The sequence below is a fragment of the Bactrocera tryoni genome, unplaced genomic scaffold (genome assembly GCF_016617805.1).
Source record: "Bactrocera tryoni isolate S06 unplaced genomic scaffold, CSIRO_BtryS06_freeze2 scaffold_11, whole genome shotgun sequence".
Lineage (NCBI taxonomy): Eukaryota > Metazoa > Arthropoda > Insecta > Diptera > Tephritidae > Bactrocera > Bactrocera tryoni.
In genome coordinates, this window is record NW_024395824.1 from 12,299,086 (window position 1) to 12,371,174 (window position 72,089).

The 72,089-nt window shown below is 38.7% G+C and overlaps 1 protein-coding gene across 1 annotated transcript; it reads left to right on the plus strand.

The window, feature by feature from the left end:
- Window positions 1-25,703: 25,703 nt before the first annotated feature.
- LOC120779782 lies at window positions 25,704-56,487 on the plus strand. The gene is made up of 5 exons (XM_040112157.1): window positions 25,704-26,275; window positions 28,933-32,170; window positions 53,825-54,207; window positions 56,185-56,237; window positions 56,303-56,487. Exons 1-5 carry the CDS (start codon window positions 25,704-25,706, stop codon window positions 56,485-56,487), a joined length of 4,431 nt encoding a protein of 1,476 aa, XP_039968091.1.
- The last annotated feature ends 15,602 nt before the right edge of the window (window positions 56,488-72,089 follow it).

The following is a 72,089-nucleotide window of genomic DNA, read 5'->3' on the forward strand; positions in this document are numbered from 1 at the left end:
GCCGAAGGCCGCCCACGCAAAAAGGAGTTATACGCGAAAAAATTTGATACACCCCGGTGTTGGACCGACCAGAGTTATTTTTTTTGAATCGCGGCCGAAGGCCGCCCACGCATAAAGGAGTTCTACGCGAAAAAAATGTAATACACCCCACTGTTAGGCTGACTAGGTTTATTATTTTTATAGGTTGTTGATTCTCGTAGTTGGGGTATAATCTGTTCACTTTATTACAAATGATGTCGATAAGGTAACACTTATTATTTGACAAATTTATTTTTAAAAATGATGTCGATAAGATAACACTTATCATTTGACAATTTGAAAAAAATTTGTTATTATTAAATAGTCATAATTCAACAATAACTTAAATGTATAATAAAAGCTATTTTTGCAATATATGATATAAAATAAATGTGTACAAACGAATTAGTGATGTGTCAGTGTATATAAAATTGAAAAATATAAGTGCAAAATTAATTTTAAATATAGAAAAAATGTTATTAAAATATTGCAAATTTTAAATTTTAAACGCGAATATCTCTTAAACTATAAGCCTCCTGCGGCTGTAACCATATATATCCTTGATCAGGATAATCTCCTCTATCCGACCATATCCTTTTTATCCTTGAAATCCTGGGACGGTATACTAAATTCTTCCCAAAAGTTGTCAATTTTTTAACTTTAAATGCAAATATCTTTAAAACTATAAGTCAGCGGCAACTATATGTATATACATACTTTCGTGATCTGGAGAACGTCACCTTTCCAGTGATACCCATTTTATTCCCGAAATCCGGGGATGCTATTTTAAATTTTACCCGTTGAATTTTTGAACTTTAAATACAAATATCTCAAAAACCATAAGTCAGCGGCAACTATCTATATATACATATTTTCTTAATCTGGAGGACCTCCTCTATCCGTACATACCAAAATCGGGGACTCCTATTCTAAAATTTACTTTTTTGTGCACCCTCTTTCTTGGTGTTTGGCATTGGAGACACAAATTTCAATCCTTCCTCCATATTTGAAACCGAAAAATTTTGGAAAAATAAATTAATTAAGTTCAGAAAATATAATACAAACCTTACCCTAAAATTGTTAAAATGTTTTTCCTTTTTATATCTTTTGTATATAACAGCTGTTAGCACGGCAAACGAAACAAGTTGCCAACATGTTGCAAATCAAATTTGGATGTCAAATGTTGCCGCATAGTGAAGTTCGATTGTTTTCATTCGACGTTAAATATGACCTAGTGAAAACAAGGCATAAAACAGTTTAACAGTTTAATATACTATACGTGCAATAGTAGTAGATGTACATTTGAAACTCATATGCACAACAGTCCTTTTCTGAAAAAACCTCTCAACTGAGTTGAGAGGAAAAATTTGAGAGATTTACTGTGAGGCATATTTTGTGAGGCTATTCTTGCTCAAACCTCATACGAAAAAAAGCTTAAAAAAGTCACAACGTGAGGTAAAAAGCTTTTTGCTGTCAAACAGCTGTTTTATTAAAAATAAGCAAACAAAAATGGACACAAAAATGGATAATCAGCATATGTATGTAATTTTGCAAATTTTAAATATATGTATATATATATAATAATTTCATATATTCCTAGGCGTACAAAAACGGAAAGGACAACTCAGGAGCAGCTGCAACATTACATAATGTTTTGCAAGCAGCATCCTGAGTTGCAACGGGGGAAGCTAACTCCGACCAACTCTCAAGGGCTGCAAATATTTTGGTCGGAGTTAGCAGATAATTTAAATGCCTTAAGAGGTCCAACTCGGTCGACAGCCAAGTGGACGGAGGTAAGTTTATAAATGCTTGTGTATATTTCACATTATTAAAATATGTTTCCATAGTCCTTAATGCATTGGAAACATCAGTTGCGATCGCGACCGCGCAAACTGAAGGTACATGCGCGAGCGACTGGTGGTCTGCCACTCCAATGAAAATATGCTGTTCAGTAAAGAGAAAATATAAAAAAAGATTATTTATTTTCTTTCACCATAATAACATTATATTTTTATTTAATCGTGAGGTAACTACATTAATTGCGAGTCTTATACATTAGTGCTTCAGTTGTATTATCCATTCTGGATGGTAATTATGACCCGACTGCTTATTGTAAGTTATTATGAAATATAATATCTTACAATATTAACATTTGTTTAGGACCTTAGTTGTTTTGTCTTTAATGCATTTTCCTAGTTAAGACAACAACTGCATCTGCATATCTTATCTCAATGCATAAGATAATGTATGTACATGTGTATCAAGAACATACTGGTTAACTCCCAGTACCAGTTGACATTGGTTTCTTGTCATAATAGTGTAAATATACAATTTGTAGGAATCAACATTATTTTTATATTTCGCCTTATCTATATATTTTCGCCTTATACTCGCCCAACATAACAAAATTTGTTTTGAATGTAAACCTAGTAATACAACAAAAAAAAATATTTACTCACTTTTACTTTATTTGTTATATTGGTATTTTTCCGTTAGAAGAGAAAATAATGTCTGATTTCTCAAACACTGCTATTTTAATGTTTTATGAAACAGCTGAAATTTGCCGTTATTTTCAAAACTATCATATTTTATTATAATTTTGATGTTTACATAAGTTGTATTGATTTATCAGATCATTTTAAAAACTTTTATTTTAAAAGTTGCTCTATACGTATTTATACAAAACTGCCATAGGTACTGCTGTTTTCATATTCGCAGCTGTACTTAAAAATTTCAATGAATATTTTTAAAATTCTTAATCTTGTATTTTTTTGTTCTTATTGTTTTCGCATCTTACGTTTTAGGACTAGATTGGTGCGACACTCATATCGTTTATATTTCAAGAATCAAAATTATTATCGGGTTTCTAATTTGGATGGACGAATAGAAAACGCTGATCATAGGTAATACAATTAAAGTATGCACTTAATTATAGTCATGTTTATTAAAATGTTTACGTTATTAAATTAACAGAGGACATAGCAATATTTTCTACCTCAGTAGCACATCTACATATATAGTAGTGTTACGAAGCCATGCTTTGACCTGATGCTTATTGGGTTCGCTTTAATGCGATCCACACAAAAAATTAAAGCCAACATTGTTTCAGGTACCAAACTACTTATTATAAATATTTCTTTGTGAATATTTAAATAATTTTTTCCTTAATAGGCCCAACACTGGCCATTGTAGTGATATCATTAACGGCGCATATAATACGAGTTGTTTCGCCGAAATTTGGCCAAGTTGTAGCCGAGGAGGCTAATCGTTATGGCTATTTACGTCATATACATTCTCGTATTACAACGAATTCTGAAGAAATAGCCTTCTACGGTGGCCATAAAGTAAGTTTTACTTATTGCTTAAAGCGTTTTAATAAATATAGTTATGCAAAATATGAATTTTATTCTAAGCTATTGTTACAAATTCAATTCGAAAAAAAACCACTGCCAAACATACATTTCCACACCTATGCTCACATTTTCATAAAACTAGTGAAGTTCACTTCCAATTCGGCTTTTTGCTTCTTATAAAAAGCGAATGTATTGTTTTTTTCTTGTCTCTCAAGTTTTGAGGTATCGCTCCGAAATTTTGTACACGTCCCTTTCTCCCCAAGAAGCTACTCATTTATGTATTAATGAAACTTCACAAAATTTGGCAGGGATTACCTAAGGTAGAGCTACAATATCTGAATAATTGGGCTACTATAGCATAGCTGTCATATAAACTGAACGATAAAAATTAAGTTACACATCCCTATTCCGGAAGGCTAGTGTATTTTAGTTGCCGTTATTGTTGTGTTGGATACTAAAACAGGATTGTTGTTTACCAAAGGCTACAGACATTGGTTTGTTTCAAAATTCAAATAGCAACCTTGAATTTGTATTTTTATGAAACGTTTGGAAAGCACTTGGCAGAGTTACTAAAATTTTTGACCAAAATTGCAGAATGAAATAGAAAGAAATGGAAAAAGTAAGTATTTAGCATTTAAAATAGTGATGTTTAGTAGAGATGAATTAATTTGTACTTTCGTCGTGAAATCATCAAATATGGGTACGTTGCATCAGTTTTACAAATTCATTGATATTGACAGTTTTATAGCATCTTGTAATTCATTTGCTAACTACACTGGTAGACACATAATTTGTGACATGAAAATTCTTAGCTGTTTCTAAAACCTAAAGACCATGTTACAGACTGCTATTTTTGCCTCACGAATATTAAATGTATTAGATCGAAGTCTAAACATACGGTTAAGTACTGTAATTTACCATCAGCTTTAAGGCCTGTCAAACACAGTGAACAGCTTCCTATTCGAAAAGCACCAGAAACTTGGAGTCTCGATGAAGAACAAGAATCGACTAGCTTGTAACGAAGCTTTTTTCTGCCCCTGCTTCTTACAAGTATAAATTGCTGAGGTATACTCGCCGTGTCCAGGGTTCGTTACAATAAATTTGTAAATATTGGGGCTCTTCTGCGAATCGTACTTTATTTCACTCAACTTATATTAATGTATAATATGTATTAATCTATGTTGCAAAATTGTCTCCTGCGTTGTACTGTCGTCGCCCGAGGACGACGCTGTCAGGGTAACGGTTCTGTGTGGTCCGTTAGGGCAATACCGTTTCCCACTCTGCTGCGTTCCTAGGTGCTAGACGGCTGCAATGACGATGTACTGCGACGTGGGTTGACGCTCTCGTGCTACGACGACCACGCTCAGCTATTTCTGCCGGCGCTCGTGTAGGCTTCAATGACGGTGACCTGCGGCGTACGTTGACGCTCCCGTGCTACGACGACCACGCTCAGCTATTTCTGCCGACGCTCGTGTAGGCTTCAATGACGGTGTCCTGGCGTACACGTTGACGCTCCTCCGCAACGACGACTGCGCTCGACTACTTCTGCCGGCGATCCTGTATGCATCGATGACGATGTCCTGGCGTATACGTTGACGCTCGCGTGCTACGACGACTACGCTCGGCTACTTCTGCCAGCGTTCGTGTAGGCTTCAATGACGCTGTCCTGATGTACACGTTGACACTCGCGTGCTACTACGACTACGTTCGGCTACTTCTGCCGACGCTCGTGTAGGCTTCAATAACGCTGTACTGGTATACACGTTTACGCTCCTCTGCTACGCTGGAAAGGTCCTTTTAACCACTTTTTCCGCGTAGAGATCCCGGCTCACGGAGACTGCGTTAGCGACCGCGATGTTAAAGGTTGAGTTGGTCAGAGGATAAACTCACTACCAAGCTCACCCTTAACAGACGCGTTCACAAGTCAGGGTATCAAGACTAGCCAGAGGATAAACTCACTGCGTAGTCTGATGCCAAGCGTGCGTACGCTGTCACAGTCCCGTGCTGACTCTCTGATCATCGGTCACCTAACTCCCCAGCAAGCCTGTGCTGCGTGCTAAAATATTCGCAACATGTTGCGTTGGGATGGCGTGTGTTGCTGGGACGGCGTATGTTGCTGGCAGTGGCGTGGTTTTACCGCTGCGTATGCATGCTTGTTGTTGTAATAGAATAGTAATCTTGGAATGCATCGAGGATATACGAAATATTGTTATTTCTTTTGCAAATGAGACAGCCGTGCGATAGACTGGCGTTATATTCAGAAGCAGTGGCCAGTACGTCAAGCACTCACATAAAAAAACGTTACCAGTGAACCTCTAGTTGATCCCAAAAAGACATTACTACCACCTTTGCATATTAAGTTGAGTTTAGTAAATAATTTTGTTAAGGCAATGGACAGAAATGGAAGAGGGTTCTTGTATCTGAAACAACAATTTTCAATAGACAGTGAAACCAAAATTAAGGAGGGTATATATGCAGGTCTGCAAATAAGAGAACTAATGAAAGATTAAACATTTCAGGAAATGCTCAATGAAACTGAAATACGAGCCGGGAGTGCCTTTAAAATCGTTGTTAAAAATTTTCTTGGAAATGTGAAAGTTGACAATTACAAAGATCTTGAGATTGAACTACTTACTGCCAATAAAAAAATGGGTTGCAAATTGTCCCTTAAAATTCACTTTCTGGACTCCCATCTGAAATTTTTCCCCGAGAATTTAAGGGTCGTAAGTGACGAACATGGGAAATGGTTCCACCAATACATCTGGTACCAACGCAAGTGGAGTGCCAGTTTGCATGCCGATTACTACAGGACATTGTTAAGGGATATTCCAAAAACAAAATATCGCCGAAAATCATCTATAGCAACATTTTAAGGTACTCTTTGGTTTAAAAAGTAATAATAACAAAAATATATCTCTCGCTGTTTTTTTAAACAAAAATCCTCATATCAAAAAAACTATAAGTGATAGAAATCTGTAGCTATTTTCTGCATTTGTGGCAATTTTTACATAATAAACACTTTGTTCTGTTCATGTCACAAAAAACCAGTGGATTTTTGTTTACCAGTGCTATTGATCTATAAGAACGCAGTACAATTATAAAATTATATTATTCAGTTCTTTGATTTTTATACTTCTACCTACTATAATTAAGTTTACTACAGGGTCTACCAGCAAGTACGAAATAAAATACTTTTAGTTGTGCAGATGATGTACGAATATTACAAAATGTCGGCTAAATGACCATCACGGCTCCGTATCCATATCTCCAGTCTTCCGGCTGTAATTGCTGATATAATGCTCTTCTAGCGTTGCATCATTTCGATAAAAAATTAAGCCCAATTATGCCGCCAAATCAGGATCCAAACCAAACGGTAAATTTTTGGAGATGCAATTGTGATCCCTGAACCATATGACTCACCCCAATAGCAACAATTTCGTGTGTTGTCGAAGCCTTTAAGCCAGATGTAGCAGATTATTTTTTTAATAAAAAGCCACGGGAGAGTTTCCTTAGTAATCTTGGTCAATTTCCCAGCGATGTACACATGACGATAAAATAGTAAACCTTTTGACAGAAAGAATATGTAGTTGTCATCGCGTAATTATAGAAGCATAATAGCGAGATAAGTTTATTTAAAAGTTTTTAACAGCCTCAAAGAAATAACGGATAACGTATAAAGTTAAAAAGTGATCCATTTCGAGCTTACCTAAATACTTTATTAAAGAAAAAAACACAGAAACATCAAATTTAATGCGGAATGTTTATCATCATTCGAAAGAACGTTCTTTGGCAATGATTTTTTGAAGAGTATCTCTTTTATATGTTGGCCGCAGCCACGTCTTAGATGGTCCATCCCTTGTGTCCAATTTTCGATTACTCGTTCGAGTATTTTGACTTGTTACTGGCGAATGACACGTGTAATGTTTTGCTCCAAGGCTTGAATCGAAGCGGGATTGTCTGCATATACTTAATACTTTAGATATATCAGGAAAAGTCTAACGGTGTAATATCACACGATCTTGGTGGCAAATCGACCGGCCCAAAACGTGAAATTATCTGCTCACCGAAGTGTTCTCTCAATAAATCCATTTATTGTTGCGATGATTGGAAAGTAGCGCCGTCTTGTTAAAACCAAATATCGCCGGGATCAACAGCTTCAATTTTAGGTATTAAATAGTCCTTTACCATGGCACGATAGCGTTCGCCATTAACGGTTACGTTCTCACCGGCATCATTTTTGATCCCTTCGGCCCACAAACCACGACATACCTTTGTTGTTTCTGGACGTAATGGCAGCTCCTGAATCTTTTCAGGTTGCTCTTTGTCCCAAATGCGGCAATTTTGCTTGTTTCCATAACCATTGAGCCAAAAATGGGCCTCATCACTGAATCAAGTTTGGTTAGAAATCGGCAGATCTTGGAACTTTTCAAGAGCCCATAGAGCGAATGGTACGCTCAGTAGGTTGGTTATATTGACCGTAAGTTAGGCGAAGGGCGCGAAACACATTCTTTACTGAACGTGAATTTTCGTAATAAAGTTGAACGATTTGTAAACATTGTGCAGGTGTCTTTTCATGATGAAAACAATACATTATAATACAATACAATAATTTAATAATTTCATGAAAACAATACGGAACAAAAATTATATGACAGCTTGACACGAATCACGAGTGATCTGTCTAAAAAAAGCTATCGAAAAAAGTACCTCTACTTGGATCACTCGTTATATATATAAATTATCAGCGTAACGAGCTGAGTCGATGCTATGTGTCTGTATATTCGCGAACTAGTGCTTTGGGTTTTGATTTTTAATTTTGTTTACGTCCTTTTCTCCCTACAAAACTGATCGAAGCTTTGGCACAGTTGGATGCTAACCGCTGGCCGGTTACGCTTTCAGATCAATTTCCGTATATATCGGGTGATTTTTTAAGAGCTTGATAACTTTTTTTAAAAAAAAAACGCATAAAATTTGCAAAATCTCATCGGTTCTTTATTTGAAACGTTAGATTGGTTCATGACATTTACTTTTTGAAGATAATTTCATTTAAATGTTGACCGCGGCTGCGTCTTAGGTGGTCCATTCGGAAAGTTCAATTTTGGGCAACTTTTCGAGCATTTCGGCCGGAATAGCCCGAATTTCTTCGGAAATGTTGTCTTCCAAGCTGGAATAGCTGCTGGCTTATTTCTGTAGACTTTCGAGACTTGACGTAGCCCCACAAAAATAGTCTAAAGGCGTTAAATCGCATGATCTTGGTGGCCAACTTACGGGTCCATTTCTTGAGATGAATTGTTCTCCGAAAGTTTTCCCTCAAAATGGCCATAGAATCATGAGCTGTGTGGCATGTAGCGCCATCTTGTTGAAACCACATGTCAACCAAGTTCAGTTCTTCCATTTTTGGCAACAAAAGTTTGTTAGCATCTTGGTTGACATGTGGTTTCAACAAGATGGCGCTACATGCCACACAGCTCGCGATTCTATGGCCATTTTGAGGGAAAACTTCGGAGAACAATTCATCTCAAGAAATGGACCAGAAAGTTGGCCACCAAGATCATGCGATTTAACGCCTTTAGACTATTTTTTGTGGGGCTACGGGTCAAGTCTAAAGTCTACAGAAATAAGCCAGCAACTATTCCAGCTTTGGAAGACAACATTTCCGGGAAGAAATTCGGGCTATCTCCGGCCGAAATGCTCGAAAAAGTTGCCCAAAATTGGACTTTCCGAATGGACCACCTAAGACGCAGCCGCGGTCAACATTTAAATGAAATTATCTTCAAAAAGTAAATGTCATGAACCAATCTAACGTTTCAAACAAAGAACCGATGAGATTTTGCAAATTTTATGCGTTTTTTTTTAAAAAAAAGTTATCAAGCTCTTAAAAAATCACCCGATATATCTAGGAACTATTATTGCTATTATTATTAAATACTCCAATTTCACAAGTAAAATAATTTGTGGTATTCAAACATTGTAGGTAGAATTGCAGCAACTTCGTCAAGCATATAACCGTTTAGTTATTCAAATGAACAACATTTTTATACAAAAACTCTGGTTTGTTTTGCTAGAACAGTTTTTCATGAAGTACGTCTGGTCTGGGATGGGAATGATAATGGTTTCGCTGCCAATTTTGATGTCCGGCACATCATTACAGAAAAAAGATGTGAACGATCCAATATCTAAAGAAGTATTGAACTCAAGCGTTAGTGAGCGAACACAATAACATTTTTTTGTTTGAATTATTCAAATAATTTAAATATTATGACAGAAAATAGGAAAAAAGAAAAAAAACAAACACATGCGGGAGTTGTAGCACATGAAAATTTTCATTAGCTCCGCTCTGCTACCGCGCCCAATTTTTTGCTACCGCTACGCCGAGCATAGCATTCAATTTCGTGCTCTCGCTACAGCTATAGTTTTTTACCTAACAAAACTCGGAGCAGAGTAGAGCACATACTTTTACATTGTTATGCTAAGACTATGGTGTGGCTACCGACAAAGTGAGAGCGGTAGCAAGACTAAATTGAAAAGCTACGGGAGTAGCGTAGTTTTTCAAACGCTGGTTTAAACCATGAATACTGTAATACCGTCCCACTGTATTACCGGCGGTGACGAAAATATCTAATTCAATTGAATATATCGGGTGATTTTTTAAGAGCTTGATAACTTTTTTTAAAAAAAAAACGCATAAAATTTGCAAAATCTCATCGGTTCTTTATTTGAAACGTTAGATTGGTTCATGACATTTACTTTTTGAAGATAATTTCATTTAAATGTTGACCGCGGCTGCGTCTTGGGTGGTCCATTCGGAAAGTCCAATTTTGGGCAACTTTTTCGAGCATTTCGGCCGGAATAGCCCGAATTTCTTCGGAAATGTTGTCTTCCAAAGCTGGAATAGTTGCTGGCTTATTTCTGTAGACTTTAGACTTGACGTAGCCCCACAAAAAAAAGTCTAAAGGCGTTAAATCGCATGATCTTGGTGGCCAACTGCCCATGCATCCCGAAAAATGCACTGTTTGGTGTGGTTTGTACGCTGGTGGAATCATTGGACCGTATTTTTTCAAAGATGCTGTTGGACGCAACGTTACGGTGAATGGCGATCGCTATCGTTCGATGCTAACAAACTTTTTGTTGCCAAAAATGGAAGAACTGAACTTGGTTGACATGTGGTTTCAACAAGATGGCGCTACATGCCACACAGCTCGCGATTCTATGGCCATTTTGATTGAAAACTTCGGAGAACAATTCATCTCAAGAAATGGACCCGTAAGTTGGCCACCAAGATCATGCGATTTAACGCCTTTAGACTATTTTTTGTGGGGCTACGTCAAGTCTAAAGTCTACAGAAATAAGCCAGCAACTATTCCAGCTTTGGAAGACAACATTTCCGAAGAAATTCGAGCTATTCCGGCCGAAATGCTCGAAAAAGTTGCCCAAAATTGGACTTTCCGAATGGACCACCTAAGACGCAGCCGCGGTCAACATTTAAATGAAATTATCTTCAAAAAGTAAATGTCATGAACCAATCTAACGTTTCAAATAAAGAACCGATGAGATTTTGCAAATTTTATGCGTTTTTTTTTAAAACAAAGTTATCAAGCTCTTAAAAAATCACCCGATACATAGTTTCAACTGTTTCTAATTTTTCTATATTTATTGTTTTTTTTTCTTCTGTCGTTACATGTAGTATAAGACTATTAAAATTTTTGAGGTAATCCGTAATTTTTGTGGTAAGCTGTCACTTTATTATTTTAGATTTTACTCGCTGATGTTAATTATTACTATGCTTTTCTTAGAAGTCTTAGAAAATGCCTCGGAAGCGGAAATCTGGTATATCCAAATCACACTCATACTAATATTATAAATGCGAAAATGAAGTTTCAACAATGAATACTGTGATACCAAGAAAATCCATGCTTCTCTCATGGTCAATTTTATGTAGCCTGTTCGAGTGTATCTAATGCTCAGAATTTACACATACTTGCACCCGACGGGAAAACTTATAACATTGTCTACAAAAATATCCTACATTAATACTTTGTATTTTATTTTTTTAAATTGTTAGAATTCAGAATTATTTATTTTTGTTACGGTGACATATATTTTAACATTTGTTGTTGCATTTCAGTACGCATATTTTAAGGTGTTGAAACTTTATTGTCTGTAGTAATTTTTAAAAATTGTTGATCTCAGCCAAGCAATAAATTTAGTTATCATTTTGACTCATTTCTATTATTATACCCTTACCCTTTATCTCTCATATTTATTTAATGGCTCCACTGCGGGCCATATATAACATATATATTTTTCAAGAAATACATTTGTAGAAAAAAGTATATTTTTCCTTTTTTTATTTTCCACATACATTTTTTATGCATATAAAAATTTAAACAGTTCAGGATCTCAAAAAATGCGCTACATCAGCTGGAACCTTTTACCTTTTCGCAAATGATTATGTTATGATAACAAATGCCCACATACAGATTTGGCAATGGCAATAGATTTGATAGTTAGTATGCCATAAACTTTAGCCTGTCGAGTTGCCCCATAAAGAGCATAACGAAAAAAAAGCTAAATCTCAAGTTCGTATTTCTTTGCGAATTCATGCACAGTGTACTGAACAACATCAATTATGCATCAAAAATTTTACAAAAGTACGATATCAATTTGGGCGAGGCGAGTAAATTTTTAGCAGAGACCAAAGAAAAGTTGCGAATTTAAAGATATGATTTCGATTTACTTAAGTGCAAAGCCAGTGAAACTGCAAGAAAACATGGTATTGATACCCACTTCCAAGAACAAAGGCAAAGAAAAGTTAAAAAAAACATTTTGATGAATTAGCTGCTAATCACCGATATCCAATCAGAGAAAAAATATTTAAAATTGGGATTTTCAGAAATGTACTTGACACAGTAATATCTCAATTAGCTACATGTTTTATTTGTAAGAGTGCAGTCTGTTATTTATTGGATTTTCTAACACCAACATTATTACATATTGATGAAGCGACTTTATAACAAAAGTGTGACGCATTCCTAGTTTTACCTCAATAACTCAAGCATGGACTGTTCACCATTTATGTAAGGAAATAATGAGTAAATATGGAGTGCTAAAATGCGAAGTTACGGAAATATTTACAGCAATGTTTTCATTCTTGAAATTTCCTGTCACTTCTGCAGCAGCTGAAAGGTCATTTAGCAAATTAAAATTGTTCAAAATTGAACATGTTCGCTGCTACCAAAGGACGGATAACAACATTATATTTAACCTTTTATATATTTCACAAATGTTAAATAAGATTAGGAATAATTCTTACTATTGTAATACTTTATACAGTCCACTTAAATTAGATAATGCAGAGGCAATACAAAACATACTTAAATATACATGCATTTATATGCAAAACACATACATATGTATATGAGCCACGTATGCATTTATATGCAATACCCATGCACTTAAGAAATATAATAGGGTAATCATAATCCGGTGCAAATGGTCTTGCAAATGCAAGTTTCGGTGCAAGTGCAAAATATTTTTGCACCATGTTCTCAAACAAAAACAAATTACATGTGTTTTGCAGATGCAACACTGTTATGCAAATGCTACACTCAACCTCTATTGTATATGTGCAAATTAGTATTGTATTTCAAACAGCTGATTTCTTTTGCATACATAAATGCTTATTTATTTACTTTTATTAGGCTCGAACAGCACAATTTTTTTACAAAAAATGCATTGTGGTTAAGGGAATCGAAGCCACGTGGGACTTGCTGTGGTGGAAGGTACGCCATCTAAAGAGTACCTTTAAAAAAGCGAATGATTATCGCACCTCAACTGGCGCTGGAATTGATGAAATGGATGTGGGCGTTGGCAGTTTTGAAGGTAAATAATAAGAATTGAAAGTGCTTTGGGAACTTAAGTGAATAAATCTTTTACAGAAAAAATTGAGAAATGTGTCCCCATTACAATCGCCTAAACAAAATTTTCGGTGCTAAATCGCATGCGCAAAATAATTTCTGCGCTGTCGACACGGGCAATGACTTGCTGCTTATCGCGCCACAGCCGTCAATAATTTCTCCACCAGTACATTCACCGCCAATAGTCTTTCCACCAGCAATTTCACCGCCAATAGCCTCGCCGCCAGCATTTCCACCGCATATAATCTCCCCACCAGCAATATAACCGCCAATAGCTTCGCCGCCAGCAGCTCCACCGCCAACAGTTTCGCAGCGCCAACTCCCACTTGGGGCTGATTTTCCACAATCAGTTAGAACCATGGCTAAAAAAATGAAAATGCAGGCTCCCAAAACATCAGCGGCTTGTTTGATGGTTTACCAGCAAAACAGAATGGAGTTGGAAAACGAAAAGCTTCAATTTGAAAAAGAAAAGTTGGAGAAGCACCTAGAACTATCAAAAGCTGAAATTGAATTGAAAAAAGAAGAGCTAAAACTTAAGAAAATTAAATTGGAGCAAGATGAAAAAATAAAAAGGCTAGAAATGGAAAAAGACGAACGAATAGCTATGTATGAAATAAAAGTGAAATACATGAAGTAATCCAAAATTTAACTTTTTTAGGGTTTAGTCAAACATTAATGAATGTATTGCTAGCCTTTTAGTTTCCCCTTTTCTGTTTGGTTGTACATCTTCGATTTCCTCACGGTTGTCAGTGAAAGTGAGCTGCTGCGGTATACTTTCGCATCATGCCAACTGCCAACATGTCCCACCATTACGTGTCGTATTTTGAGTTAATAATCGCAAATTATTTGGGCTTTGATAGAGTATATGTGCTTACGAGAAAATAATGATATAGGATCAATAACTGGCGATTCTGCTAGCTTTATCTCCGTACCATCAATATAGCCAATGCAAAATGCCATTTCGGAATACGTAGCATGTACAATTTTTGATCGCTCTGTTTCATCTGGCCAAAAAAGAAAGGAATTTCTTAACCTTAGTATAGCACTGAAAACTCTTTTCGTAATTATGGATAGAGTTCCACCATCTCCTACACCAAATAATGTTGAAATTTTTTAAATGCAGCACCCTCTACGCATGAGCCCGGACGATAAAGTACAATTGCTAACTGCAAATCCACAGGAATCTGTTTCGAGGAATGTGCTTTATTGAATTCCGGATCGTTCTTGTGAAATATGTTGTTAAATTGTTCCTTGCTTACTCGAAGCATTTGGCGGAACCGGTTTTCGTCGAATTTACTCAAGATTTCATTTCGATATACTGGTGACTTTGGGACTTCATGCTCAACTCCACGCCGGCATGAATGCACTACTTCAACATTCATATTCAATTCATCTAAAATTTTATCGACCGCCTCACCATCTTCGCCCACTTCTGTATAAAAAAAGGAACCGTGAATATAAGAAGATATTTAGTCACCAACTTTTACCTATTATGTATATTAAGAATATCATTTGCCGTATTCTCTACCAAATAATTAAGAATTCTTTCTCTTTCGCTTTTCCTTGGCATGATTGCTACTGCGAATATTTACCAAATATTTTATTTCACATTTGACAACTAGAAATCAGCTGACAATTTTACAATGAACAGGGTTGCATTCAGATATAACAAAAACAGTCGCTCACGATCTATTGGATGCTACATCTACACTTTTGCATATGCAAGGATGCATCGGATTCTGATTACCCTTAATATGCAGGGGTGTTGTGGAATCTGATAGTTGTCGGAATCAGAATTGAAACCGATCAAAAAAAGAAGTAGGTGTCATGGATTCTGATATTATTGGTTTGATATTCGAAACAGAATTTGTATCGGTTTCGGGTGTCACGGAAATCAATTTTATCGGTTTTGCTATCAGAAACAAAGCAAGAAGATAGTCGCTCACAGATTTGAGATATAAGTTAAGAAATCAAGTTATTTTATTATTTCGAATTAATTTATCTTTATTTCTATAGGGGAAACATAAGTATAAAACACAGCATGTTTTAATTATTGAGTTTTTGGAAAAAAAAAATCCGGATATTTAAAGATATTAGATTTACAAAACGTAATTTAACATCCAAAAGCGTCTTTATTCATTCGATAAATGTTATCTCTTAAAATCTTTCTTTAATTCGGAACTCATTAAAAATTTTAATAGTATTGCTTCCAAATGTATTCATTTGCAAGTTTTGTCACATTAGTACACAGTTAATTCGAATATTGGTTTTGCGTATGTTCGAAAAGACGAAAATCCAATCAGATTCTGTGACACCATTGAAAATCAGAATTGGTTTGCAATTCTGACAGCTAAGCAATTCTGTTTTGGATTCCACAACACCCCTGATAAACATATTTGCTTAGGTTTGGGCAATTGATTACAATTGCACTTGTGCACTTGAAAACAGCCCAAACCATGCAACATAAATTATATGACAACATACACACACATGTATTGTATTGTATAGTTGAAAGCAACCCCATGTGGTGTGCCGTGCATATATGTACATAGGTTTACAATTTACAAATAAAATTGGAATAAAATATTTCTCAGTTTGAATAAGGTCTTTGCTTTCCCCCTACCAGTGGTAAGGATCTAAAGAATCTTATTTAAGTTTTAACGTTTATCTTACAAATCAAACAGTTTGATTAAAAGTCAAACAAAAATTAAAAAAAAATTAATATGGTCCAAACTCGACTCCGACATTTATAGCCAATAGCAATTGACAACAAAACCGCATAAAGTCTAGATTCAAACGAAGTCGTTGATACTTTTGTGAAACCTAAAGCTAGGAAAAAATTGTAAACATAATGGTTATTTAGTCAGTAGGTTTGCCCGACCTTTATATAATAAGCCTTTTTTCAATATTATTTTATTTATTGGATCTGCTTTTTTAAAGCCTAACAATAAGTTATAAAATCTTAAATCTATTTAAAAACTAGACTGGCTCAAGCAAGTGATTGAACTGTTTGTTGCTCTATAGTACGCAAGCATATCTCTTCTTTTAAGGCGTGTTTGATCGCAGGAATGTACCAAAGCATTAGCCAAAGGGTTTGGGTGAACTCGGAGTTTAGCTATATATTTAATTCTGTTATCTTCTACCTCTTTCTTTACCATAGGAATATCAAGGTCTTTATGGATATTTTCATTATGCATGTACCTGGTGAACACTTGATTGTTCTAAGCATTTTCGATTGGAACCTTTGTATTATATCAATATTAGTTGCACAGGTCGTATCCCACAGTTGAATGCCATACAACCAAATCGGCTTTATGACCGCACGATATAAAATCACTTGTTGTCTAGGCTAAGTTTAGAGCTTTTATTTAATAGCCAATTTAAATTTGCAGCTCTAATACATGTTATTTTACATTCATACATGTTATTTTACTAGAGATGTGTTTTCTCCACGTGAGCGTTCTATCTAGGTGAATACCAAGATATGTTACTTCGTTCGCTTGGGGTACTAAAATATTGTTTATTTTTACTGCCGGGCACATTTTTGGTCTAAGCGAAAATGTAAAATGCTTACACTTCTGCTCATTCACATTTATACGCTAGTTCGCTAGACATTCTTCGATAGAACTTAAATGCTTCACTAATATTCTTGATGCAAAAATGTGGCAGTTGTTACGGCGCACTATGTCTTTCATCAGAAATGAAAGCTCCTAGAATTTTTTTTATTCTTATATAAAAGGCCTTCGAACCACACCTTATAAAACTCCTGAGCTACATCTAATATTGCTGAATAGTACTCTCTGTGCTCAAATGCTTTCCTTATTTCGTTAGTAATTCTATTTACTTGCTCTATTGTTCCATGTTTCGCACGAAATCCGAATTGATGCATTGGTATTGTATTATTTTCGTGGAGGAAAAGAGACATCTTTGATCGTAATACTTTCTCAAATACTTTAGAACAACAGGGTAGAGGACTGATTGGTCTGTACGAAGGCGGCTGTGTTAAGTCTTTCCCAGGTTTACCTATCAAGATAATCAGCGACTTTTTCCATGAAATCGGATAGTATCCGAAACTAAGAATTGCATTGAAGAGCAAAAAGAGCATCTCTACAGCAATAATTGGTAACTCAATTAGCATTTTTGGAGAAATATTATCATGTCCCGGCGACTTTTTTTGGATAAAGTTCTTTGATGATTCCAATAATTTCAGAAGGTGAAGTGGAGGATGGAGTCATGTGTAGAAGTTCACGCAAGTGAGGAATGTTCTCTGATCGCCATTCACTTGGGAGTGGCCAGAAACGATTCTTTTACATATGACTGAAGCAGCTCACGACTCCCGGTCTTTGACCAAGTATCCTCTGGGTAGCCTAAGAACATCCGTTCGAAGGCGAGCTAAAGTGAGAAGACGAAACATTCCCATAGGGTTGTGCGCTGGGTTTGGGACCCGCCACGTAAAAAGCCCACCCCAATGAAAAACTACCAACAGCCTCGGATGAGAAACCCCTCTTTTGATGACGACCATGGCAAACGAAATAAGGACAATGATGTTAGGGCATGCACCTGGAATGTCCGGTCCCTTAATTGGGAAGGTGCCGCTGCCCAGCTGGTTGATGTCCTCGGGAAAATAAAGGCTGACATCAACGCCGTCCAAGAAATGCGATGGACAGGACAAGGACAGTCTTGCCGAGTACTATCATTCACTCCGGTGAATGAACGTCTAGCCTTAATCCGCATCAAAGCGAGGTTCTTCAACATATCGTTGATTTGCGCCCACGCCCCGACGGAAGAGAAGGACGATGTGACCAAAGATGCCTTTTATGAGTGCTTGGAGCGCACTTATGAGAGCTGCCCCCGCCACGATGTCAAAATCGTGCTTGGCGACTTTAACGCTAGGGTGAGCAAAGAAGGTATCTTTGGCACTACGGTCGGTAAATTCAGCCTCCACGTCGAAACATCCCCAAATGGGTTGAGGCTGATTGACATCGCCGGGGCCCGAAATATGGTTATCTGTAGTACTAGATTCCAGCATAAAAGATTCACCAAGCTATCTGGCTGTCTCCGGATCGAAAAACTACCAACCAGATCGATCATGTTGTGATAGACGGAAGACACGTCTCCAGTGTTTTAGATGTGCGTGCGCTCCGAGGTCCTAACATCGACTCGGACCACTATCTTGTTGCAGCTAAAATTCGTACCCGCCTCTGTGCAGCAAAACACGCACGCCAACAAACACAAGGAACGTTCGACGTCGAGAAGCTGCAATCAGCTGCAGCAGAACGATTTTCTACTCGGCTTGCACTCCTGCTCTCTGAGAGCACTCGGCAACAACTCGGTATAAGGGAATTGTGGGACGGCATTTCAAACTCCTTACGTACAGCTGCAACCGAAACCATTGGTTTTCGGAGAGTGCAAAAGAACAGCTGGTACGACGAGGAGTGCCGTGTCGCAGCGGAGAGAAAACAGGCTGCCTACCTCGCAACGTTACGATCGAACCGGGAAGGGATAGATACCGAGAGTTGAAGAGGGAAGCGAGACACATTTGCAAACAGAAAAAGAAAGAGGCCAAAATGCGTGAGTACGAAAAGCTTGATAAGCTGGCCGACAGGGGTAATGCACGAAAATTCTTCGAAAAAATGTGGCGGCTTACAGAAGGTTTCAAGATCGGAGCATACTCTTGTAGAACCTCCAATGGTAATCTAGTCACCGATGCCCAGAGTATACTTCAACTATGGAGGGATCACTTCTCCAGCCTGTTGAATGGCAGTGAACGCACAACGCCAGGAGAAGGCAAACCCGATTCCCCAATCGATGACGATGGGGCAGAAGTTCCATTGCCCGACCATGAAAAGGTTCGAATAGTAATTACCCTCCTGAAGAACAACAAAGCGGCGGGGGCCAATGGATTACCGGCCGAGCTATTCAAACACGGCGGCAAAGAACTGATAAGGAGCATGCATAAGCTTCTTTGTAAAATATGGTCGGATGAAAACATGCCCAACGATTGGAATTTAGGTGTGCTCTGCTTAATCCACTTAAAGGGAGACCCCACAATCTGCGCCAACTACCATGGGATAAGCCTCCTTAACATCGCTTATAAGGTTATATCGAGCGTATTGTGTGAAAAATTAAAGTCACCGTCAACAAACTGATTGGACCTTATCAGTGTGGCTTCAGACCTGGAAAATCAACAACCGACCAGATATTCATCATGCGCCAAATCCTGGAAAAGACCCGTGAAAGGAGAATCGACACACACCACCTCTTCGTCGATTTCAAAGCTGCTTTCGACAGCACGAAAAGGAGCTGCCTTTATGCCGCGATGTCTGTATTTGGTATCCCCGCAAAACTAATACGGCTGTATAAGCTGACGTTGACCAACACTAAAAGCTCCGTCAGAATAGGGAAGGACCTCTCCGAGCCGTTCGATACCAAACGAGGTTTCAGACAAGGCGACTCCCTATCGTGCGACTTCTTCAACCTGCTTCTGGAGGAAATAGTTCGAGCTGAAGAACTAAATAGAGAAGGTATCATCTTCTATAAGAGTGTACAGCTGCTGGCGTATGCCGATGGTATTGATATCATCGGCCTTAACACCCGCGCCGTTAGTTCTGATTTCTCCAGGCTGAACAAGGAAGCAAAACAAATGGGTCTGGCAGTGAACGAGGGCAAAACAAAATATCTCCTGTCATCAAACAAACAGTCGTCGCACTCGCGACTTGGAACTCACGTCACTGTTGACAGTCATAACTTTGAAGTCGTAGATAATTTCGCCTATCATGGAACCAGCGTAAACACCATCAACAACGTCAGCCTAGAAATCCAACGCAGGATAACTCTTACCAACAGGTGCTACTTCGGACTGAGTAGGCGATTGAGAAGCAAAGTCCTCTCTCGACAAACAAAAACCAAACTCTATAAGTCACTCATAATTCCCGTCCTGCTCTATGGTGCAGGCGCTTGGACGATGTCAACAACTGATGAGTCGACGTTGCGAGTTTTCGAGAGAAAAGTTCTGCGAAAGATTTATGGTCCTTTGTGCGTTGGCCACGGCGAATATCGCATTCGATGGAATGATGAGCTGTACTAGATATACGACGACATTGACATAGTTCAGCGAATTAAAAGACAGCGGCTACGCTGGCTAGGTCATGTTGTCCGAATGGACGATAACACTCGAGCTCTGAATGTATTCGACGCTGTACCCGCCGGGGGAAGCAGAGCAAGAGGAAGACCTCCACTCCGTTGGAAGGACCAGGTGGAGAAGCACCTGGCTACGCTTGGAATATCGAATTGGCGCCACGTAGCGAAAAGAAGAAACGACTGGCGCGCTGTTGTTAACTCGGCTATAATCGCGTAAGCGATGTCTACGCCAATTAAGAAGAATAAGAAGTCTTAAAAGACTCGAGCGACTCTTTAGCTGTGTTTGCTCTTTTTTAATTTACGTACAGCAGATTTCAATTGAAGCTGAGTGGAAGGGGAGCGATTTATCTGCCATTCACGTCTTGCACGCCTTTTTTCTTTATCAGCTTTTCTATTTCTCTATTAGTGATTTTTCTTTCATCAAGCGGCTTATTCAAACTGGTTTCCAAAGTAAACAGGCCTTTTTGAATCTAGCGTCCCCTGGTGTCGTCATCTATATGACGACTGGTGCGTTAGAATCTGCTATTTTTATCAATTTTTTTTTATTACAAACATTTTTAAAACTTTAACAATGTTTGATATCACTACAACTAGTTTCAAAAACTAACGAGCAGTTTGATTTGAATAACTTAAAACAAATTACATAGAAATTAATATTAATATTCATACATATGTATATGATATATAATTGATTCCTTTATATTTTAGTTTCCAACTAAACTATGTGGTTTTTTTTCGACATAATCGACTAGAGCGGCATGTGTCTAAAAGAAGATTTCTCGCCTCCTCGTTCTTATGTGCATTAAGCCTTTTGTAGTGGGCATCTGCCTGACTCTTTATTTCTTCGGCGAGTGTATTCACCCTTAGGTCTCGATAAATATCAGCATTTCTGCAGTACCAAGCAGCATTTACAATGCCTCTCAGCACCTTGTTTTGAAAACGTTGTAGTATATATTAATACCGCTATCATTGGCATATCCCCACAATTGCACACCATATGACCATATCATCTTTATTATTTGTTTATAAAGAAGTAATTTGTTGTGAATGGTAATGGTAATGGTAGAGTATGTATCACCTTCGCCCAATTAGCCATTTCATTTTCGACAATTTCAGATTAAGTTCAATCCAATCCTTATTATTTTGATATGCTCTTTCCAACGTAATCTACCATCGAGCGTGTTGCCAAGATATTTAGCTGTATTTGTATATGGCATGCAGACATCTAAAATACTTATAGCCCTGACAGACGACAGCGTTAATATGCATTAGCGGGCTTAATTTACATTTACTTGCGCATTTGACCCATGTTAATGCAAGTTTGTAATACACAAGAATTTCGGGCATTTAGCTGAATTTACTAAATTTGAGTAGGCAACACTGCTCAAAAATGGCCGATATTTGCTATTTTTTGACAGATGTCGCTTGAAGTCTGCTGTCTCCTTTGCGTTTACAGCATCAGAGGTAAACAGTTTTATATTGCTAACTAAATTATGTGCAAGTATATTAACAAAAACAAATTTTAATATTTTTAGATGGCAGAAAATAAACAACGGACAGTTTGCTATCCATTTTTTCAATATTCTTAACTTTTTCACACACTTTTTTCGCATTACAATCAATTATTGCTTTTAATTTCACTCTATTATCTTTTAACGTAGTTAAAAATAAACGAATTTTTTCGTTAAATTTATATTGATTTTCCAAAAATACTAAAATTTTTATTAATAATTTATCTTATTCATTTTTATTTCACTTTTTTTTAAATAAATAAACAAATTTCACTTTCAGCTAAATGCACAAGTCTGCCGTCCTTTGCCATAAAATTTCAATGCGCATTAGCGTTGCTTAAGGCGCATTAATTTTGCTCGTCTGCCAGGGCTATTATATGTTGATACGTGATTCTGTTGTTTGTAAAACTTACATGAGCCCATTTGCCACCATTAAGTTTTATTCTCCATTTTTTAGTCCAACTTACTACAGAGTTGATTGCATGTTGCAGATTTAGCGCAGCTTTTTCTGCTGTTTTTTCGACGCATTGTATTGCGGTGTCATCAGCAAAAGTGGCAGTCATACAATAGAATAGAATATATAAAAGTGAACCTAAGATACATACTTCCCTGAGGAATTCCTGCATCAATTTCTTTTAGTTTGGAGAATTCATTTCATTGTTTTACACGGAAAAATCCCACGGTGATATACGATTCTAAAAGAGCACAATATGTACTCAATCGGAAGACATGATTTTAGTTTTTGCATAAGTCCGTCAAGGAATACAGCTGAGCATGCGTTTCCCTCCTCCAGGGATTTTTCTATTTTTGATGTTATTCTGTGAATTTGTTCTATTGTTGAATGCTTGTTTCTAAAACCAAACTGATGCGATGGGATTAACTGCTTTTCGTCGAATGTAGATTTTAATCTTAGATAAATTAATTTTTCAAAAATTTTTGAGATTTGTGGAAGTAGTGAAATTGGTCTATATGACGAGACTACGTGAGGATCCTTTCCTGGCTTAGGAACCATAACAATTTCGGCAACTTTCCAAAGGCTTGGAAAATGTGTCAGACGGATTGCTGTATTGAAAAGGTAGGTGAGCTTCCGTACACATTTGTATGGTAACTGCTTTCTTCACTTTTTTTTTTGCTTTTTAATTTTACTTTTTAGTTCGCAAATGGTGATTGCTGGGATTGTTGCATGATCCTGTTGAATACTACTGAGCAACGCGATTTCACTATCCTCGTTTGGACGAAGGGTTTCAGCTAGGTGTTTTGCAAATGCATTAGCTTTATCACTTCTAATCCATGTATTGGAAGCAATTTTTAGTGGTGCAACGTGGCTTATTGGACGTTTCAGATACTTTGTATCTTTCCAGAGTGAGTAATCATCTTTTTTGTCAGCGGGTAGTTGAGATAAATATTTATTAATTGACCCATTCTTAATATGAGAGATTTCTTGTTTTAATTCAGCTGTTGCCTTATTTAGGTTTGTTTTGTCGAGTGGTGAGCGGGTTTGTTGCCATTTCCGGCGTAACTTTCTTTTCTTAATTAGGAGGATTTTTATTTCTTCAAGGTAGTTTGAACCTATAATTTTCCGCTTTATCTCCGGAGTATTATCCTAAGCTGCTTGTTGAATTTCTTTCGCAAATTTGTTAACCTCTGACTCTCTGGTGGGGCTGAGCTCAGGCTACTACCGGGGTCACAGCTGTCGGATAGTGGACGGCCTACGCTAAGTAGGTTAGCTGCGAATAGTAATACACAGCCCCCGACCAAGAGCTGCAGGAGAGGAGGGCTTGGCTCAAAACGCCTAATATGCCTAATTAACCTCCGGCGAAGAGATGCCGCCTTTAAATAAGCGTCCACAACCCCCACCGGGGTTGCACCGAGGGAGAACCTACCCACGAGAGGGAGGCAACAAAGCGACGAGGGAACCATACAGTAAGCAGCACCAAAAGTGCACAGACGCCGGCGAAAACCCTGGGCAAGCGCCCATCAGAATCGAGGCCAGTAAGGTTCTGATTATGGAATTCTGGAAACAAATAATGGATTAGTCTGACAAAGGGCTGGTGAGGGCAGTATTCTATCACCTCAGTAGGTAAGAGTGACATCTTACCGAAATGGCTGGCAGGCTAATACTGCTCTCGCCTCCGTTTCGTTAAAACCCTGGCAGATCTTTAAGTACGTTTAATGCACGTCGCCAAAATTTTTTTTGGCCGTATAGGTTCAGTTGAGACGAGCTCCTGATTCGTGCCTGAACCTGGCTCTGAACACAAGCTCCCATAAGGACTTGTGTCAACCCTAGCGTGGCCTCCCTGCCTGCATAGATAACCACGGGGTTCAAAAAGGGCAACTGTTACAACGTGCGGAGATAGCGGCTTAAAGCGGAGACCTACTAGATCTAAAATGAGTACACCACAACAACAACGAAAACACCAACAGAAGGAACAACATAAAGAACAACAAAACAAAGATGCCCAAGACGAGGAATACGGGACCGTGTTCCGCAGAAGTAGTAGGATGCTTAGATCCCCTATACTGACCATCACTCCCAAACAACTCGAAAAAGCGGGAGAAAAGACAGCCTTAAAAGAAACTCCTGTCACACAGGTAGCACCAGCAAAACAAACAGGAGAGATGAGCACCCCAGTGGCCACCACAGAAGGACCTCAAAACTCGCCGAAACAGGAGTACATCACTCAAATGAGACGAGCAGAAGAAGAATCTTTGGAAAAATGTAAGAGTATTGTACAAATCATAAAGACGGCGATGGCAAAGCAAAAGAACGTCAGCTTGGATGTCAAGACGCGGACTTCTAAGCAGACGGATCACGACCCCAGAGCCAACAACCTCGAAGCGGCGGGCGACAAGTCCAGTGGAGCCTCGAGAAACAGTGCGACCAAGAAGCGAAAAGGACGGCCAGTGGCAAAAAGTCTTGCCCGAAAAAGCAAGGAAGACACTCACAACCGAAGGAACGGAAAACAAAAACGCAAAAGAGGGAGGACAACAAGGGACGAATACCGTCTCAAACCAGAGAGCAAAAGGCAGACCCAAACGACAATAGGAGGCCGCAATCATTAAGCCTGCAGAAGGAAACAGCTACGCCGAGGTCCTCAAGAATATCCGTAGTAAGGTAAGCCTAAGAGAAGCAGAGGTAAAAATCAAAGGCCTCCGCAAAACAAGAACCGGGGCTCTACTACTGGAGCTGGAGAAGGGACAATCCACAAAAGCCAGTTTCTGCGAGGCACTCAAGACGACCCTCCGAGAATTCGCAACTGTGGCCGACCTTAAGACAAAAGCCACATTAGAGATCAGAGACCTCGACTCCTTTTAAACAAAGGAGGAAGTATCAGAGGCTGTAAAAAAGTGCTACAAGACTCCATCGGAGACTTGACGATAAGCATAACAGCACCGAACTTAAGAGAGCAGGTCAGGGCATATATAACGCTCGACGAGGATAAGGCTGACACACTGATGCGACAGGCACGCATAAAAATCGGCTGGGTTAACTGCAGGCTGCGACTGAAAGAAACCCCAAAAAGATGCTTTCGCTGCTTTGGACCAGGGCATTTAACCTGGGACTGCAAAGGGCCCGATAGAAGAGGAGAAGGTGTTTGCATAAAACGCGGCCAACCAGGTCACAAAATGAAAGAGTGCTCAAAACCTCCCTCATACTGCCTCTGCGTGGAGGCTAAACACGAAAAAGTTGACCATATCCCTGGTTCCGCAAAATATATGGTATATAGAAAATACCAAAACAAATGAATATCTTACAGGCCAACATGCATAGATGCAAGGCTGCTGACGCACTGGTGATGGAGAACGCCTACGAGCTAATCATCATAAGCGAGCAATACAAAAAGAAAGAGAGAGGTACGTGGCTGGAAGATAGCAGCTCGACCGCCATCAGTGTAGACAAAGGGAACGGCAATGGTTTTGTCTGGGCCAAATGCGACCTTTTTACAGTAATTAGCTGCTACTTAACGCCAAGCGACAGCATACAGGAATTCCAAGAAAAGCTCGACAATATTGAGGACACAGCCAGGTCTATAGAAGGTCAACTAATAATCGCCGGAGACCTAAATTCCAAAGCCGTAGAGTGGGGTATGCCAAATACGGATTCGAGGGGAAAGCGCATCCTAGAAATGGCTGCGCGTCTAAGTCTAATAGTACCCAACACGGGAAATGCAACCACGTTTAGAAGACCGGGATGCGAGGAAACTACACCAGACATCACTCTATCATCAGAACGCTTGGCATGCTCAATAAAGAAATGGAAAGTCCTGGAGGACTACACTGGTAGCGATCACCAGTACATTTCCTTCACTATCGATACTGGAACAAACGCTAACCAGTACAGGAAAAAGACTGCAACACGGAAGTGGAACATTTCGAAGCTAAATACTTCGAAACTGATCTCTGCAATAGACGACCAAAACCCATCTAGCAGCTCCCCAAATAATGCAAAAGAAATTGTCGAGCACACAATGTTTAATATAACAAGAGCCTGTAAAAAGTCAATGCCCAAGGCTTCCCACAGCAAACATAAGGCAGCAGTCTACTGGTGGACTGAAAATATCGCCCAACTCAGACGCACATGCCTCCGCCTTCGCAGATCCTACACGAGATCCAGGCGCAGAGGAGCACCCGAAGAAGCCGAGCAATACAAAGCAGCAAAAAAGGAGCTGAAGCACGCCATCGACGACAGCAAAAAGAAAAAATGAGAGGAATTACGCGAGGATATAAACAGAAACCCCTGGGGACTCGGATATAAAGTAGTTATGAAGAAACTCGGCGATCGAGCAAAGCCGCCTGACTTAACCGCTGTCAAAATGGATCACACTGTGAACGCGCTATTCCCCACACACTAAAGCAGGGCTAGTGATCCAGAACAAACACTAAGATCTCCGCAAATCCCCCTGTTCACCCTTGAAGAGCTGCAGTTAGCCACTGGCAAGCTCAAGGCCAACAAATCACCCGGCCCGGACGGGATCCCAGCAGAAATCCTCAAAATAATCGCTGCAGAGCGCCCGGCAGTACTACTGAACATGTACAACGCCTGCCTCGAAACCGGAATATTTCCTGAACCATGGAAGAAACAACGGCTAGTGTTAATCAGTAAGGGAAAGGGAGACCCCAATTCGCCATCAGCATACCGTCCTTTATGCATGCTTGATACAGCGGGAAAGCTATACGAAAGCCTAATAAAACCCAGACTCAAAGGGGCCATTAACGAAGCTGGAGGATTGTCCCCTAGCCAACATGCTTTAAGACCCGGCAGATCAACAATAGGAGCCATAAAATGCGTCGTCGAAAGCGTAGAAGCAGCGCAGCGTAGATGGCATAAATATAAAAGAATGGTATTACTGGCGACTCTAGATGTCCGAAACGCTTTCAACAGTGCTAGATGGGTGGACATGATTGACGCTGTCGAAAAAAGCTTCAAGATACCCGACTACCTCAGGGCTGTAGTGCGTAGCTACCTTAGCAACAGAAAACTGCTGTATGAAACTAAAGAAGGGTCACGACAGATAGCGGTTACGTCAGGAGCAGCACAAGGATCCATTCTAGGCCCAGACTTATGGAACATTAGCTACGACGCTATATTAAAACTAGAAATGCCAGACGAATCATATTTAATTGGCTACGCGGACGACATTGCGGCAGTAATCACAGCAAGGGACAGTGAAGAAGCGCGAAGAAAGCTGAATCAGGTTATGATACGGACGCAAACATGGCTCGACACACACAACCTCCAGCTCGCTACGGAGAAAACAGAGCTACTGCTGCTAACAAACAAGCACATACCTCTCGAGATAAGCATGCACCCAACTACGGATATTCTTAGGACGCAGAGAGCAGTAAACTACCTAGGCGTAAGACTGGACCCCAGACTAACCTTCTGGGTTCAAATCCAGCACGCCGTAGGAAAAGCAGCGAAGATCACCTCTCAACTGAGCCGATTAATGGCCAACATAGGGGGCCCCAGCCAAGAAAAGAGAAAGCTCCTAATGTCGACGACAATAAGCGTCTTACTATACGGAGCCGAGATCTGGGCAGACGCTCTTATAAAGGAAAACCGGCGTAAGGTAATAGCCAGAGTGCACCGCACCGCAGCCCTCAGAGTTGCATCAGCGAACCGGACAGTATCAGGCGATGCAATACAAGTTATAAGCGGTAATGCCCCAATTGACCTTCAAGCATATGAAAGGAAAAAGCTGTGGGAGCTAAAGAAATCATCCAATAACAACAAGAGCGCAATTCAACCAATAAGGAAAGATACAATAACAACATGGCATCAAAGATGGGAGAATGAAAGTCGCGGCAGATGGACGGCCAGGCTAATCAAAAATCTAGACTTATGGACAAGCCGTAAATTCGGAGAAGTCGATTTTTACACAACTCAGTTATTTTCCGGCCACGTATACTGTTCAGAGCACTCAGAGCGCCACCTGATAATTAAGTGGCATCACCTACTACTTTTTGTAAATTTTGGCACTCTGCAATCCTGTCATACATTAGATGTAACAATTGCTTAAATAAATAACATTCGCTTTTATAACGTGAACAAAACAACACGCATTCGGCTTTTTGTTCTATTTCGCTTTTCATCGCTATTCGTTCGAGCGCAAAAATTCTTGCGCGACGACATACATTTGTTGGTGACCCCGACGTGATACCGCGTGCAGTTAGTTATTTTGCACACTTTGTTGCTCCTTTCGCAGTACCGTGTACAGATCACCAGATCCTACAGTTAACTCATCGCGGTTAATAGTTTTGTTGTTCGTTCGTTGGTTTTTTTCCTATTTTGCCGTGCAAAAATATACAGTGTACAAATCACGAACTTCAACTGTTAATTTAGTAAAACAGTTTCATTTAAACCGTATTAATATAAACAGTTTGCTGTGCAACCAGTTATCTCGCAACATTCGAGCAGTCAAAAAAAAAAATGTCGTTCTTAAAAAGAAAAAGTGAAGCCATTTTACGCAAGCTAAATTCAACACCACTTAGTATGGAAGAACTTAATTCCATGGATCACGCAGAGCTGTCAGTCAGATCAGAACAGCTCGATCGTATTCAACATCAATTCGAATTAACGCAGTCACAATTGGAGGAAGAGAACCCTGATGAGCTTGAAACCTCCACTCGCGATGAATTCGCTGCGACTTTCATCAGAGTTAAGGCAGCGTTTACGAGGGAGTTAAGCAAGTTGGATCCTCAAGTAATGTCATCTACGAGAAATCAACCTTTACAGGAGCAGCCATTGGTCATTGTGATGAAACAACCAAAGTCTCGTCTGCCGCAGTTGCAGCTACCATCATTTGGAGGAGCGTATACTGATTGGCCGAATTTTTTTGGCATGTTTCGAACAATAGTACACGATGACACAGAATTGTCAAACTTGGAAAAATTCCAGCATCTTCGTTCATGCCTAAAGGGAGCAGCACTGGATACTATCCAATCACTTGAAATGCGTGACGAAAACTACACAATTGCTATGAAATTACTTAGTCAAAGATTTAGCAATCGACGTTTGATTTTTCAGGCACACATTCAAGAGCTATTCGGATTGCAGAGGGTGAGCACTGACAAGAAATCAGGAGAGTTGTGTTCGCTGGTGGACAAATTAGTATCGCATGTTCGAGCCTTGCATTCGTTGGGTACGATCGAACAAATAGCTGATTGTTTGCTTCAGTATATCGCTGCACAGAAATTAGATCCCGAAACACACGCATTGTGGGAAGAAAAGATTCCAGTTGAGGAGTTACCCACGTGGACGGATATGACTACGTTCTTGCAGAGGAGGTGTCAAACATTAGAAAATGTGACTCATGCTATAGTAACAAAAACACCTAGCACACAGGTGAGCAATACAAAATATCGTAAAAATGCGTTTGTTGTTTCTAAGACTTCCACCAAAAGTTGTGCGATTTGTCAAAAGCATGACCATATTGTGTACACGTGCCCACTATTCGCAAGTTTGAGTCCAAGTGACAGGTGGAAGGAAGCCAAAAGAGCACATCTGTGCATAAATTGTCTCAAACCAGGACATCAGGTGCAGCAATGTAAATCTTCTACATGTCGTTGTTGTTCCATGAAGCATCATACCCTGCTGCATTTTACTCAAGTCCACCCAGCCGCAACTGGTATTTCTGAAACCACACCTGGTCCATCACAGCCAGCTGTCCTCGTCACAAGGACATCAAAAAGTCGCTCACCTTCACCTCAGTCACGCTCTTGTTCAACTGAATGTGTGCTTCTTGCAACTGCTATTGTTTTCGTTCGCAACAGTGTCGGATCGCTAATACCATGTCGCGCGATCCTCGATTCTGCTTCACAAATCAACTTTATAACGACGAGATTAGCAAATCAATTACAAATTAAAAAATCTAAATCATCGTTAGCAGTTTCCGGTATCGGAGATTCGGAATTTATTGTTAATTCTAGCGTCAACATTTCAATTCATTCTGTACATAACAGCTTCAGTGCCAATTTAGAATCTGCCGTAACTCCAACAATCACCGATTATCAGCCAAATTATCCACTCGAAATCTATGATTGGGATATTCCAGCGAATATCAACTTAGCTGATCCCGAGTTTCAGAAGCCCCAACGTGTGGATCTTCTCATAGGTGCAAGCATATTTTTTGATTTGCTTTGCATTGGTCAAATTCGTTTAAAAAATAATTATATTCTCCAAAAAACTCGTTTTGGATGGATCGTATCGGGTGGCCAAAGCACATCGCCAAAGCTATCATCGTTTACAACAACAGTAACAACATCTCTTGAGTGTGATGCAGATCAGCCATCTACCAATGAACTGGTGCGTTCATTTTGGGAAATAGACAACAGCTTTGAGCCCATTAGTAAGGCAACAAGAGAGGAACTCGATTGCGAAGATCACTTTAAGGCAAACTACAGTCGTTTGCTGACAGGCGAATATTCGGTTCGCTTACCTCTAAAGCCCAGTATTAGCCTTCTTGGTGATTCCTACGAGCAAGCGTTACGACGGTTTCTAACTCTTGAGAGGCGTCTCGAACGTAATAAGGAAGTAAAATTACAATACGTATCTTTTATGAAGGAATACCTCGAACTTCAACACATGTCTCCAGTATCGAAGCCAATACCATCGCTACCCACATATTTTATCCCACATCATTGCGTGTTCAAAAACGATAGCACAACAACAAAGCTTAGAGTCGTATTCGACGGCTCAGCACAGACTACAACTGGTTATTCATTAAACAATGCGTTGATGGCAGGTCCAACCATTCAACCAAAGTTAGCCGACACTCTCCTTCGTTTTCGTGCAAATCCAGTCGCCCTAACAGGAGACATTTGCAAAATGTATCGGTGCATTCGAGTTACCGCACCTGATAATTACTTGCAATGCATACTTTGGAGGGACGATCCAAAAGATGACATAAAAATATTCAAACTCGATACGGTTACTTATGGGACAAAGTCTGCACCATTTTTGGCTATTCGCACCATGCATCAACTTGCGGTCGATGAAGCAGTTTTATACCCCATTGGCTCCAAAATAATTCAACGCGATTTTTATGTCGACGACTTAATCACTGGTGCGCACACCATTGAAGAAGTAAAAGAAATAGTGAAACAAACCTCTGAGCTGTTAGGTAAAGGAAATTTTAAAATTCGAAAGTGGTGTTCAAATAAACCACAAGTGCTTAGCAATGTGCCGGATACAGATAAGGAGAAATTAATCAAATTCGATGATGGAAGTGTTTTGACAAAGACGCTTGGACTTCAATGGAATCCCGAGGCTGATATTTTCATATTTTCGTTTACTCCTCGCCAAAACAATAGAAAAATTACTAAGCGCTCAGTTTTGTCGATTATTGCTCAACTTTATGATCCATTGGGATTAATTGGACCCGTAGTGTGCAAGGCAAAAATATTCCTTCAGCGACTGTGGGTGGAGAAGATCGATTGGGATGAAAGTCTACCAATGACTTATCAAACAGCATGGCTTCAAATTTACGATGAGTTTAGTAGTATAGGAAATATGACCTTTCCACGATATGTTGGCTTACCAAAGTCTAGCTTGGAATTACATGCCTTTTGTGATGCCAGTCTCTCAGCTTACGGCACCTGTATCTACGTAGTATCTCGTTTAGGTGGACACGCACATTCCACGTTGCTCTGTTCAAAATCAAGGGTTGCGCCATTAAAAACGGTCACAGTTCCTAAACTAGAGTTATGTGCAGCTGCGCTTCTGGCTCAAGTAATTCAGTCTATATGCAATTTACGAATATTTAACTGTCGGTTCTTTTGCTGGTCGGATTCCACAACGGTTTTGTCATGGATCAAGGAGGAGCCTACACGTTGTAATATTTTTGTCGCCAATCGCATTACAAGTATACAACATTTAACAAATGGCATGGAGTGGCGGTATGTACCAACACATCTGAACCCTGCAGACATCTTGTCGAGAGGTGCATCGCCCATAGAGTTATCAAACTCTTCACTTTGCAAATTTGGACCCCCATTTCTGCTTGATTTGGAAACAAATTGGCCTAAAAGTAGTATTCGCGTTAGAAATTTACCTGAACGGCGAAAAAATGCATTACTTTCGTCAACTTCAGTAACTGATATTTCGCTTGATTGTAAATATATAAACTCCTTTACAGTAATGCAGCGCATATATGGTTACGTCCACATGTTCATCAAAAAGGACCATTCTGGTATTCTCGATACAACACACATTCAACAAGGAACCTGGTATTTACTTCGCATGGTGCAAAGAGTAAATTTTTCTTCTGAATACAAAGATCTTAAAAGGTCTGTGCCAATAAGTACTTCGAGTAAATTGGCGTCCTTGTCACCATTTTTAGACTCATTTGGACTTATTCGAGTAGGTGGTCGTTTAGAAAAAGCATTTTTGGATTACCATTCACGACATCCAATCATTCTACCCAAGGGACATCCCCTAACAGAATCTATTATAACACATTTTCACCATCAGAATTTACATGCCGGCAATACGACAACAATATTGGCCCCTGGGAGGAAAAAAGGTGGTGAGTCACATAATAAGCAACTGCGTGCGATGTTTCAGATTACGACCCAAGATTTGCGAACAGATTATGGGAAACTTACCAGAAGACCGCGTCCGTCAAAGTCGAGCCTTTCTTATCACCGGAGTTGACTATTGCGGACCGTTCCACTACCGATCTGAAATAAGAAGCAGACCATCAACGAAATGTTACATAAGTCTCTTCATATGTTTTACAACGAAGGCGGTTCATTTGGAAGTCGTAAAGGATCTATCAACTGAATCCTTTCTAGCAGCATTGCGTCGTTTTTATTGTACCCGTGGAAAACCAAAGGTCATTTGGTCTGATAACGCAACAAACTTTGTTGGAGCAAGAAATGAAATGGCAGAATTACAGCAACAATTTCTCAAGCAGCAACATGTTGAAGCAGTTTATCGTCAGTGTCTTGTTGAAGGAATTGACTGGAAGTTTATTCCACCTCGGTCTCCTCATTTCGGAGGTCTTTGGGAGGCCTCAATTAAAATAGCGAAATTCTATTTCTGGCGAATTGTTGGTTCTGCAGTACCCACTTTTGATGAACTTAGAACACTCGTATGTCAGATCTCAGCAGTCATTAACTCTCGACCACTTTGTCCAATTACAGAAAATCCCGATGATTTAGATGTTCTCACACCAGGCCATTTCCTTATAGGTGCACCACTAACGTCTATAACGGAACCAAATCTTTCAACAATAAACACCAGTCGTCTGAGCAACTGGCAGCGAATACAATTCATGCAACAGACTTTTTGGAAGAGGTGGAGTTCCGAATATTTATCACTTTTGCAACAACGCTCACGATGGCGATATATCTCCCAATTGGAACTCTTGTCCTTATCAAGGATGAAGCATTGCCACCACTCAAATGGCTGCTTGGAAGAGTCACTAAGGTCTTCCTGGGGAACGATTCTAAAGTTCGTGTAGCTGAAGTTAAAACGGCCAATGGTATTTGCAAACGAGCCATCTCTAAATTGTGCGCTCTTCCCATCGATGATCATTTAGCTGGCGGTATGACTCGCCATCGGGTGGAGTATGTTCAGAGCACTCAGAGCGCCACCTGATAATTAAGTGGCATCACCTACTACTTTTTGTAAATTTTGGCACTCTGCAATCCTGTCATACATTAGATGTAACAATTGCTTAAATAAATAACATTCGCCTTTATAACGTGAACAAAACAACACGCATTCGGCTTTTTTTTCTATTTCGCTTTTCATCGCTATTCGTTCGAGCGCAAAAATTCTTGCGCGACGACATACATATACTTCAAAAAGTACCTCCACAGAATGGGAAAAGTCGAAGAGCCGCCATGCCTATATAACGATGCGACAGAAGATGACGCTGAATACACATTCTTTGAATGTGTGCGTTGGCAACAAGAACGCACCGCCGTAGAAAACCTGGTTGGCCCAATAAACGCGGACAATTTAGTCAGCGTCATGTTGGAGAGTGAGGCAAACTGGGAGATTATCAAGAATTTCGCAGCAATCTTGCTTCGCAGCGAAAAGCGGGACCTGGACGGTGCGCAGATGTAAATCTCTCAATGAGAAAAATGGAACGCCACCCTGAAGTAATGCAAACGCGGTCCCAGGGTGGGCGACGGTTCCTTGGAGGGGGGGTTTTTAGTGACCTGCAAGTGGCACATACCGCTGCTGTGACGATAGCACCGATGATGCGGAAGGCATTTTCCACCCCCTCCCCCGCAAAAAAAAAAAAAAACCTTTGACTCTAGTTGTTCAATTGTTATGATTTTCGGACACTTTATTTTAGTCGTCTGAAGTATTTGTTTTAACGAAGTCCAGTCCGTATTTTTGTTGTATAGCTTCAAACTAAGATCTCTTTTAATGACTATTTCACTTAGTGTTAGGTATAATGGGGAGTGATCAGAGCTTAAATCTAACCCACCTTCTATTTTTATGAAATTTCGAGATACATATCTTCCTGGTTATAAAGAAGTCTATTACATCTGGTATTTTGTTGGTGTCCCTTGGCCAGTAAGTTGGTGTTCCGGTCGATAAAAACTCACACCCGGTTTCTTGAGCTGCCTAGAATAGGTCTCGCCCTTTAGCTGTCGTTAGGAGAGATCCCCAGTAAACATGCTTAGCGTTAAAGTCGCCTCCCATAATAAATTTGTGTGGGTGCATATTGAGAAGTTCTTTATATTTTTCAACGAGGATTTTGTATCTCGGCGGTCAATATATAGCAGTAATTGACAAGGGTTGGTTCATTGCTTTTAATGTAATAGTTGTGGTTTGAATATTATGCGTACAGATTTTTCTATCCTCATAATGTTTAATGCTGTTTTTAACAATAACAGCAGTGCCTCCCCTCGCACAATTATTTGGGTGGATTGTATGATAGATATCGTAGTTTCTGATATTTATATGGCTCTGTCTCGTAAAATGAGTTTCAGATATTAGACATATATCTATTTTCTCTTTTTGTTAAATAAGTGGAAGCTCTTCTTGGTGCTTTAATAGTCCATTTGCATTCCATGTCATATCTCGGAGAGCACAATTCATGCGTTAGATTTTGTTTTATTTTTATTTTTTTCGAGGTTATCTAAATGGCTGCACAGATCGATATTGAATTTTTCTTGTTTACCAACAAGAACATCTCAAGGATTTGAGTTAGTAGGACTTCGGTCATCTTTGTGTTTTTTTTTTCGTTCACCACGTTTGAGTTGCTTTTCAGGACTTCAGAAAAAGTGAGCTTACTCGTCTGTACACGATTCTGCTTGTTGACAGTACTTTAATTACCAATCGGTGGATTATTTGATGTGCTGAGCAAATTTATAGAAACTTCTTGTTTCTTCAAGGCTTTGTTACGAATGCTTTGAAGCTCCTTGGCAACAATGCATCCTCTGTAGTTTGCCGGATGGCTTTCGCCACAGTTACAGCATTTTGGTTTTTCCGAGTTTTGTTTTTGGCACTCGATGGTTTTGGGCTTACCACCGCATTTAACCCACTTTGACATTTTGCTACAGAAGTTCTTGATGTGTCCAAATGCCTGACAATTTTTACATTGTGGAATAAGTTTAGAATTCCTAATAGGCTCGATGAGAACAACGGTGTGAAGAATGTGTTTGCTTTCATAAATTTTCTTGATGTCTTCATTAAAATCAAAAGTAGCTAAAAACATGTTTAAAGGTTCTCGTGTTTTCCACTTGAGTTTATTTACGACGTTCATAACATTTAAACCTTGTTCTTTTAAATCGGCGATAATATCAGTAATGCTACACGAATGGTGGAGATTTTTAACCATAGCCTTTATTGGGCGCGTTTGCTTGTCTTCAAAGGAATACCATGAAGCTCCAGACGCAGACAACATTTTTGTCACTGATCTATAGCCATCACTTGATCTAACGCTTATTTTATGAATGTCGTTATTTAATAGTTTTAATACAAATGAACTTTTGGTATTATCTTTAATTAGGTAATTTAGTTCTTTTAATTAGAGATATTTGAAATCACAATAGGTGGAGGCCGCGGTACTTACTTTTTAACTGAGTGGTTTTCCCCGTTCGATGAAAAAGTATTTTCTTTTAAGATCACTTCTGGTGAAGCTTCGGCTTTACGCTTTTTACTAGGCCTTTTATTTTTCTTTAAAATCCAGTCTGTTTCCAGAGCTAATTCTTCTTCATCAGTTTCGTATTGTGATTGACTATAATTATGTAGGCACAAGTGGGCGATTATTTTGTTCTTTAAGCTTTTGATTTTCACTTTTTAATTGTTCGCATAATTGTTCTAATTCTTTCAATTTTCGTTTGAATTTATCTATTTCTGAAACCAATTTTTTCGGTTGGCTTGTTGGTATTTCCTGACTCTCTCCATGGGGCGGGGTACGAAGCATAATCCAGCTATATATTATATGTTTATTGTATAAGGGATTATTCGCAGGGAATGGTGAGTTAGTTAGTCAATAGTTACTAAAAATAAATATGTGGTAACTACCAGATGAAACGTTCACCAATTTCGGTGTATACTTTTAGGCTAATCTAGTACACGTAAAAAGCTTAACTTAAAGAACTTATTATACTATGGCAGTGACTTTTCCAAATTCTCTTTTGATGGTCAAAGTCCAATAAGATAAAATGGTATTAGGTTGCCTTAGATCTACTGAGAAATTTTTAGCAGGTGCAACAGCTTATTTACTCAATCATCTCACCCCGCTTCAACTTCCAGTCGATCTACGTGAAAAGCACGTATAATATACGTATAGGCCGGGTCGATTTGTGGGGAGGCAAAAAAATCGCCCATTGCTCTATGAAAATCATATTCTAGGGATCAAAATAAGAAACTTTGCTGAAGGAACCATACCTTTGAAACGAATTCTGATGTCCCCAAATTTGGGTCGAACTTTTGGGTAGGGGCAAATTTTGAAATAGAATTGAAATTACCATTTCATTCTTATTACCTCTGAAAGTGAGGAGAACTAAAGCAATAACCACTATGGTATTTCAAAAAAAATAATAAGTGAAGTGACCATTCCAAATCAAAAAGTAAATCCACCATCCTCTACACCGCAATATGAAGCAACTACATCAACAACTATCGAAAACCCAATGAGTCATTTACCCAAGCATGATGTTACTGTTTTTGGTGTGTCTACTGATTTGACTGATCTTAATTTACCAACCCATCTGGATATCTTGAGATATTATTTTTACTTAAGCGAACGTGCTAAAAAAGAACAAAATAAGTTTTCCCATAAATCATTCACTATTCAAGTACAAGATAAGTTGATTGAAATTTGGGAAAAACTTGGTATGGAAATAATGCTGAAAAAAAAGTGCATGTAACAAATTGAATAAATTGCTTGACAAGTATCAAGAGAAAATCAAGAGAAGAAACAACACCCAACAATTTACAGAGTATGTAAAATCTCTGGAAACAACTTTTTACATTGGAACATGTAAATGCGATTTGAAGGCAGCTCCATGTGTATGCGGCTGGGTTCCCGAACGCCTCAAAGAGTTCATGCACGATCAACATAATCAGAGAAGACTAACAATGAATGCATTTATGATGGAAACTGAAGAGCAAAGCAGCAACGTCTATGTCATCAATACCAACATACCAAGATCCCGATGATTCAACATACGCACCGCCACCGGTTCAAGAAGATATGGATAGAAGCTCAAGTTCACAATACACAGAGAGATACGATTGTTTTAACTTTGCCTTGGTATGTGACAGATTTGGTGTGCCTGACAGAGTAGCATCAGCTTTGGGAACCGCTCTTTTGCAAGATTTTAAAATTAAAGATAAGCATGGGAAACCTCTCATCATGGATAAATCGAAAGTTCGCAGAGAAAAAGAGAAATGCAGACAAGAAGTGCTTAGCAAACGGTTAGATGATACCAATTTGTTAGCGTTTTCATTCGATGGCAGAAAAGATGATACTTTAACGATAGATAAAATTGATCTTGTTATTTTGAGAGAACCCAATTCTGAATTGATTGGTTACGTAAGACTGGAACATGAAACCGCTGAATACAAAACAACCAAATTAAATGGTTTTTTCAACGATAAAAATATATCACTGGATACCTTAATTGGAATATGCACTGACGGTGAGCCAACAAACACTGGCCCACACGATGGAATTATACGACGATTCGAATTGCTGTTAAAAAGACCATTGCATTCGTTTGTTTGCCTTCTACACTTCAACGAACTTCCGTTTCGGCATTTGTTTGAAGCTTTGGATAAATCAACCAGCACTGGACCAAGATCGGCAACCGGAAAACTGAGCCATCAAATCGAAACTTGTGAAACTCTTCCGGTAAGTTATTGCTATCACTCATTTATTATAATTGTCAACCATTTTTAATTATTTAATTATTATATATTTTTAGGTGGTGGACGGCTTCCAGAAAATTGAGTTGCAAAATATGCCCCCTGCTCCAGAAAAAAAGAATTTTCCCCCGATTCGAAGTACTTATACGACATGGCCCATGCAATTTCTAGCGGCGTGGTTCCGGTGGATCTGGCTAACATCAAACCAAGGAAAATTGTACATTCTCGGTGGCTCACCAAGGCCGCTAGATTATTGCGATTATATGTGACAACGGAAAATCCAGATGCAAATTTAAGAATTCTGGTTGAATTTATAATTAAATGTTATGTGCCATTGTACTTCAATATCAAGTATTACAGCTCTGTCGTGTACGGCAGTGCATTATTTTTCAAGTTCATTGGTTGGCCACGATTTCTAGAACCTCGCTTACGCAAAATTGTCAATCAAGTAATTAATGATAATTCATATTATGCGCATTCGGAAAATATCTTGTTATCAATGTTGTTTAATGATAGGAAAGAAAAGCGCGACTGTGCCATCAAGAAAATTCTACGCTATCGAACCGATGTTGACGAGCCAATGGAACTTCTTCTTCTTCTTGATTGGCGTAGACACCGCTTACGCGATTATAGCCGAGTTAACAACAGCGCGCCTGTCGTTTCTTCTTTTTGCTACGTGGCGCCAATTGGATATTCCAAGCGTAGCAAGGTTCTTCTCCGTCCTTCCAACGGAGTCGAGGACTTCCTCTTCCTCTGCTTCCCCCGGCGGGTACAGCGTCGAATACTTTCAGAGCTGGAGTGTTTCCGTCCATTCGGACAACATGACCTAGCCAGCGTAGCCGCTGTCTTTTAATTCGCTGAACTATGTCAATGTCGTCATATATCTCGTACAGCTCATCGTCCCATCGAATGCGATATTCGCCGTGGCCAACGCGCAAAGGACCATAAATCTTTCGCAGAACTTTTCTCTCGAAAACTCGCAACGTCGACTCATCAGTTGTTGACATCGTCCAAGCGTCTGCACCATATAGCAGGACGGGAATTATGAGTGACGTATAGAGTTTGGTTTTTATTTGTCGAGAGAGGACTTTGCTTCTCAATTGCCTACTCAGTCCGAAGTAGCACCTGTTGGCAAGAGTTATCCTGCGTTGGATTTCTAGGCTGACGTTGTTGGTGGTGTTTACGCTGGTTCCAAGATAGACGAAATTATCTACGACTTCAAAGTTATGACTGTCAACAGTGACGTGAGTTCCAAGTCGCGAGTGCGACGACTGTTTGTTTGATGACAGGAGATATTTCGTTTTGCCCTCGTTCACTGCCAGACCCATTTGTTTTGCTTCCTTGTCCAGTCTGGAGAAAGCAGAACTAACGGCGCGGGTGTTAGGGCCGATGATATCAATATCATCGGCATCCGCCAGCAGCTGTACACTCTTATAAAAGATGGTACCTTCTCTATTAAGTTCTGCAGCTCGAACTATTTTCTCCAGAAGCAGCTTGAAAAAGTCACACGATAGGGAATCGCCTTGTCTGAAACCTCGTTTGGTATCGAACGGCTCGGAGAGGTCCTTCCCGATTCTGACGGAGCTTTTGGTTTGCTCAACGTCAGCTTACACAGCCATATCAGTTTTGCGGGGATACCAAATTCAGACATCGCGGCATAAAAGCAGCTCCTTTTCGTGCTGTCGAAAGCAGCTTTGAAATCGGCGAAGAGGTGGTGTGTGTCGATTCTTCTTTCACGGGTCTTTTCCAAGAATTGGCGCATGGTGAATATCTGGTCGGTTGTTGATTTTCTAGGTCTGAAGCCACACTGATAAGGTCCAATCAGTTTGTTGACGGTGGGCTTTAATCTTTCACACAATACGCTCGATAGAACCTTATATGCGATGTTAAGGAGGCTAATCCCACGGTAGTTAGCGCACATTGTGGGGTCTCCTTTTTTATGGATTGGGCATGCTTTCGTCCGACCATATTTTACAAAGAAGCTGATGCATGCTCCTTATAAGTTCTTCGCCGCCGTGTTTGAATAGCTCGGCCGGCAATCCGTCGGCCCCTGCCGCTTTGTTGTTCTTCAGGCGGGCAATTGCTATTCGAACTTCTTCATGGTCGGGTAATGGAACGTTTGCTCCATCGTCATTGATTGGGGAATCGGGTTCTCCTTCTCCTGGTGTTGTGTGTTCACTGCCATTCAGCAGGCTGGAGAAGTGTTCCCTCCATAATTTAAGTATGCTCTGGGCATCAGTGACTAGATCACCTTTGGGGGTTCTACAAGAGTATGCTCCGGTCTTGAAACCTTCTGTTAGCCGCCGGAGTTTTTCGTAGAATCTTCGAGCAGTACCCCTGTCGGCCAGCTTATCAAGCTCTTCGTACTCACGCATTTCAGCCTCTTTCTTCTTCTGTCTGCAAATGCGTCTCGCTTCCCTTTTCAACTCTCGGTATCTATCCCATCCCGCACGTGTTGTGGTCGGTCGTAACGTTGCGAGGTAGGCAGTCTGTTTTCTCTCCGCTGCGACACGGTACTCCTCGTCGTACCAGCTGTTCTTTTGCACTTTCCGAAAACCAATGGTTTCGGTTGCAGCTGTACGTAAGGAGTTTGAAATGCCGTCCCACAGTTCCCTTATACCGAGTTGTTGTAGAAAATCGTTCGGCTGTCTGTTGTGATTGCAGCTTCTCGACGTCGAACCTTCCTTGTGTTTGGTGGCGCGCGTTTTTTGCTGCACAGAGGCGGGTGCGAATCTTAGCTGCAACAAGATAGTGGTCCGAGTCGATGTTAGGACCTCGGAGCGCACGCACATCTAAAACACTGGAGACGTGTCTTCCGTCTATCACAACATGATCGATCTGGTTGGTAGTTTTTCGATCCGGAGACAGCCAGGTAGCTTGATGAATCTTCTTATGCTGGAATCTAGTACTACAGATAACAATATTTCGGGCCCCGGCGAAGTCAATCAGCCTCAACCCATTTGGGGATGTTTCGTCGTGGAGGCTGAATTTACCGACCGTAGTGCCAAATATACCTTCTTTGCCCACCCTGGCGTTAAAGTCGCCAAGCACGATTTTGACATCGTGGCGGGGCAGCCTTCATAAGCGGGCTCCAAGCGCTCGTAGAAAGCATCTTTGGTCACATCGTCCTTCTCTTCCGTCGGGGCGTGGGCGCAAATCAACGATATGTTGAAGAACTTCGCTTTGATGCGGATTGTGGCTAGACGTTCATTCACCGCAGTGAATGATAGTACTCGGCGACGGAGTCTCTCTCCCACCACGAATCCAACAGCAAACTTGCGCTCCTTTATATGGCCACTGTAGTAAATGTCACAAGGACCTACTCGTCTCTGTCCTTGCCCCGTCCATCGCATTTCGTGGACGGCGTTGATGTCAGCCTTTGTTTTTACGAGGACATCAACCAGCTGGGCAGCGGCACCTTCCCAATTAAGGGACCGGACATTCCAGGTGCATGCCCTTAATTCGTACTCCTTATTTCGTTTGCCATGGTCGTCATGAAAAGGGGGGTCTCTCATCCGAGGCTGCTGTTGGTTTTTCATTGGAGTGAGCTTTTTACGTGGCGGGTCCCAAACCCAGCGCATAACCCTATGAAGGGGATGTTTCGCCTTCTCACTTTAGCTCGCCTTCGAACGGATGTTCTTAGGCTACCCAAAGGATACTTGGTCAAAGACCGGAAGTAGTGAGCTGCTTGAGCCATGTGTAAAATAATCGCTTCTGGCCACTCCCAAGTGAATGGCGATCAGAGAACTTTCCTCACTTGCGTGAACTTCTACACATGACTCCATACAATGGAACTTAGTGTTTATAAAAAACCAGATATAAACTTTAATTGCACAAGTTATACGGAAATGATCAATTTGAATGATATAAATATCGTATTTGAACCACCATTCACGCGAAGCATTCCGTACGATACATTGAAAGAATATTTAAATCAAGATGATCCACCGTTTAATGATCCAAAAATTCCATCACACATACAAGGAACGGAACGACATGTTCAATTGCTAGCTAGCGTTTCCAAGAGAGCCGTGCGAAATTGCCTAGACTTGAAGGTAAAAAAGACTTCAAACAATATTTTTTTTAGTTTCTTTTCTATAACTCACTTAAATTAATTTTTTTCATTTACATATGTTCTGACTAAATGAATTTCTTTAGAGAAAAATAGATATTATTATAAATAAATAAATAAAAATGAAGAAAAAACATAGCCATTTAGCTGATTTTTTCATGTAAATCACCAAAAATGGTGATTTTTTGAAATGATTGTATGGGGAACCCCCAGGGGAGTTCCAGGGGGTGTGCCACTGGCATGGGTGGATCGGCCGTCCAAAGTTAGTGGGGGTCGGTCATACATTTGGACTCGATTGGAGCTCTCTAAATGGGTCAAAGTGGGATTTTTCAAAATTTGCCCCTACCCAAAAGTTCGACCCAAATTGGGGGACATCAAAATTCGTTTTAGAGGTTAGTGGTTCCTTCGGCAAAGTTTTTTATTTTGATCCCTAGAATATGATTTTCAAAGAGCAATGGGCGATTTTTAAATCGACCCTTCCTAACGTATATAAACACTTTTTTATTTTAATTATTGTAAATAATTAAAATTATTGAATTTAATGACTTTATTTCTTTCACACTTTGTTTTTCTCCACTTCGCTCAAGGGTTGTCAAATTGTATATATCTATATAGGTACATATATATATTTTTATCGACTGTTTAGTGAGAATTTCATGACATTTCATTCATTGGAAGTGAAGTTATTACGTTTTAAGTGTCAGTATGCTAGTGTTATGATGAAACAAGTTTATGGCGATAATTGCCTATCCCGTAGCATAGTGCACGAGTGGTTTCAACGTTTTCAAAGTGGTCGTGAGAACATAAATGACGATCAACATGTGGGCCAATCAAAATCCGTGATCACCGGAAATTCCATTGAAACTGTGCGTGAATTCATTAAAAATCAGCCGAAATCATTTTTGAAATTCATGGAAATGGAATTGAACATCTTCAAAACATCGATTCATCGTATTTTGACCGAACATTTGGGCTTGCGATTCTTTGTATTCTCCTGATATGCCATCGTACGACTTCTTCTTTTCCGGAAAAATGCATTTGCCCATGAAGGGAAAGCGTTATGCAGACGTAGAGGTCATTCAAAAGGCTTGCACCGGCATACTGGCGGCCATACCGCCCAACGAGCAAATATTATACTTTAAAGATATTTCGGGTTATCATTTTGTAATTATTTTCTTTTGATAACTGTAATACTTATCTTATTAGAACATGTTTGCTTTAAAGAAATTGCGCCTGCACTCTACTGAACACACGAAATGACATGTATCTAGGCAGGTTGAATGTCACCCGGACTATGTTGATTGCGCATTTTATATTTGAAAATTGATTTGTTGTTATGTTAATGTAAATTTGTAAGTTGTATTAGTACTTGAATTTATAGAATGCATTTTATTCATAAGCTCATTTAAATATGAAGACCAAAGCAAACTCAGATATTTTTTATTGGAAAGTCAATTATTTTAATTTTTGGAAAAGGAAAAACTTTCGTCCATTTGCACAAGCGGAGCACCTATTATGATAGGGGAAAAAGACATTTTAATGGGCTTGATATGGCACCGTGGGACTTCTTCTTTTTCGGAAAAATGCATTTGCCCATGAAAGGAAAACGTTATGCAGACGTAGAGGTCATTCAAAAGGCTTGCGGCATACTGGCGGCCATACTGGCCAACGAGCTAAAACACTAGTTCGACATGCTTTTGGACCGTGCAAAAAGCTGTATTAAAGCAAAGGGAGATTTTTTTGAATAAATTAAATTGATTGTGCTAAAAAACCATTTGTTCTGACTTTTTTTAAGGTCCTGTTTACTTTGGAACGCAATTTGTAGTTTTTGTTTAGTGTTTCTAAGGCAGCTGCGCTGGTTATTATATCATTGACTTCTCTTATGCTTTCGTCAATATCTCCTCTTGCACATATTTATTATGTACTCAATATTAATCTGGCTACTCGCGTATTTTTTATATATTAGCCAATTCGTTTTATAAGAGTTAGACCCACTTTTGGATTAACGAATATGGGTTGTTCACATAACTTTATTAGTACAGGAGAGTTTTCGGAAGATAGATCAGTACATGTATCAGCTGTTATTTGCGATTTATCTATACATATTTTTGATTGCAGCAAAATCAATTAAATCTGGTACTTTCTTACGATCACTAGGCCAATATGTCGGCTTACAAGGGTATTGTGCATATTTATAACAGTTTGATACAGCTGTCGTCCTTTCGGTTTAATAAAATATGAGCCCCAGTATATGTGTTTTGCATTGTAATCTCCACCTGCTAGAAATCTTTGACCTAGTGTTCCAAAAAAGCCTTTAAATTCGCTCTCTGTAATTTTAAATTGAGGTGGATAGTATATAGCCGTTTAAGTCAAAACCCTATTTTTTTAGTGATATTGTTGTACCTTGTAACTGTGGTGTGGCATGAGATTCTAGAGCATAAGGGTTTAAACGATTTCTAATCAACACTGCCGTGCCACCATGTGCTTTTGCATCCGGATGATTTGTAACATAGAGTCTAAATCCCGGTGTATTGAAATTTTTTTATTTGTTAGATGAGTTTCTGATGTAAACATTACATCTACATATATTCTTTTCAGACAGAAATCTGATAATCTCTAATTTATGTTGGTTAACACCGTTAGCATTCCATATACAGATATTTAGTAAGCTCATTTTTTTCTTAATAAATTTTGCAGCATTTGACTTTGTGATTTTATTAAATCTTGGATTATGTTTTGCATGGTAGACATAAATTGTGTCATAAACTGTGTAAGATTTATAATCATCGTTTCAATACCTTCATTTGGAAGATTTTGCGGCAGTTACATTCGCACAGCGTTGCCTTTCACCACATTTGCATATTATAATTGTTAGAGAAAGAGGATTTGACCTTTTGTCTCAGGTTGCTATAATTTCATTACGGTGTGTTTGTAACATTTGGTTACGACGTGCTTGAATACCCTGAGACAACTTCCATTTCAAATCTTTACACACAAGACAATCCCTGTAGTTAGCAGTGTGGTTTCCTCCACGTCTTTCCTAAGGGTGTATTTAGAGTTGGGATGTAAATCACCACATACCACACAAACACTGCGTAGAGTGCAATATGATTTGGTATGCCCATATTCTTGGCAGTTTGTTATTGGATGTGTTTCATTTTTTTAAGTTGATTAGAATTCGGCATCAATTCAATTTTAAACATTGGCTGTGGTACTTTATTTCTATTAAATACATTTACAACAGTTTTAATACCAAAACCGCATTCTTTTAATGCTTCTTTGACTTCACTAGAGTCTACGGCGGACTCTATATCCTTAAGCTTAGTACGCAGCTCTCAAGAAACGTAAAAACTTCATATAAAAAAACGCTTAAGAAACGGTCAAGAAACTTTCCTGTGATAAATTTACTTGTGCTAGTACGCAGCTCTCAAGAAATCTAGTACTAATTTTTAATGCTTTTTTCAGTAAAATGTGAATATGGTAAACCTGGTTTTGTGAAGAAACATCAAATAAACAATTGTTTCTTGAAGGAAATTCGAAGTAATCGTCAAGTTCATCCTAAATTAGTTAAAATCATTATTATGAAGTATATTCCATTTGAAATGTTGTATAAAACCTACCAATCATCAACAATATTTCTTAAATCTCAATGAAAATATTTATTTTACCATACACATACATATTACGCACAAAGCTTGTTTTCTTTGTTTATTTTCTCTTGTTCTTCTAATATAGATCATTCACAATGCGTAACCAGCTGTCAAAGTTACTTGAGAAATAATGTGTTTTTTTTCTTGAGCAATTACTTGAGAGCTGCGTACCAACCTTTAATTACAACAACTAGACTCTTAAAGCTCTTCAATTGATATGAATAATAGTTCTTGTTTTTGTTCGACAAAAATGTAACTATTTCCATAAAACTTTTTTCAGTGTAGAACTGAATTTTTGCTTCATCTATATTGCCTTTTTTCAAAGGCACTATTTGAAAATTGTTAGCACCTACAATTTCACTTAATTTAGCAACAAGAGTATTGCTGCTACGCTCGCGCAAATATATTGGAGGTGGTTTGGCATTAACGACTGTGGTGGTACCCTTCGCATCGTCGTCTGAACCATTGCTTAGTAAGGCAAATCTGTTGCCATTTAAGGCTTCCGTTTTATTCTTTTTTGGTGTGTCGCCTTGAAATATTTTTGGGATTGACCGCTGACTTTGAAGGACTTAATTTCATTTTTATAGCGGTCAATGCCAGTTTGTACAGACTGGTCTTTTTTCATTTGTACATTATCACCTTGCGTTATGATTTTTTTCGTTGCCTGCGCGCTTGCTGGTACTTGCGGACTAGTTGCTGTCAGCGCATTTGTTGTTGCCCTATTGTTGTTTTCTGCTGCTTCTACTAAAAGGACGCAGTTTACTTCGTTTCCTTTTCAGCTGATCGCCGCAATGACTCATCATCGCCGTTACACTTTTTATTGGCAGTAGTTGTTATTGTTGTTGGGTCGAGAAAGCTAAAATAGGCATTTAAGGAATACTACCCGACGTACAGAAGAAGAAAACCTGAAGTGAGAGGACACATGGCGGTTGTAAACATAAACCAGACGGAAGTGCAGGTTGACAACAGGTGGGTCGTAACATATAGTCCTCTGCTTTCGAAAACTTTTCAGGCTCATATTAACGTTGAATATTGCAACTCTGTGAAACCAATAAAATACATTTGCAAATATATTAACAAAGGGAGCGACATGGCAATTTTCGGTGTCACTAATGAATATGATGAAATAAGTTTATATCGAATGGGACGGTACATATCCAGTAATGAAGCAGTTTGGAGAATTTTGAGCTTTTCCTTTCACGACGGTCATCCAACCGTCGTTCATCTTGCCGTGCACCTCGAAAATGGCCAAAGGATTATATTTACAGCTCAAAATGCCGCACAATTAGCAGCTAACCCGCCAAATACCACACTTACAGCTTGGCGTTGTTTTAACCAGAAGTTCCGCAGTACTACACGTGGAATGCATCAAAAAAAATTTTATTTTCAACGGAATCAAAGGGGCTGAAGTACCTGATAGTACGAATAGAAGAAGTGATGCTCTTGGCCGAGTATACACAGTACATCCTAATAACGCAGAATGATTTTATTTACGCATGCTTCTGCATGTCGTAAAAGGGCCAACATCATTTAAGGATTTGAGAACTGTTGAAGGTGAGGTCAGCTAAACATATGGTCAAGCGTGCCAGCAACTAGGACTTCTGGAAGAAGATCAACACTGGGATACAGCACTGTTGGAAGTATCTATAATATCAATGCCCAGCCAAATGTGTCTTCTGTTTCAATTACATTAATAACCTGTTTTCCGTCGGACGCTAAGGCTTTGTGGGAAAATCATTGTACTCTTTGAGTGAAGATTATCTGCTACAATTTCGTGGTGCTGCATACAATCATGATTTACAGACGCCAGATATTATTTACAACAAAGCCTAGACATTATCAACAAACCTCTTCAACTACTTTAACTGACTTCGCTACGAAGAGATGTCATAGACGTCGCAGATACTGATGTTGTACGTGAGAACAATTAGAATCTCGAAGAACTATTCCGATACGTAGAATCGAATGAATCTCTACCAATAAAAGATCAAAGAAATGCATACCAACACATGTATGGTTGGTGTTGCGTCATGCGACTTTATAAATCAAAAAATATATTTTAAGAACTTAATTTGTTAAAATAATTGTATGCATTATAAAATTTTTTACATTATGTAAAAGACTTACGAATTTTGTAATATACAAGTATAACCACAATCTACTACTTATGTACTAGAATAATCTATTACAATGAATTTAAGATGCTGAATTGAATTAGAACTATATACTTACCCCTTTTTTTGTATACATACTTACCTCTAGTCTAAGCCGTTAGGTTAAGATTTAGGCAAACTAATGAACTGTTGGAATAAAGATTATGATTGTATAAAAGACTATAATCGCGAACGGACGTTCTTTTTTAACCGGGATTTTTTAAACCGAAATAGCACAGGCAATTAGCTTTTAGCTGCGCATACTAGTGAGTCCAACGTGTAGCACTTCAACCTTAAAAAAGCTTAAGGTTTTTTCATGGCGCCCGAGCAGGGACTCAGTGCGTGGCTGTAAATAATTTTCGAAAAAAGTAATACGTATTAATTTAATTTCTAACGCGTGAGCAAGATGCTAACAAACTTTTTGTTGCCAAAAATGGAAGAACTGAACTTGGTTGACATGTGGTTTCAACAAGATGGCGCTACACGCCACACAGCTCGCGATTCTATGGCCATTTTGAGGGAAAACTTCGGAGAACAATTCATCTCAAGAAATGGACCCGTAAGTTGGCCACCAAGATCATGCGATTTAACGCCTTTAGACTATTTTTTGTGGGGCTACGTCAAGTCTAAAGTCTACAGAAATAAGCCAGCAACTATTCCAGCTTTGGAAGACAACATTTCCGAAGAAATTCGGGCTATTCCGGCCAGAAATGCTCGAAAAAGTTGCCCAAAATTGGACTTTCCGAATGGACCACCTAAAGACGCAGCCGCGGTCAACATTTAAATGAAATTATCTTCAAAAAGTAAATGTCATGAACCAATCTAACGTTTCAAATAAAGAACCGATGAGATTTTGCAAATTTTATGCGTTTTTTTTTTAAAAAAAGTTATCAAGCTCTTAAAAAATCACCCGATATATCTGTTGCCAACCTGTATAGTTTTTTTTTTTTTTTGTTTTTTCGGAAATTTAATTTAACAAGCAAAAATGAGCAAGCCAAAGCCAACTATCGCCAACCTCTCTCCGAGTAAGGAGTTGATCGACTTAAAATCATTAAAGCGTCAAAGGACGGTGGCGAAAAGTAGCATTTTGCGAATAAAAACGGGTCTTCTAGAAAAAACGATGTCATTAGATCCAAACGAATTGGAATGTCGTCTTGACATACTAAACTCACATAGTGAAAAATTGATGAAATGCCAATCTAAAATTGAAGAGATTGATGAAGACGACATGGCCCGAGGGGAGTTAGAGGACATAATTGTAGAAACAAAATCTATAATTAAAACAATTTTGGCCAAAAATAGAACACATCTATTGCTGAAACATCGTTCGTAACGTCTCACAGCTCAAGGCTCCCAAAAATGAATTTGCCGAAATTCAAGGGAGAATATTCGGAATTTAAAAATTTCATGAGTTTGTTTGAGAGTTTGGTTCACAATGATCCAAACATCCCAGATATTGAAAAATTTAACCATCTGGTTAATTGTCTATCTGGGGAGGCTCTAGGCACGGTAAAAGCGTTTCAAATGTCGGATGAAAACTATCCGAAGGCGTTGGCAAGTCTCAAAAGGTTTATGACAATAAATGTTTGATTTTTTTTTAATACGATTTCAAAACTTTTTGAGCTGCCAACTATCCTAAGCCATCAGCCCCTTCATTGCGCGCGATGATTGATGAAGTTTCGGCTGTATATGACTCATTGCTATCGCTGGGCGATGAGAAACAAATCACAAATGCGATAATTATTCACATAGTCATGACAAAAGTTGACTCTGCCACCCGATCAAAGTGGGAAGAACAGCTGGATTACGACAAGTTACCATTGTGGAAGGATTGTGAAGCTATCTTAAATAGACGGTACCAGCACCTATCAGCTGAAGGCGCATCATCTTCGAGGACGAGACCCATAGCAGCAGCCAGCGCGAACCACGTGAAGCAGCCTCACATGAATGGAACTAAATCCGCTTTAGTTGCAGCGAATGCAAAGCAGCCAACATGCCAGCAGTGTAAATCGAAGGACCACTACTTAATAGCTTGCCCCACTTTTAAAACTCTCTCTGTTCAACAGAGATTTGAGTTTGTCAAATCAGTGCCCTTATGCATAAATTGTTTGCGTAAGGGACATACGGTATCCAAATGCAGAGCGGATCGATGTCGCGTGTGTAATCGGTCCCACCACACCTTACTGCACCAGAATCCTGTATCCTTCGCTGCTGAGCCTCATCCGCAACCAACAACAACTACTCACGCAATGCATACAATAAGTGTGCCTGATCGGGTAATGTTGGCAACAGCAGTTATTCTGGTGAGATCAAGCTGTGGAGAGTACCTGCCCGCAAGAGCCTTGCTGGACTCGGGAAGTCAAGTCAACTTTATAACGGAGGATTTGGCCCAAAAACTGCGGATTCGACGCCAAAACAGGACGCGGAAACCTTTTTCGATTTATTAGCGGTTGGTCAAATTAAAAGTGGTCCTAATCAACCAACGCTACAGAAAACTCTTTTGGGATGGATTGTTTCTGGTAAATATGTCAGCAGTCTTAGTCCTCCTCCCGAAGTAAATAGCACATTATGCCAAACTGAAGAAGACTTAACGTCAATAGATTCAGTAGTCCAAAAATTCTGGGCTCTGGAGGAACTTCCTTCAGAAACAATTGGTAACAAATTCACACCTGAACAAAATGAATGTGAACAATTTTTCGTCAAAACAACTGAAGTATTACCTTCAGGAAGGCTTCAAGTCAGAATGCCCTTTAAAGCTGACCGTAAGTTACTCGGTCACTCCTATGAAATCGCAGTTCGGCGGTTTCAGACCCTGGAGAGGAAAACATTGAAAGATCCAGAACTTCGTAAAATGTATCTGGACTTCATGAATGAGTATAAAGCGCTGGGTCACATGAGCCCAACAAATAATAAGATCCCGAGTGAACCACACTATTTCATTCCGCATCAGTGTGTTTTGAGGCCTGAAAGCACAACAACAAAATTACGAGTTGTATTTGATGCGTCGAGTCGTACTTCTTCTCAAATTTCATTAAATGAACTTTTGATGGTAGGTCCAACCATCCAAGAAGAATTATATTCAACTCTTCTTCGTTTTCGCTTACATAAGTATGCACTAACAGCGGACATTACTAAAATGTACCGTCAAATAATTATGCATGAAGAAGACAGAAATTGTCAGCTTATTGTGTGGAGAAGGCATCCTTCTGAGCAAATTCAAATTTTCGTCTTAACACCGTAACATACGGCACTGCGCCTGCTCCATTTCTCACCAACACGGTGTTTACAGAAATGCTCAGTGATGCTAATACAACTAAATACCCACTCGGTTCATTGGCCATTAAAAGAGACTTTTATGTTGATGACTTATTAACAGGATCTGAAAATTTTGAGTCTCTAGATCTAATAAGAAGTGAAGTAATTAAAATATTAAACTCGGCCGGATTCACCTTAACAAAGTGGTTTTCGAACCACCCTAAATTTTTCGACAGTAATTATACTGAAAAGTCATTAAGCTTCAATGACAAAAACTCAACTAAAACACTACGGAATCCATTGGTTGCCGAAAGAGGATTTGTTTCGGTTTGTTTTGGATGCCAATTTTTCATGATCTGCGAGCTACTAAACGAAACGCTATACTATCAGTCTCTGCTCGCCTTTTCGATCCTCTTGGATTATTAGCCCCACTAGTTACCAAAGCAAAAATCTTATTGCAAGAGCTTTGGATCCAAAAACTAGATTGGGATGAGTCGATTCCATTGCGTCTTGATACTAGCTGGCAGAATTTCAAAGCCAACCTACTGCAGCTGTCATCAATTAGCATTCCTCTATACGTAAATCTAGAGTCGAGTGCTATCTGCCAAATACATGGCTTCTCCGACGCTTCAATAAGAGCTGCATATATATACGAAGCCAATCTGCTAGTGGTGTCAAATGTATGCTGCTTACTGCAAAATCTAGAGTGGCTCCGCTGAAGACCAAGTCTCTTCCGCGTCTCGAGCTCTCGGCAGCACATCTTCTTGCCAAATTATGGTCACGAATTGCGCCAATGTTGAATCGACAATTTGAAAAAATTATATTTTGGACAGACTCTGAAATCGTATTGCATTGGGTAAAAACGCATCCATCGTCATTACAAACCTTTGTTGCAAATAGAGTGTCTGAAATCCAAGAATGGACCGACAATATAAATTGGCGACATGTGCCAACTCAAACAAAATCTGCGGATCAAGTGTCTCGGGGTTGCAACGTGGATGAATTGAATAATTCAATATGGTTTGGCGGTCCACAGTTCCTCCTAGAAGACCCCGCTTTATGGCCAATTAACACTCACTTCCAGCTTTCCCCAGACGATGAAGCATTAGAGAAGAAGAAAAATACTTTCACACTAGCCATAAATGTGAAAGAGAATTCACTATTGAATCTTATCGAAAAATTCTCTTCTCATCACAAATTGCTTCGTGTGGTTGCCTATCTATTACGGTGGATTAGACGACCAAAAATACCTACGGAGGGAAGGCACCTGACATCTGACGAATTACACTTGAGTTTTTTAAAAATTGTTCAGGTGATTCAACATTCGGAATTTGCGAATGAAATCCAAAAACTCATGAAAGGCACCACCGCTACCCGCAAACTTGCAAAAACTGAATCCGTTTTGCATGAGTATCGGATATGTCGCTTTCATTCAAATTAATCCGAGTAGGAGGTCGCCTTTTAAATGCACCTCTCCCATACGATGCCAAATTCCCGTTATTACTAAATAAGAATTCGCACTTCGTTATCAATTATTTACGGTTCCTGCACTTTCGAAATCACCGCCGCAGGGGCAAAAGCGTTGGTTGGGCTTCTTCGAGAACGCATATGGCTGATTAATGCAAGAAGCATGCAGTAGCAACCGTAAGAAACTGTACCCACTGCTTTCATTATAAGCCGAAGTTGCAAACCCAAATAATGGGAAATTTGCCAGTCGAAAGGCTTCGAGCGCTACGACCCTTTCTTATATGTGGCGTAGATTTTTGTGGTCCAATTTATACCACATTAAAAATACGCGGTCGACCACCCGTAAAAACCTATATCGCAGTTTTCGTTTGTTTCACGTCTAAAGCAGTACACATAGAATTAGTCTCTGACTTATCGGCTAATTCCTTTATTCTCGCCCTAAAAGGTTCATTGGTCGCCGAGGGATGCCACAGACGATATACAGCGACAACGCAACGAACTTCGTCGGCGCCGATCGCAGGAGTTGCGCGAACTCAAAGAGGCGTTTCTGTCCCAGTCTCCAGAAGTACTGAAATTCGCCGCCGTAGAAGGGTTCAAATTCGCCTTTATACCACCGAGGGCGCCGCACTTCGGCGGGTTATGGGAGGCGGCAGTGAAGTCCGCCAAACATCTCGCCGTGCGCGCAATGGGCAACGTGCTGCTCACCGCCGAAGAGCTAGGAACACTGATAGCCGAAGTGGAGGCCATCCTCAACTCGCGGCCCCTCGCACCGTTGAGCCAGGATCCCAACGATGGCGAAGCATTGACTCCAGCATACCTATTAATAGGGTGCTCCCTCCGAGCCTTACCACCGGCAGAAGTGTCAACGGACCGAGTTCGCTATTGCGAGAGATGGCAACTTGTTTGCTGTCTCAAGCAACAGTTTTGGCGACAGTGGTCCAAAACGTACATTACCAGTCTTCAGCAGCGCAACAAATGGCTGCACCCGAAACGCAACCTGCAGCCCGGCGATCTCGTCCTCGTCCACAAAGACAACACGCCAGCGCAGCAGTGGGCACTAGGACGAATCGCCGCAACCGTAGAAGGACTAGACGGAAAGGTGCGAGTGGCAGACGTGGCAACCAAGACAGGCAGTATTAAGCGCCCTATTCACAAGCTCGCCCTGCTGCCTGTCGAAGTTGAAGGATCATGATCCTGTCAAGGTGGCCGATGTTGCGTCATGCGACTTTATAAATCAAAAAATATATTTTAAGAACTTAATTTGTTAAAATAATTGTATGCATTATAAAATTTTTTACATTATGTAAAATACTTACGAATTTTGTAATATACAAGTATAACCATAATCTACTACTTATGTACTAGAATAATCTATTACAATGAATTTAAGATGCTGAATTGAATTAGAACTATATACTTACCCCTTTTTTTGTATACATACTTACCTCTAGTCTAAGCCGTTAGGTTAAGATTTAGGCTAACTAATGAACTGTTGGAATAAAGATTATGATTGTATAAAAGACTATAATCGCGAACGGACGTTCTTTTTTAACCGGGATTTTTTAAACCGAAATAGCACAGGCAATTAGCTTTTAGCTGCGCATACTAGTGAGTCCAACGTGTAGCACTTCAACCTTAAAAAAGCTTAAGGTTTTTTCAGTTGGTATAAAAAATAATGAGGGAGGCATTTTTTTCCTTGACGCAGCAGGAGGAACAGGTAAAACTTTTCTCATCAATCTCATACTTGCAGAAGTAAGAAAAACAGGCAACATTGCGGTTACTGCTCACTCAGCGCTCAAATTACCCCTGAATCTCTCAGCAACTGATGTCCCAATTTGCAGTATTCGGAAAAACTCTGGAGAAGCTATTTGGGATCAATGCACTATGGCACACAAAAAAGCTCTTGAAGCTTTAGACAGAACTTTGCAAGGTCTGAGAGGACAGGACACGACGATGGGGGAGCACTCTTCACTCAGATTAATGCGTGCCTCAAGTCTTCATTTTTATGGAGACGAGTTGAGAAACTAACACTATCAACAAATAAGGGTGTACATTTGCAAGGCGATGACGCCTCTCGAGAATTTTCGCAACAGCTTCTTCGTATTGGATAAGGAACATTTATGAATATGCCTGAAAATTACACAGTAATATTCCCAGACAACTTCTGCAACTTGACTGAGTCAATAGATGATGTGTGAACAGCGTCTTCCATGATATAGAGGCAAATTTTACAAATCACGCGTGGCTCCGAGAAAGAGCAATTTTAGCACCAAGAAACGTGATATGTCAATCGTATGCGGTGATTGGCATTAGGTATAAAAAGAAAAAAAAAAAACAAATTATGAATCCCCATTAATTAAATTTTCTTTGTAGATGTATCGTTGAACAAAGCATTGGAATCTTAAAAAGACGGTGGAGAATTTTAGGATATGGCAAGAGAGGGAGGTATCACCCCACAAAAGTGGAAGATTTGTTAACATTTATGAGTCATTACATAACATCTGCATAAAATTTACAATAAGTTACGACTCAAAATTGCGATTCTTATCGCACATAAGAAATGGACTCCGGGGTAGCGAACCGCCTCACCGCAATCGACCAAACGATAAGAGACCAAATAAAGTATTCTTTAATAAATTTAATTCAAAAATGTATATGTCTTTAACCTTGTGTATAATTTTATTTTTAATGTCAACTAAAATACACAAATTTTCTTCATATAAATAATTTTATTTTTTATTTTTAATGAGATATTCCATTCACTGGTTTCTTGTTAATGTTCTTTATTACTATTACGATTGGTAGTTTGCGTTCAAATGACGATTCGAACAATCTGATACGTTTATATACTCGTTCATGTATGTCATCATGCCAGATTACGATAGAAGCGTTACGATCATGTATGGCATAATACGAAATACAGGCTTTTATGCGACTAGTGATACGTTCACGGATGTAACGATTCGACCCCAGGTGACCAATCTCAACATTGAAATTCAGAACAAGTTACCAGGCACTGTGACAACGTACAAGTCCATTGATACAGTTATTGATCAAGAACAAGCTGTCAACTACCCTGTAGAGTTTCTGAATTCGTTAGAACCGTGAGGAATGCCGTCTCATAAATTATTTCTGATAATTGGATCACTAATAATTATGTTAAGAAATTTTAAACCATCTAAATTGTGCAATAGACTTCGGTTGATCGTCAAAAATTTATTCCTTTTGAATTCAATTCGCCTAGCTTTCGCAATGACAATCAGCAAGGCACAAGTGCAGTCACTGAACGTCGCAGGAATTCATTTGGAACCTTCATGCTTTTCGCATGGTTATACGTCGCTTTCTCAAGGGTGGGCAACCCACGAAATCTATATATGTATTTATGCTATAAATAATACAACAACTAACGTTGTTTACCAAATTGCATTAAAATGAAATTAGAATCTACTGACAATGAAATAAAAGTCTATGATAATTATTTTCCACGAAGGATACGTGTAACAATACTCCACGCAGTATTATGCAGAGACCATGACATATTTTACGTATTCTTTCTTTCCTGTGATAATATATTTGTGAAAATGTATTTACATTATAAGTATTTATGTATGTCATTTTCTTTAAGAGATCTACGAAGTTCATAAAGAAAGGAAGATTGCCAATAGAACTATTCGATTTTATCATTAACCTGCATAATGATAACCTTGACAACACCGCAACACAGTCATCATTCCATTGCCAACTTCAACGCGAGGGAAGCCGCGGGTTCAGGCTAGTAGATCTATAATAGGTATGTCAGTTTTTTCCTTGTTTATTATTTTGTTAAGTTCACCTAAGTTTTTTGGTGATGAGCAAAAGTTTTTATATTTTGTAAAATTTATTGTTTTCGTTAAGTCTAGTAGTTCCCTATGGACTTCTTGCAGGATTGTTTTCTGCTATAGCGTTTCATGGTTTACTTGTTTCGAAGTGTGTATTAATAATATTTTGCTTATTATTATTTTGGTCATTAATGTGATTTCGTTTAGTTTTTGCTTAATTTCTAACATAGCGTAATGGTCTGGTACTCCTGTTACGAACTTGAGTAGTGAGCCGAGTGAAGTTAATGCTCGCTTTTGTTTCTTAATAAGTAATTGTTCCTTTAGAGTGTTGATTCTATTAATTAATGCGATGTTCTGAACGGAGTTATGATTCGGTGTTTTTGGTGTGTTTTCTATAATGGCGTTGCAGTGTTGTAATATAGTTGTTAGGTTCGTAATGTGGAATAGGTAATCTTCCTTTTGGTATATGTATATGTTGGATCCGTTTCTGTCAATATATACTTTCGTCCTTCAGGATTAGTTATTGATTGCGTCATCAGTGTTGATAGGTTCAAGAGTAGGATTAATGTTTGTTTGAACATTTCTAATGTTATCCTTGTGGATAATTGCCTTTTGTAGTTAAAATCGTGTCCTCGCGATTCTCTTTAATTGTATGTTGAAAATATCTTTTTAGATCTTTTTAAAAAATTATTTGTCCTGGCTGAAGAATATCTGGGTTGGTTTTTCTTCAATTACTGAATGAATTGTTTGATTATACTGTCTTACCGCCTCGAAGATTTCTTCTTCTGTCGTGCTTTGTCTGCTGCTATGGTGCGCGATATATCTAGGATTAATGAGTGTAACCTCTCTACTTGACTGTTGGAGGTGGAATGGTTTAATGCAGTTCGTGCAGAAAACTGTCAAAAGCTAACAAAATGCGATGAGCGTGTTTGACCACAGCTAGCTCGGAACGAGAAATCTTAACAATGGCGCGTGAACAGAGCTGATCATTTAATGAAAATTATGCTCAGAAATATAATATACATTGCTATTACAGACGTATGTTGGCATTTTGCTTATATTTTTATATGTTTACATGCCATCATATTAATTGATATGATGATCATTTTGCATATTTTTATGAATGCATGCAAAACTGATAATATCCTGATTAAATTATGCTATTTCTAAAACAATAATTATAATTAATGTACGAAAAAGAGCTATTTTTTTAAATATTTCTTTTGTTTGATACTATAATATAATTTCATATGTGAATATGTTTGTATATTTGCTATATACATATGTACATATATATATGACATACTATCATAATATCCTAAAAAACTTAATATATTACAATAATATTGTATGTAAATTGCATTTCTTCACTTAAACTGCGCATCTAGATATTAGCACAAAATTACATATATACATATACATGTAAGTATCGCGAATTTTCAATTTTCGCGGGTTACGTATATTCGTATTCACACATCGTTGCTTGTGCGCGACTTTTTGACCAAAAACAACACACTAATGGTGCCGCAGCCACCGTATTTCCCAGATCTGGCCCCTGTGACTTTTCTTGTTCCCCTAAACTGAAAGATAGGCCCATGAAGGACGACGTTACGCTTCTCTTGACGAGATAAAGACGCCATCGAAGGAGGAGCTGAAGAAGATAAAAAAAATGATTTTTTGAAGTGCTTCGAAGATTGGAAAAACCGTTGGCACAAGTGTATAATATCTCATGGGGATTACTTTGAAGGGGACAAAACAGATATTCATAAATAAATAAATAATTTTTGAAAAACACAAAATTCGCGATACTTTTTGAACACACCTCGTATGCCCGCAGATGTTTTTTGTGGTTCATGGTGTCAACTGACGCTAGATGACACCACGAACTACGAAAAACATATAGACACGATGCCGCTTGCGACTATCGAACGCCTCATTAATTCTATATATCTTTGGGGCATATACATATGTCTCATACTGTACTCAAGACTTCGACTCTTCCTCAATTCAGAATTTAGTACTTCCGCTGTGAGTCACCCAGAAAAGGGTTAAATAAGTTTAGACAGGTCATATAATGCAATTTATGATAGTATCTTGTTGTGATTTCCATAGTGTATTTGGTGAGAGAGTGTCACTGTTATATTTTCATTTTTCTATTGCAGAGAATATTTTTTCTAGCAAACAAGTGAAATTTTCAGGTTCTGCGGTTTCAAAATTTCCCTAATTCAACTCCACTCAAATAATTATATTCCTTAAAAAGTAGACTCCATGAAACACTGCTGCAACATTATTAAGAGCTATATAGCCCCGATTTCGTTGGAATCACAAATTTTCAAGCAAAATCATTGTTTAATTCATTTCATGACAAAAAATGCCAATGAAACTTTTCGCATCGTAGACGAACAGCTGCCAAGCACACACTAATTGACATATGTATAGAGACCAAACTTAACGCCAATATACAAAAGGTTGTACCAATCTAGGAAAATAAATCAAATACCGCCTTAAGTTGACCAGTCTGGGTCAAATTTTATTTGATGGTATACAAGGTGCATTCGAAAGTAAACAGAACTTAAAAAAAAAAACAGAATAAATGGTTTTTTCGGCAAAATAAATTTACTTTACTCAAAATAGTCTCCTTCTGCTTCAATACAGCTTTTTGCACGGTCCAAAAGCATGTCGAACGAGTGTTTTAGCTCGTTGGCCGGTATGGCCACCAGTATGCCGGTGCGAGCCTTTTGAATGGCCTCTACGCCTGCTTAATGCTTTCCTTTCATAAGCAAATGCATTTTTCCGAAAAGGAAGAAGTCGCACGGTGCCATATCAGGTAAATACGCGGAGTGGTTAATGGTTAAAATCTGATTTTTGGTCAAATAATCGGGCACAAGCGTCGATCGATGAGCGCAATATCGTGCAACAAACCCCAACTTTTATCTTCGCGATATTCGGGCCGAATACGGCGCATCAAACGCTTCAAAACTCCAAGGTAGAACACCACATTAACGGCTTGGCTGTGTGGAATAAATTCTTTGTAGACAATACTTTTGGAATCATAAAAACAAATCAGCATTGTCTTTACTTTTGACTTCTCCATGTGCGATTTTTTGGGTTTCGGCTCGTATCATATTGAAAACACCACGTTTCGTCACCAGTCACAATGTTGTAAAGGAAGTTTTTGTCTATTTTGACCTCTTTAATGATGTCCTTCGAATGTTGGATTCTAAGCAATTTTTGGTCGTCAGTCAATTTGTGCGGAACAAACCGTGCACACACCTTTCGTAAGTCCAAATGTTCGGTCAAAATGCGATAAATAGATGTTTTGGAGATGTTCAATTCCATTTCCATGAATTTCAATAATGATTTCGGCTGATTTTTGATGAATTCACGCACAGTTTCGATGGAATTTCCGGTGATCACGGATTTTGATTGACTCACATTTTGTTCGTCATTTAAAAAAAAAGTTGAAACCACTCGTGCACTTTGCTACGGTATAGGCAATCATCGCCATAAACTTGTTTCATCAATTGAAACGTTTCGGTAAAAGTCTTACCAAAATTCTAAAACAAAATTTAATGTTGGCTCTTTGTTCGAAGCTCATTTTCGCACCGATAACACAAACATACTGACATTTCTAATCTATGAAATGTCATGAAATTTTCACTGGGCAATCGATAAAGATAGCAGATTCTAACGCACCAGCCGGCATATAGATGGCGCCACCAGGGGGCGCTAGATTACTTTGGAACACATCTTTTAGAGTTATATCTGCACGAATCAGCATTTTTTTCACCATTCCAATTTCAAAAATTTTCTTCAATAAATCGATGTAATAAACTTTACCATTCATGGAAATATGCTTTTGAAAATGCCCAGTCACATAATTAGTAGCTTGGTATAAACCAATATGCATGCCACTAAATATTACTCATACGCCAGGGTGTTTGGCTTAAAGCAAATGAATATGGAAGATTTTGGATGATTCAGATGACAATTTTATGACCTCAAGCGCTAATTTCTATATCATGTGAATTGATTTTAGTTTTTAAATAATTTGTATATTAATTTTATAATAAATATCACTCACTTCTGAAGAGTAGCACGCTAAACCTTAATATTAAGCAGAGTTGGCTGTCTTTAATGCAGACGCTACAAATGGAACAAATATATAAAAACATATTAAATAAATTGTTTATTCACCCTAGTGTTTATATGTATATATATATTGAAGTACAAGCCTCTAAGTTATGTAAGTATTTTTAACACCTTGAGAGTTTTTATTCAACATTCGCACTCTAAACTGAGTTCTTATATTTAAGTCCACCTTCCGCCTCTCTTTTATTGCTTTCATGTAGCCTGAAGTTGCTGGAAATACATAAGTGTTGCTTAATGAAGTTTTTTGCCACCTGCTTGGCAGATTTTGTATCATGTATACGTACTTAAATATATGTAGTACCGGATTGCAGTTTTGTATTCTGAGCGACTTTTTACACTTCCATTCATAAATATCTGCATACTTATACACACGTGTATATAAATATATATTATGTAATTTCTTCTTTTAGTTTCGAGTGTCCTTGCAACATCAATGTCTACCACATTACTTCCAGTATTAATATTTATGTTGTTGTCACCTTTAACGTTTGCAACCGCGTCAAGTCAAGTGGTCACCGGCAGTCCGTAAGTTACATTCGCGATTATTTATATTGAAATATCTGAAAGGTGAGACATTAGTAAGAGGTGATGTAAGCATACTTTACTTTTTCTAATTTGTCTACTTTTTCAAGTCTCGTTTACCTATTTTTCTAATATCTATATATAAATATTTGCACCGGTCTTTAGAAACTTTCAAAGCAAACACTTTTACAAAAGTTGTTGTAGCATTCTGGAGTACCAGTAGGTACTTCACATGGCGGTAACGCTTTCTGGTGAATTGGTAAAATGTTGCTTAAGAACTAAAGAGAATTATTTTTGAAGCAAACGTGGAAAGAAAGAGCTTAATGTTTAGCAATGAAAAATTCATAATTTCAGTACCTAAGTTCTAAGAACAGCCATTTTACATTTTAATTAAATAAAGAAAAATGCTTTCTTAAAGAATTTAAAGCGCAAAAAAAAGAGAGAGTACTGTTGAGAGGTTCTTGAATGTTAACCTTTCTTTCTCATATTCAACCTTACTTTGTTTGGACAACAGTTTCTAATTTTTGCCACACATATTCACATTAAATTTAACTTAATAAATCCCAGAATTGAAGTACATAAATTCAGTTAGTTAACCCAAACCTTTAAAAAAAAAAAAGATAAAACCATAATCAAAACATGGTGGCGAAAGAACCGGTAAAAGAGAATATGGGAGGACGAAAGCATGGCCGACGAATTTAAGTGTGCTCTGCTCCACCTACAAAAAGGGAGACCCCTATTAATCCCAGCCAGGGCTACCGTGGGATAACCCTCCCCTTAATATTACACATAACATTCTCCTTTTCTTCGAGCGTACCGCTGTGTGAATGTTAGCCCTCGAAATCCAGCGCAGAATAACTTTTAGTCAGCAGGTGCTACTTCGGACTTAGGGAAGTAATTAAGAAATAAAGTCCTCTCTCGACGAATAAAAACCAAATTCTAAAAGTCACTTTATCATCCCCTGTCCTTCTATATGGTGCTGAGGCATTGACATTGACAATATTCTGATGAGTCGGCGTAACGAATTTTCAAGAAAAACATCTCTACGAAATAATTATGGTAATTTTGCGCATAGACTATGGAAAATTTCTCACCCGATGGAACGGAGCTGTATAGAGATATATGACGACATTGACATAGATCAGCGAATTAAGCGACAGCAGCTACGCATGCAGCAGCATGCCGCGTCCAAAATCGGACGAACACACCTCTAGCTCTGGAAGCATCATTCGACGCAGTAAGAGTTCACCGGGGAAGCTAAGGAAGAAGAAGACTCTCCACTCCGTTGGAAATACCAGTTGGAGAAGGTCCCTGCCCTGCACTATAAATTTCCAATTGGCGCCTTAACAGCGAAAAGGAGAAACGACTGGCGCGTTGTTGTAAACTCTGCTATAACCTACCGCGTGAAATTGGTGGCCACAGCAGTAAAGAAGGAGAAAAAATGCAAAATCATATGTTTCTTTGTGAGTGGAATACTAATTTTTGCTAAACAAACTTTGGTGATTCCAAATTAAGAACTGATGAGTATTCAACATACCCACGTCCAGCAAAGCAGCCATACCTAAGTGATTTTTGCATTCTCTATTGGCCATTTGAGCACGTATATGGATGAATTCAAAGATATTTTAGAAAAGCACCTATAAAGCGCTTTGTGTGACTTTAAAATTAAATTTATAGAGATTACTGACACTATTAAGATATCAAATGGATTTGGATATTATTCATGAATATTACATATTACCGATACAAAATCGTGCTTAATATCGATATATTGTATATGTACATTCTTTTGATAATTTCATAAAACTCTTTTTTGTGTAAAAGTTTGATTACTGTACAAGTATGTCAATTCATTTTGGAATCAGGGGTTTATGTGGCAGAAATATGCTGAGAGGTCTGCTTTATCATGAGGACAAGTTTGTGAACGGTGCAAAGCATTCGAAGTAAAGGTCGTGGAAGTCATCGAAAACGCGCTTCACGTGTGCATTGTTCGCCCACAACTTCCCTAATGACGGAGATATGGAAAAAGATTAAAGAAATGGTAGTCGTCGTGTTGGCATCAAGAGCGGTGCAATTAGTTCAAAAAGAACTCTTAAGAATCGACTCAATACATTTAAGGTTAATTTTTAGATTTATGAGAAAGAGTGTTTGCTCACAAGACTCGTTCTAAAAATACGTCTTGTAGTTAAAGGGTTCTACATGCGTAAAACGCTTCATTAAAGGTGACAAACGGTATATTTTTAAATATGCTGTTCAAAACCTGAATTCAGAGCTTAGCAGGAAACCGAAAAAATCGAAATTCATTGAAGACCATCCAAGCAGCGGCTTATAGCAGAAGTATGGAAAACAAAAAGAACCTATGTGCGAAGGCGATAAAAAATATTTCTATTGGGTTAGGTTAGTCAGATAGGCCATTGTACCACGCATAGACTAGTTTTGGTAATTTCCTATACCAGTTCAGTTACCAGGTCCATGAGTAGTAGTCCTCTTTGACGTGTACGTTCAATAGACTCTGTAGACTCACTATCGATATCTTTCCCAGTGTATCATACCGTGGAGACCCCAGATGCTTACAGCGTAGTTTTGCCAATGCGGAACAAGTGCACAAAAGATGCCACATTGTTTCCCTGGTGCCTTGCCTTAGACATTTCCTGCAGTCTCGATCTGTCAGCCGCGTTCTGCGGGCGTGTGTTACCACCAGACAATGACCAGTTAGTATTCTGATCATGTGGCAGGTTTAGTATCAGTCCAAGAGCCGCCGTTTGAGTTGTTGTGCACATCGCAGCGAGTTTCTGGCCCCTTTCTATTGTGGATTTCCGTACGCCTGTCCACCATACTGGTCTTAATCAGAACATACTGCCACAACATCATTAATCACTCTGCGCAAAGCCTTGCCACAGCGGTAATCGAGCCACGCAATATCTGTCTACTTGGGTGGTCCACCAGTGGCAGCAGTTACCTAGAGCAGAATTGGTTTTACAATAGCCGTGTGCATTAGTGCATGAGAAAGACAGAGAGCCCCAGATTGTGTCGAGTATCCGCCTACATGCATATAAAGTTCAACTTTGCCCAAGACTACCCCAAGATACTTCGTACGGTCCATGTGAGAGAGTTGTAGAAGCGGATATAGCAATCCACTTTCAGTCCTTCCTTCTAGAGGTCAAAAGGCTTCTGATCCAGAGTTGTATAGCTCTATTGACTGGATACTATTCGGAATAGATTCCGCAGAGGCGTTGTTGAACGCTCCAGAAATGTCTAGGAATCCTCCAAGAGCGTATATCTTATGTTCAAGAGACCTTTCGATATTAAATACCAGTGTATGTATTGCAGTATCTACTGATTTGATTTTGTTATATGCGTGCTGCGCCTTGGAATATTAAAAAAAATACTGTTTTTCGTAATTTTTATTTTTTTTTATTTTTAATGAACCAATTTTTTTTCATTCTTAGAATTTAACAAAAATTTGAAAATTAGAAATTTTCAACTCTTGTTGGTTCATAGGTGATATTCAAAGAATATTAATTCTGAATGTTAAATAAATGTACTAACCAGAACAGATTGCAACGTCGTGAAGACTACTTCGAAAAAGGAAATGTCATGAAAAAAAAGGAAAAGGAAATGTCATGATTTAAAAAATTCTGTTAACACTACACCGGTTGAGTTTCCTTGATACTAAAACGTCTACTACGTTGAAAATAAAAAATAATAAAATCGTTATAGGACCATATATTTTAAATAGTTATCGAAATATGAAAACACTTTTCGGTTTATTAAATTTATTGACTAGACACACTTAAAAAACACGAAAAAAGGAGTTGACGCCAACAAAAAGTTGCATCATTATTTACAATTTTTAGGCAAACGCAATGTTGCTAAATTTTTCTAACAAAAAATTCTTTATTTATTAAAATATTATGCATATTACACTACGGTACAGCAGGCACCCCCAACAAAATTAACATATAAAATATATACAAATTAATTAGCATAATACCTCTTTAGGCGCATGAAATCCACTGCGCCGCTGTCGGCTTTAAACCACCGCGACAAACAAATTAAGCTTAGTTTTGCAACAAAAGTATGTTCAACTGAACACCGCAAATGCTTGCAAATAAATTGCTTGCTGTGTTTTTACATATTCATAATAACGGTAAATAATGGCAAAAATGATAAATCACTGTACGCTACTAAGTTTTTGTCGCATGCACGCTGCAATTAATGCTGAAATTTTATTAAGAGCAACATGTGAAGCTGAGCTGAAAATTGGCGACAAAATAATCGCCACAATTGATATGATAAGCCTAATGCAATTAACGCTATTGGTGGCGCGAAAATTGGGATAGAGATTTGTAGAAAGTACTAAGTGCTTTTTAGCGATCCATGATTAACTATATATACATATATGTATACATAACGTTTCAAATTTGTTGGTAATGGCTTTTGATGAGTAAAAATATAGGGCTATTACTTTTAACACAAGTTTGTATTATTCTTTGTGTTAACTAATACTGAGTTGAGAATAGTATCCCAGTGGGTTATATTGCGGTATTTGTTGCGCAATCTGTTATTTCCAACAAACTCAGCAGGGACATGCATATGTTTTGTCTTCCGGCTGACTGATGTATTATTATTCGAAAATTATTCCAAAATTTATGAATGCTTGGAAATTGCACTTAAATAGGTGTCAGAGTAGACTGGAGAGCATTAATTCAACCAGCATGTTGCATAGAATATAATGGTTTCTTCTATATTCTTGCATAGCTGTCAAAACCGTAACAGATAGGCTTCACGATGCCTATCTCCTATTGGCCAAAAGCAAGCCATTTTTGGGTGATTGCTTCGATCAGATTATCCCATTATTTGCTTTACAGATGCAGAAGCACCTCATAGTAGTAGCAAAGCCGTCCTGACAATCAATCATGTATGTCTAAAATAGTAATAAAAATATAGTCGCGATGCATGAGCGTCTACTACCACGACCGTTTATGCTTGACATGGTCTTATGTAGCCCATTTTGCCCTTGCAGAAAATATGGTCCAAAATATTTTATTAACTTCAACTCATGTGGCACCCACACGCCTACCTTCGGTTTACATCCATATTTATTTAAATGGTTCTAAACAGCTTTTGTGTAATGTTCATGGTAGATTAAGGGTAACTGAAACAGTGCTTATATGTAAGTTGAACCCGATAATTTCGATTATTTCATCGATATTTACAACAATTGGCTCTCCAGAACCTGGATCATCTTACCTGCATGAGAGGAGACTTTATTCTTCTGCTATCTGCTCATACAATATGTCAATGTCAATGAAGTAAGTCTTAATTAATTGTTATTTCACCAGTGTGTTCTCTGCAAGATATAAAGACATTTTAGATCCATTATGGACTCTTAATCAGGAAATAAGTGAAGTTACAGCTAAGTTCGGGTGTGTAACCGCACATTTCATACTCTTGCAACTTGCAAGGGATTAAAGGCGGAGTAAAGTAACTTCAGGTACATAAGGCTTGCTAGTTATATGAGAATATGGTGCAAGTTTTAACCGATTTTCTCATTTTTAGGCACTAATAAGTATCGTTATTAGGAGAATCCCGCTCTCAATTTAGTTAAAATAACTCACATCTTTACCGATATTTGCGGTATAATGAAAAGTGGAAGTTTGAAAATCTTTTATTAGATATATAAATTGTTAAAAACAATTACAGATCCGATTCAACCCATTTTGACATACTGGCATACTCTTATTAGAAAAAGATATTTTTTCCAGATTAATACGAAGGTGCCGCAAAAATAACATTCCGTTGTTTTTGGCGGTATTTATTTTTAATTTAAAGAAACTTTGATTCTGCTTGTGGATTATTTTATTTGGTCTTTTAAATTTTTTTAAATCAGGTCGAGAATGTGATATCAAGTAAATGGCCGCCGCCACAGTTGATGTTCATTTGAGCCTTTTTTATGGCATTTTTCATCACTTTGGTCAGAACTTCCGACGATAGGTCCTCACATTCTTGACGGATATTGTCTTTAAGAGCTGCAAGAGTCTGAGGCTTGCTGACGTAAACCTACGACTTCAAAAAGCCCCACAAAAAGAAGTCTGGAGCGGTCAAATCAGGCGATCTTGCTGGCCAGTGCAAATTGCCAATACGGGAGATTAGGCGCCGGGAAATGCATCCTACAGCATATCGGTTGTGCCACGTGCAGTGTGTGTCGTTGCACCGTCCTGTTTGGAACCATGCTTTCAATCCCAATTCATTAAGTTGCAGCAAAAAGCACCTGTGACTTTGAGCGGATGTATGGCTCTTCGTGGATTACACGCGGATTTTCAATGCCCAGAAGCGTAAATTTTGCTTATTTACGTACCCGCTAAGCTGGGAATATGGTCCTCATCACTTATGATTATTTTTGATGAAAAATCATCTTCCCTCTTGGTGGTGATTAAAGGATGGCAGGCGTATGTTAGACGCGATTGGCGGTCAGCAGCTAACCGCTGATGCACCGTCTGAACTTTGTACGGAAACATTTTGTTCCAAAATTCGCTGGAAACACCGTCGACTGATACCCATTTGCGTAGCACGTCGTCTGCTCGATGTCGACCGCGCTTCCATGACATCCTCGGTAACAGCAGCAATATTCTCTGCAGAACGGCTACTCCGGGGTCTGCCACGCCTGGCAGCATCTCGTGTTGTGCCAGTCTCTTCGAGGCGAGCGGCTAAACGTCGCACTGTTTCACCAGTATTCGTCGGACGGCCAGGAAATCGACGAAATTCACGTTGTGTCAAAGTCACCGACCGGTTATTGGTCAAATAAATAGTCACCAAAAACCCGCGTTCTGGAGCTGTGTAGCGTACCATTGTTTATTTATGTGTGTTTCGCATGTGTTTACTACACAAATGTCAAAACAGAACTGACATTAGAGGTCAATTCCAACATTTATAGCATCTTCTGATAGGAGGATTTCGTTTGCGTCTTTAATACAAGGTGCCTTCCAAAGTTAACAGGACTTTTTGAATCTAGCGCCCCCTGATATCATCAGTAAAATTCATGGGAATGGAATTGAACATCTCCAAAACATCGATTAATCGCATTTTGACCGAACATCTGGGCTTACGAAAGGGTGCACGGTTTGTTCCGCACAAAGTGACTGGCGACCAAAAATTGCTCAGAATCCAACATTTGTAGGACATCATTAAAGAGGCTTATACCGGCCAACGAGCTAAAACACTCGTTCGACATGTTTTTGCACCATGCAAAAAGCTAAATTGAAGCACAAAGGGACTATTTTGAATAAAATAAATTGATTGGCAAATAAATATTTTCGATAAAAAGATATTTGGAATTTCAGTATTCATATTTCGCTTTCCGGCATAGAAACCACGCACCAATTAATATATTGGGATAAGCCTTTGCACAAACTTTGACTTTTTACCGAAAAGATCGCTCAACGTTTTAAGCATATTATTGGAATTAGGAGAGTATCTTTACTGATAAATTATATCGGTGTGTCTAACATGGGTTGAATCAGTTCTTTATTTTCCTTAGCTCACAGATACCCAATTGAAAATTTTCGAACTTCCCGCTGACCATATACCGCATATATCGGCCAATATGTGAGTTATCTCTAACAGTGGATATCTGAGTGTTTTAAATGGCTAAAATAGGTGAAGTGTTAGGATTTTCAAACATCCGGTTGACTTTACTTCTTATTGATCATTAATGGAATATGAGATACTTTAATGAAACATGGTTTATGAGTTTGGCATATAAATAAGTCAACAACCGTCGGATTGGAGGAAAACATACGAACCGAAACCAAAAAAACACATCAAAGCTGCTTTAAAATAAAAAAAAAAACAATACGGTCAATAAGTAGTTCCATTTGGCCGTATTGAGGTGTTTGTGTGAGAACATCCGTCGAAAACGGACGGAATTATGGAAGAACAATTCACGGATTTTACATGATGACAATGTACCATCGCATCGATCTATGGTTTGAGATCTACGGTTTGGATCGTATGCACCAGATTTGGGTAAAATAAGTTTTTAACAAAGTAGATATTTTGTTTCCTGATATTGATAAGGGTCGCAACTTACCCTAACTATTAATATATGTAATAAATTTAAAATCATTAAAATATCTACTATTGGGGTATTGTTTAAGAAAAACTGAACTTCGTGTTTTAAAAAGTTGCTTAGAAACTGAAATTAGCCGTATTAGCTTGAGTTGACTAAAATTATTTCAATATACCTTAGTGCAAGGCCACAAATTGGCTCTGCTTGCGAAAATTTGGCAACATAAAATTTTCCTATAGATAACATAATATTATACGATAAAAAATATTAACAAAGAGATAAGAAGACGCTAAATTTTAGACTTCCTGCCAGTTCAACTAATACAATAATGAACTATACTCGTAAAAGTGACGACAAAGGACTAACAAAATTGCAACACATAAAGCAATGTGCCGGCTACTAAAAGCAAAAAAAAACCAATCTTGAATAATATGCAAATATTGAAAAGTGAAAAAAATGTAAACGTGTTTGGAAAATTTTCGCCTAACAAATAGCTTCTAACGCTTACAATGCCATTAAGTGGCTATAACAAAATATTGATAGTAAATATATTATGGGAAGATATTTTGGCGGAAGTAAAGGAGAAACATGTGATGGAAAATATAGGGTGTTGTGCAGTAAGTTCACTAAATTGTCAAAAGGCATTTTGAAATATTGCTCATTGCAATGAACAAGAGCAGGAATGGATAATTCATATGTATGTATAACAAACAACTTAACGAAGCGATAACAATGAAAATAATTTTAACTTTCACCTAGCTATATAATTTTCTTCAACTAAAGAAGAGAAAAGTGCTGGAAAAGTTTGGGAGCAAGATATTAGGCGACGATTTAAAAGAGAAAGATACAAATAATATGCAGCTGGCATGTTGAGAATATCATTGCTAATCCACTATATAGCACATTCCAGCATAATAAGAACCGTGAGTCAATTTCAGGTTAGTTTGATTTCTGGCGAACTTACAGTTGAAGAGTTCGGGTTTTTAAAGAGTGATCGAATAATGGACACGGTGTAGACCAGTTATTCTGTGAAAACAGCTTTATCGATAACGATGAAAGGTCCATGAAATCGACTTTTGAAAATACCCAATAAGTTCCATCCCTCGTCAACAACATAGAATTTTATTTTCGTTTATTTTAAAGCATCATTCTATGAAAATAAAATATATCCAATCCTTGTCTAAATTTAATCTAAAATAAGAAAAAAAACGTTAATTTCGGTTGAAATGATACATATATCATTCATAAATACAAAAGTTTACTTACAAGAACTTTGATCGGTTCGTTTGTATGACAGCTATATGCTATAGTTACGCAATTCAAGCAGTTTCTTCGGATATTGCCTCATTGCCTCGAAGATGTCAAATTTCATGAAGATGTCTTGTCAAATGAAAAAGTTTTCCATACAAGAATTTGATTCCGATAGTTCAATTCGTACGGCGGCTATATGCTATAGTGCTCCTAAATCTGCAAAAAACAAACAGCTGCTTGGAGAGAAAAGCACGTGTCCAAAATTTCAGATCGATATCTCAAAAACTGAAGGACATTTATGAAATTGTATATATTGCACATATGGTATAGACCGGCAGATAGATTCATAGATAGACATGGCTAAATTTACTTAGGTCGTCACTCTGATCATATATACATATACATTGCGACAAAGTTTCTGAACTTTCAGAGGACAAGAGCTTTCAAGGACAGATTTGCATACAGAACTGACGACCTCTACGTTTTCATCGATCGTGCTGTCAGATAGCATTTAGCTTTGGCCGGTACAATAGGAAGAGCTGATCGAAGCTTCTTGCTCTAAAAGTCATCAATCTTTAACTTATCGTCTTCAAAATAATCCCACCAGACTTAATATATTTATGCCAACGAACTTTCCAGTCTTCGAAATACTTTTTATAAGCACTTTTTGGGATGGGCTTCAGCTCTTTCAGCAAATTTTGAATAATCTCTTCGATCGACTGAATGTGGGTTTCACGGAGCGGCAATTTCAGTTTATGGAACAAGAAAAAGTCGCACGGAGACAAAACTGTTGAATGTGGTAGTTAAACGATGTTATTCATTGCGTTTTTGGTTTTAAATTCAGTTACAATCGTGCCTCGATGCGATGGTGCATTATCGTCGTGTAAAACTCGTGA

Excerpts from the sequence above, each read along its gene's own strand:
- LOC120779782 (XM_040112157.1), top strand. The coding sequence starts at position 25,704 with ATGCATAGATGCAAGGCTGCTGACGCACTGGTGATGGAGAACGCCTAC. Across the intron at positions 32,171-53,824 it reads CAGCTGCGCTTCTGGCTCAA|GTTCATTGGTCGCCGAGGGA; the intron begins GTAATTCAGTCT and ends TCGCCCTAAAAG. Across the intron at positions 54,208-56,184 it reads CCAGCATACCTATTAATAGG|TTTGCGTTCAAATGACGATT; the intron begins GTGCTCCCTCCG and ends TACGATTGGTAG.